This window comes from Lycium barbarum, chromosome 12, assembly GCF_019175385.1.
Source record: "Lycium barbarum isolate Lr01 chromosome 12, ASM1917538v2, whole genome shotgun sequence".
Classification (NCBI taxonomy): Eukaryota; Viridiplantae; Streptophyta; class Magnoliopsida; order Solanales; family Solanaceae; genus Lycium; species Lycium barbarum.
The window spans coordinates 63,654,379-63,726,467 of NC_083348.1; the positions used below are offsets into that span (position 1 = coordinate 63,654,379).

The following is a 72,089-nucleotide window of genomic DNA, read 5'->3' on the forward strand; positions in this document are numbered from 1 at the left end:
CGACATACAACATGCTGTTAGGTAGGCCGTGGATCCATCTGGCTGGGGCTGTACCATCTACTTTGCACCAAACTGTCAAATTCGAGTGGGATCAGCAACAAATATGTATACATGGAGAAGGGGACACGTCTTTCTATCTAGAGCAATCCACCCCGTTCATCGAGGCAGAATGAGGGTTCGACGGAGCAGCTTACCACGCTTGGGAGGTTGTGAATGTCACTAAGGAGGGTGAAGTGTGTCAAACTCAAGAGTTCAAAAGATCATGCGCCGCAATTATGGTTGCAAAAGAAATGCTGAGAAATGGGTACCAACCTGGCTTTGGGCTAGGGAAAACACTAAATGGGCGGGTTGAGCCAGTCGTCCTCCCTACGCAACAGTTTACATTCGGTTTGGGATATGAGCCAACTGAGGAAGAAGTGAAGAAAGCACGAAAGAATAAAAGGAAAGAGATTGCATTGCCAAAACCCATTCCTACCATTGATCAAACTTTCTCAAAACCTTCAGATCTGATTGTTGAAGTTGCCTATGATGATATCGTGGAGGGAGTCAAGAACCTGTTCGTGGAAAATGAAGATGATCATGCGGTGATAATCAAAGACTTTGCTGAAATATTGACTTTATAGGCTGCTGAGCCAGGACCGGGGTTGCAAAATTGGACTTCTATCATAGCCCCGGTTCGCCGGGAGTTTCAGTATTTTAAGTTTAAATTTCCTTTTGTAGTAGGCCGGAGGCATCAACTAGAACATTTAGTTCCTTTTGTCATGTTGCCTCTATGTTTGTTACGGCCTTTTTAAATTAAGATTCTGTCATTTTGTTTGTAACGAACTACGTTTGGCCTGACTTCCTGTTGGATACGTAGGCAGCCCATGTCGGGTTCGGCCACTCTTTTCAAATCATTTCAATATCTTTGTTTGTGGTTGGAACTACGTTTGGCCTGACTTCCTGTTGGATACGTAGGCAGCCCACATCGGGTTCGGCCACTTTTTCAAAATATTTCAGTGTTTTGTTGTATGGGTGGAACTACGTGTGGCCTGATTTCCTTTTGGATACGTAGGCAACCCATATCGGGTTTGGCCCTCACTTTTATTAAAAACAAAAACTGAAAAGTTCTTATTTTGCTCACGAACTACGTCTGGCCTGATTCCTTTGGGATACGTAGGCAACCCGAGGCGGGTTCGGCCCTTCTATTTTGAAATTTTTAATATCTTCGGTTTGTCCAACCATTTTGGTTCCTATAAAATACATAAGGATTTTTATATAAGATTTTGGCCTTCCTACTTTTTAAATTCATATGTCCTAGTATCTTGAAACTGGGACAAATTTTTGAAATCGGTCAAATCACTTTCAAAAATTTTCATTACAACTTTCTCACTTTTCGATTGTTTAGAACCAAGTGCCTCCAGGACTTGAAACTGGGACAAAATTTTGAAATCGGTCAAATCGCTTCCAAAAACTTTCATTATAAGTTCTCACTGTTCAATCGTTTAGAGCCAAGTGTCTTCAGGACTGAAAACTGGGACAAATTTTTAGAAGTAGCATAAAAGTGGTCTTAAATGTTTAACAATTTTAAATAAAAGTCCATCCATATATTTCTAAAATGCGGATAAATTCAAAAATCGTGTCTTCCTAATCATTTTACCTATTAGAGCCACTAAGTATTTCCTTTCGAAGTCATCCAAATCTCATTGCTTTATTTTTCAAAATACACTTTTTATAACTGAAACTCCCCGGCAAGGCAAAATATTCAATGAGGCATCGAAGAACGAGGGACGCGACCGAGGCAAAAAAAATCAATTCAAGGGCCAAGTTCCCCGACATGCACAAGTCAATCAATTTTCTTTTAAACTCACAATTGTTCTTTGATGAGACAGGTTTAATTAACATGAATATGGTTCATATTTGGCTCCTCTTAAAATTTTAAGTATGGACATGATCAAAGAGTTGGATTTCTTCGAAAAGGCAAATATTCTTCAATGTGGATACAAAGGTAGCTTGTGCTGAACGGTAGACGTCGTTCCACTCGTCATGAAATTTCGATCGCAGCAGTGGACACAAACTCATCTTCTCAACCAAGGGTTGTGAGCATAATTCTTTCAAACCCAGCTATTTACATATTCTTATCACTAACAATTGTTTTAGCTCGTGGCATTTCTCGATGGATCAAGTACGCATAATCGTGGATTTTAACCTTCTCCAAAGTGGATAATGATCTTGGTCACCTGTTATTGGACATGGATTAAGATGTGAATATAAACGGGGATACCTTTCTCCAACGCTATTTTCTAAAGTGGATGCATATTAAATTTCAATTCAGGCGCCCACCTCCGAATGCGGGTATTTTATATTTCAGTTCAGGCGCCCACCTCCGAATGCGGGTATTTTATATTTCAGTTCAGGCGCCCACTTCCGAATGCGGGTATCTTATATTTCAGTTCAGGCACCCACCTCCGAATGCGGGTATTTTATATTTCAGTTCAGGCGCCCACCTCCGAATGCGGGTATTTTATATTTCAGTTCAGGAGCCCACCTCCGAATGAGGGTATTTTATATTCAAGTTCAGGCGCCCACCTCCGAATGCGGGTATTTTATATTTCAGTTCAGGCGCCCACCTCCGAATGCGGGTATCTTATATTTCAGTTCAGGCGCCCACCTCCGAATGCGGGTATTTTATATTTCAGTTCAAGCACCCACCTCCGAATGCGGGTATCTTATATTTCATTTCAGGCACCCACCTCCGAATGCGGGTATCTTATATTTCAGTTCAGGCACCCACCTCCGAATGCGGGTATCTTATATTTCAGTTCAGGCGCCCACCTCCGAATGCGGGTATCTTATATTTCAGTTCAGGCGCCCACCTCCGAATGCGGGTATTTTATATTTCAGTTCAGGCGCCCACCTCCGAATGCGGGTATTTTATATTTCAGTTCAGGAGCCCACCTCCGAATGCGGGTATTTTATATTCAAGTTCAGGCGCCCACCTCCGAATGCGGGTATTTTATATTGAAGTTTAGGCACCCACCTCCGAATGCGGGTATCTTATATTTCAGTTCAAGCACCCACCTCCGAATGCGGGTATTTTATATTTCAGTTCAGGAACCCACCTCCGAATGCGGGTATCTTATATTTCATTTCAGGCACCCACCTCCGAATGCGGGTATCTTATATTTCAGTTCAGGCACCCACCTTCGAATGCGGGTATTTTATATTTCAGTTCAGGCACCCACCTCCGAATGAGGGTATTTTATATTTCATTTCAGGCACCCACCTCCGAATGCGGGTATTTTATATTTCAGTTCAGGCACCCACCTTCGAATGCGGGTATTTTATATTTCATTTTCAGGCACCCATCTCCGAATGCGGGTATTTTATATTTCAGTTCAGGCACCCACCTTCGAATGCGGGTATTTTATATTTATTTCAGGCACCCACCTCCGAATGCGGGTATCTTATATTTCATTTCAGGCACCCACCTCCGAATGCGGGTATTTTATATTTCAGTTCATGCACCCACCTTCGAATGTGGATTCAACTTTCGAAACAGGGGTTACAAGTGTAACTTCTCCAACCCTGTCTTATTTACACATATTATTTCTTTATTGCTAACCATTGTTTTTAGCTGGTGGCTCTGAACAAATATCGGAATTGGCATCACACATCAAATCGTGGAACTTTTTCTTCGGCAGCGAACTGGGGCATTTTGTTGGGAAGGATAGTCAGACTTCCCGACACGGGTCAAAGATCTACCTCGAACACACGTCTTTTATTACAAGTATTCTTTTGCATTCTAGCAATTCAATTTTCAAGAATTCTCAAGTTTCTATCACAATACCCAGTGTTATCATAATTCAACACTGGGATAATATTTCGCAAGTTTCGCGCCAATCGGGGTTCATTAGTCATTCAGATGTCATAATTGTCCCAGAACTACACTCGACCCGATTCTCGTACAGCCCGAGATATGTAGGCAACTCAGAGACCGGAGTTCGGTCATAATCCTCTCAAGTTTCCTTTAGCCGGGACAAAATAGGCTATTGAGTCAACGTCTTTGCCCGACAATTCTTTCATCATTACCGGGCAAAGAGGGACAAGTTGTTGACACCCAATTTTGTCCCGCCTCTCTTCCAAAATACCTATTTTACGCTTCTAATATTTTTTAGAAAAAGTTAAAAAATATATATATTTATTTTTTACTAAATTATTAGCCTCTTATCAATACCGACACTTCATTATTCTATTACAGTTACTATCATCATCATCATCATTATTATTATTATTATTATTATTTATTACTATTATTATAATTCATATCATTTCGGTATTTTACCAGCTTACGCACAACGCATCGTATTTATCTAGTGCATAATTAAATAATGGTATTTATTTTACTGTGGATTTTCAAAAAATATTATTGCACGGCTATTGTAACACCATATAATTTTATTACCCGAGTTCTAATAATTACACATTTTGGTATTAGGTGATATTCTGTCACTCTCAGTACATCGTTAATCAAAAATTCAAATTTAAAAGCCAAACTATTTCTTGCACTCGGTCCGTATTTTGACTTACCGGACCCTAAATCAAAGTCCGATTAACTCCTAATATTTCTTGGACTAGACCATATTCTTTATCTCAATTTTTAGACCAGTCCATGTTTTAATTCACTAGTCCATCCTTTTAATACCCAGTCTAAAATTTGACCCGGTCCACAAATGGACCGGGTCCGATCCGTTTTCATCCAAATAAGGGAAACCCTTTTAGGGTTTCCCCTTCATTTCCTTTCACGCCACACCGCGGCACCCCTCTTTCTCTTCTTCTCCTCCTTTCCCGCCTCTCCTCCGCCGCTCCCACTTCCCCCTTTTCCTCCTTCTTCTCCGCTTCCCCATTCATCCCTGTTCCCCGCCTCCCCACTCACCCTTGTCCCCCACTCTTCTCTCTCTCCCGCTCCTCCTTCCCTTTTCAAGCACAAAACAAAAAAAAGAGAAGCAAGCAAAAACCTATAAAAGGAGGAAGAATCGGGCTTGAAGAAAAGGGAGAAAAGAAAACGGAACACGAGCAGAAAACAAAGAGAAACGGACCAAAAATCCTCTGAAAAAGAACAAATTTCCAGTGGTCAAAAAAATCCCCAAAAAAAAAAAAAGAATCCCTATGTATACAAATTCTAGATTTTAGTGTTTCCAAGCATATTTGAGTGTTCGAGGTTAGACCGAGACTCGTACCCATTTCGCTGCACCCGCAGAAGGTGCGTTAATCCCCTACCTCTTTTATTTCGCGTGAATTCCTTGTATTTTAGTTTAAATTATCTGTCCCTATCTGTTGATATCAATCTTAGTATCAGTTAAGCGATTCCAGTGTCAAGTTGGGTTTAATTTGTTTCAGAAATACGTTTAGTAATTCCATATAGTGAGACATGTGTATATATCAATCTTTATTTAGTTTAATTCTGATTAAGTGTACTTGATAGATTAGCTTAATCTCGTATTTAGCTAAGCATGTTGTGTTGGTTCGGTTAATCTGGATTTTCTTTTAAAAACTGATGTGAGATTTGAAGCATATCTATTTGGTCTTTATTGATTTCCATCAGTATAAGTCTCGGTTGTATTTTGAAAAAAGCTAATGGCATTCTAAACTCAATCTAGCATCTGTGAATTTGTCCTAATGTTTGTTGAGTCTGACAAGGATGTTTGAAGTCCTCTGTCCACCAAATCTGTTAGTCCTGTGCTGTATGATCCTGTATATGGCTCTGTATGCTTGCTTTCATTAATTGCATGTTTGCCTGCTTCTGTTCGTTGTCAGTAAAACTGGAAATTCATGATAAAGCATAGGTTTAAGGGTAGTCTAGATTTAAGTAAAAATTTTGAAAGGCTGGTTTGAGAGGAAGGTAACACGCTAAATCACTTATCTGATCCAGGAAACAAACCTGCCTAGGTTAAAATTCTAATTTCTTTCCCTATATATGGAAATTCTATTGTATGAGTTGAAACAGGAAGATGTCCTACGATAGTGTGTGAACTCTGATTTCTGTTTATTTTATCAAAATATAGCCAGGACATTTTCATATCCCCCTTTATTTTCTCTCCTTTAAATCCTTAGTTATGGGTATTTGTTGGAATGATTCAAACAATCAGTTGCTATTCGTGAAGATGTTGTCGTAGTTCTATACATTTGCTTCTCTTGATTGATTGATTGGTTCGTGCATGTGGGAATTTGTCTTATTTTTGATCTAAAAGATAACAAGCATATCCAATAGTTGTTTTAATAGAGTGACTGGTTTACTTAACTGATTTCAAAAAATAATTAGTTCACCCCCATAATTGGCATATCTGTTAATCTGTTTACCATCCCTGTATTCTCGGATGTTATGCTCTGTGGATTAAAATCAAAACTGAACATAAGTGGGACTGAAATTTGTACCAACAACTATTCATATGGTCGGGTAGTTTTTTTTGTTTATCCTCATTTGTGGTCTTTGGATGATGCCTAAATAAGGTTCTTTGTGTGTTAAAAAGGTTCTATGTCCAAATATACTTCAACTGTGTGACTTTCATTCTGTTTGCCAGTACCATGTCGTGATGACGGAATTCTTTAGCTTATAAATGTGTGTGGCATCCTATACTTTGTCAAAGTGAAAGAAGTGAATATCATACTCATTCCTGTTAAAGAAAGTTAAAATGGTCTGAATAGCTAAAACCTTTGCATGACTATATCTCTCAGTCCCTTAAAAAATGCACACAGATTCTGCTTGCTTTTATCTATTCTCTTATTTTAGATAGCTGCCAGCATGTTGTTTTAAAAAAGAAAAAAAAAATGAGGCAGATCATCAGTTTAGTTTGAATTAAAAGGGAAATAGATCCCTTGTGTCCTTATATTTTTTCCCCCTTTTTGTTTTTATTTTGCATCAGTTTGATTTGTCCTCCTTTGTTTTTTTTTTCAATTTTGATCTTAGTATGATCTGTCCTGGTGATTCTGTATGGACTGTTCTTATCTTCATCTCCTCTATTTAACTTACTTAATATGTGATAAAGAGAAGATTCTATAGTTATCGTAGCAATTGCATTCCAAAAGTTAGTCACCATTTCTTACATTTAAGATGAAAAGAGAAAATGTTACTTTTACTTTCATATTTCCCCTTCTTCAGTCATCATCTCATCCCTGCTTGGAACTATCAGTTTTGGTATTGAAGTCTTTACTTGTTTAGCGTGTTATGTCATCGCTCGAATGAATTTCTTTTTAACCCTCGAATCTGGAAATCTTGGCCTAATGTGAAATTTGCATGAATGATGTTCCCAGTGAGTGTTTTGTACAGCACAAATATACTATATTTAGACTCAGTACACGCTAGGTGTTGCTAGTGTATTTCTCTAAAGACTCTGCTTGTTGCCATATATGCAAATTGCTCTATTTTAATTCTTCAAATGCTGGAATATGTTATATATACTTGGTCTATATTTTGTATATCATCGTGAGAGTGAAACATGCGTTTGGAAAATTCCATATACTGTCCAGCTCTCATTTCAATTTGTTTACGATTATTTCCGAATTTATGCGCAGTAGATATTCCTATATGTGAGAAGTGTGTATACATGGGATATATTTGAGTATGCCTAATATATGTATATAATCTATCGAATTGTCTTAATTTCACATGTTATGTATTTAACTTTTTATTGATTATATACTAATCTCCTTTTCCTTTCGTTTTATGCATGACCATCGCATACGAGTCCGAGTGACTCATTCTTCTCCTGCATTCTGTGTTGGGCTAAAAGCCCAACGACGTTTCCTCCATGTCCAGTTCTGTCTGCAGCCAAGGGAAAAATGGAGTTTTGGGTTAAAGCCCAAATAAAAAGGAAAAAACAGCACCAGCAGTCCTTAAAATGGGCTGAGCCCATTTAAATTATCTCTTCCTCTATTTATTTTGTGCATATTAATTTGTATTATTCAACTAACTCTTTATTTGTTTTGTTTTATTAGTTTAGATAAATCCTAATTAATTAGTAGGTTTAGTTTTAGTAATGGGTAGTTAGTTTAAGGGAGACTAACAATTAATTCCGTAAGCTTTATTCTCTTCTTTTCAAGTTTTATTTTATTTGGAATAGTTGATTTGCAAAATAGCATGACTATATATTTCGAGCTAAGAGAATCATATTTTATTCTTACTATCCTAGAAATTCCAAAACTTCATTAATATGTAAATATAAATTCAAGTATACTTCATAAATAACTCTTCAAGTTTGAATCAATCACGCATATTTTAGCTAAGCATAGTTAATAATAATAATAAAAAAGAAAAAAAGAAAATTCACTTCCTCTTGAATCCTATTCATAAACCTAGATTTTTCTACATTGCTATATTCATATAACATAATTTATCTAAGGTTCAAAATTGTCAAATCTTTCCTCAAAGGCTGTTATTTATGGGCAAAATATCATATTTTCATCAAATCTCATCTACGGATAGCATTTACCATATTTTTTAAAAAAGTCTAAGTGACATTTATAAATCTTATTTTAAAGTAGCGTTTAAAATCCTCTTTTGTACAAATTATTATATTTTTCGTAAATCTTAGCTAACATTATTTTTCTTTAAAATCTCAGCAATACTTGTAAGCTATTTTTATATTTAGCCTTAATTGATTAACCTAAGTTTGGTCGGATAACCGTAAGTTAACGGATTCTAAAGAATGCCTAACCCCTTCCCTTTAGGATAATATAGAGCTCTTACCTAGAATCACACTGGTTAAGCAGACTATTAATTGAGGTTTAGTTTAACTTTCCCTTAGTTAATATTTAGGTGTCCTAATTCACCATTAAATTAATTAGGTGGCGACTCCTTAAAATAAAAAATAAATAGGAATCACCAATACGTCGTGCCCCCTAAATCAACCCGGTTAAAATGGGGTGCGACAGTATCCTATATATATTCTCTCTTGGTGAATGAATGGAATAAGTCAAGATTGTATAGTTTCTACATCGAGAGAAATTTAAAGTGGCTAATTGTTGCAATGTAATTATAATTGAGAGATTGAGATTTGAGAGAAAGAGAAGAGTGAATTGGTGTGGATTAAAATGAAAATGGAGAGGGGTTTATATAAGAGTGGGGGATGGGTTAAAGTATTAAAAACAAAGTTTGGGGGTTGGGGGGGGGGGGGGGGCAAAAAATGGGTTTGGGATCGTTTTGCAACGCCATTTTTGCAAATGGACTGTTGCACAACGGTCCAAATTAGCAGCCTAACGGCTACAATTAAAAAAATAATATTCGACCGATTTAACTGGTTTAACCGGTCCGGTTCCGGTTTACAGGTTTAACCGGTTTCGATTCTACAAAAATAGAAACCGGAACCGGTTCAACCAGTTTCGGTTCCAATTTTACCGATCCAGTTACTTGTTTGAACAGGTTAACTGAACCGGTTGATGGGTTTATATTGATCATTTATATAGATTTACATTAGTATGTCCTGGTTGCATTTTGTCACCTTTCTTGCAAGGTTGGTAGCGTCCTGTTTCTATCGCTACCAACAGTGCAAGCGTACTACTTTAGATATATACGTGTAACTTTAGATAAAAAAGTCAGGTGAAAAAGAAACAATGAAAAGGTTTGGAGTGGATTCTTTTGCCTCACCCTTCTTCTTGTAAATATTAAATTACTTTAGATATATACGTGTAAACTTATGCGAAGATCACATGGCTATTAAAAAGAAAAATGAAAAAAGGAAAAGCAAATTGTACTAAAAGGTTTGTGCTGTATAGTGTGCTGGCAGACTAATGGTGAATACGACACACATTTCCTGAAGTTAAGATATTTTCGTACTGTGCGTTCAATTTCAGTTATCGGCAACGTTTTTTGTCTTTCTTTCCTTGTGAATAAAATGCAGAGAATGATAAAACAATCCTCCAGTTTGTTCAGTAATTCTTTTTTTGTATGCATAAATAAAAGTTAAATTGATTCTTTTTTAGCATGAAGTCGGATTATTGATACATTTTCTCGGCCGATTGACACAAATCCGAACCATAGGGAAATTTCATAACTATACAAAATTTAAAATATGTTCTATAATATTTTTGTTTACCCCGAATTCGGATAATCAATTAAATTTGTAAGTGAGTATAGGATATGTGGTTAAATCTCAACCTATTTGATGGAGAAAAGAAATATATGAATATAATACGGGGAGATAGCTAACGATCGGTGGACTGCTATGCACTAGTACGTTTGTTAATATATGAGTGTCACTTGATTGAAGAAATGTAAGAGATAAAGCACAACAAATATGGACCGAAATCTGATATGAGAGAGACTCTTATATATAGTTTGCTATTACAAAGAGTTTTTTGGTCTGAGGAGCCAACCCCTTAAAAGGAGGTCAATGCCCCTTATTTATAGTATTGCCCCATGGTCTTCATACAAAATAAAATAATAAAGAAAACAGCTCTGAGTTGGATTAGGTTGGGTTAGGTTGACCGTACGATCTGACACCCGTACGGTTGGTAGTTAAGCATGGCAGGACGTTATCGACGCGTGGCAAACGCGCAACGGATCTCCCGGACCAACGACCACGATTAAACGGACTAACGGCCACAACCAACTCAGCCATGAAGAAGCCGGATCAAATGATGCCCTTCCTTGACTTCGGTCCAAGCGTTCCTCCGGTTCAGAACGGAAGTCTTCATGCATGTTCTTGTCCCCTGCTTCCTTCGGTTCCTTGTATCCCCGGTTTAATGCATATCTGGTTTTTACCGTAAACAGATAGTCCCCACACTTCCCGGACCACAGATCTATCGGAGTAACGGGAAGTGGGTGAATCAAGAAATCGTCGACTCCGTTTGTCCGTAGTTATCTGCTCATTTTGGCGGGAACGGTTGCGTCACGTCCCCTTTCCATCGGCCACGTGTCTTATCCCGGATGGTCCGCTCTGACAACCGCCGCACGCACGTCGTTTCAAGTCATTCCTCATTAATTATGGGACACATGGCGCCTCTCGATTGGCCGGAAACCGTAACCGCCTAAACCCCATAACTATAAAACGCCCTCTTACCCTTCATTTTTTCACTTTCAACTCCTCAACTCATTTCCTCTTTGCTTTCGATTCTCCACTTCATTTCTTCGTCTTCATCACATCTGTTCACCCTCTATACCAAGTTTGTTTGTTGATTTATTGCTTACTCCACGCGAAAGGAAGCAACTTTGCCCCTTCCTTACACTAATCTGCTATTGCTTATTGTTGTTTCTCGCCTTCTGACTTCTCCTATATTGTCTGTTCCCTTATTCCCTTTGATTTTCTTTAACTTCTCTTTCGAATCCACTCAACTTCTCTTTTTCACATTTTCAAATGTCTGAAACCACTTCCCATGATATCCCCTCGGTTTCGTCTCAAGGAACCGAGGTTTTCTAAAGCAAAGGGCACCTTCGAGCCCACGGCCTCGGACATTATACCGGCCAAAACCAATTTCAACAAAGACTTAGAGGTCGAAAAACTTTCCTCGATATCCGACAGAGGGTATGATGTGAGACGATACCCCTCCTCCATTACCGAGGATAGACTTGACCTTGTCCAGTCTGACTGCGGATGGGACAATCTCCCAGTCGAAGTTTTTGCCCCCGAGCCCGATGAGTCAGTCACCAACCATCGGGAAGGTTTTTTATACGTTTATACTTACCCCTTCACTCTCAAACTCGACCCTCCGATCGACCTAGTCATCTTAGACATGTGCCGGACTTATGACGTAACCTTGGCACAGATTGGTCCGATCGTTTGGAGGGTCGTGGCATGCCTCCAGCTATTGGCCAATAACACCGGGAAGGAGCTCACGCTGGCCCACTTTATACGCCTATATTCCCCGAGGTTGTTGCGGAGTGGCGTAATAAAACTAACAAAACGTAGCCGGAATCCCTTTTTCTCGAAAATGGATGAAGATAGAGATCGGGGCTGGTTGGAGCGATTCGTCTGGGTGTGGACTTCGGATATCATTCCAGACGATTACATGCCCTTTCCGGAAAAGTGAAACAACAAGCGTAAGCCTGAACTTTGATTAATTGCCTTCGTATGTTTTGTCACTTTTCGGTCCTACAGAGTATGTAATGGCTTGTTTTAGAGGAGTAATTGTAGGTGGTGGGTTAGTGTTAGTGGGTAAATGAATGTAAGGAGTATGACCTAGTGATTGACTTGGTGGGTTGACGGGTGGTGGATCAGGAGCAGCATAGGTAGTGTAGGTTGGAGGTAAGTTGTTGTTGGTAGGTACAGTGTTTTGTGGAGGAAAATGTTCAGGGACTGGAGATTCAAGTGATGGAAAACGAGATGGGTTTGATGCGACGTTCTTAGGTTCAGGAGGCGGACTCTGGAGTGTAACAGATGAGTTGATCATGTTTCTAACCTGGTTCAGTTCTCTGCGTAGATCCTCAATCTCTTGAGTTAGGCGGGCGATATGTTCATCCCGTTGGATAGTAGTGCTATGTTCAGAAGTCTCAGGGGGATCATTAGAAACCATGATGTTTTCCGGACCAGTTGAAATAGATACGACTGGATCAGACTTAATATTTGCCTTTCCTTGAACAACCCAGCTGCGTTGAGGTAACGATGATGTCTTTGACCTTGTGATGTAAGGATGGTCGGCCATTGAGTGTCAACACGAATCAACTCTCTTTTAGGGATAAGATAAAAGAAGCGTACAGTATAAACGATGTTAGTCTCACGAACATATCTAGGTAAAGCCATGATCACGTAAAGTCAAGTAAGGCATGTAGCAAATAATTTATCAAGTAGAGTCAAACAAGTTGTCAAACAGATGCAAATGATTATATCAAAACAAATAACGCGTCCTAATATGCGTGTGACCTCTTTGTGCCAGAGGTGGGCCTAACGTTGTTTGAAGGGTAAAGTGTGCCATAATATGTCATCCTGTTGCTTTGATTAATTAAACAGATTCTATTTCCCCAAAATAAAGTACAAAGAATTGTGTAACATTTATTACATATCGAATGAATACAACATGAAGTGTTTCCTAATCTAAGTAAAGTAAATAAAATTTCTATGTCTAACTTCTAGCTCCATTTGTGATGCCCTTGATTTTTGTCATTTGTTGTACTCCGGTGCAAATGCATACCTGTCATAGAAACGTTAGTCATTCTCTCCTTCCTAAAGTTTAATTAATTAGAGCAAATAGTCGATATTTAGGCACAGTTATCCTTCGAACATGCCCATAAAGTATGATTGGGGTCACTCGAGGTCGTGAACCCGCTTGGACGTTTGGGTAAAGTCATCTAATGGGCTTAATACACCAAGGGTATTAAACCTCATAGGTAATGAAATGTATGCTCTTAATAAAGGGTGTTGGTTTAGCTCTATCCTAGGTTGACTAAGAGTGGGTTTACTAGACGCAAGGTTCCCGAGCGGACTACTCGAGTGAGAAGGCTACGCGGTCCCCGTTACTCGGGCACCCCGCGCATACGCCAACTCTCCTAAAAATTGGATTCTACGAAAGAAATTTGCGGGTGCGCAAAACACACCTCGCGTGTACGTGTGATAGTGTGAGTTTCCAGAAGTGGAAGAAATATGAACGGAATGACAATTTATCAAAGCAGTAACACATAAACAGTTTATATCAAAACAAACAGTTTATATCAAACAAACAGTTAATAGCATGTAAACAGTTATAACATGTGAAAATAATTAAAGCAAATAAAGTTAGCACACAAATCCTAATTAAATATAAGTCCGTTATGGTTAGAACCTAAGTAATCCCCAGCAGAGTCGCCAAGCTGTCACACCCCATTTTCACCCGGAGGTTAAAGTAGAAGTACGACGTATTGGAGATTCCTGTTTTTGTTTGTTTATTTTAAGGAGTCACCACCTAATTATTTATGGTGAATTAGGACACCTAGAGTTTATTAAAGTTATGTTTAAAGTTAACTCTGTTTAAGTCTGCGAAACTTAAGATTCTAGGTAAGGGTTCAATTAGTCTAAAGGGAAGGTATTAGGCACCCTTTAAGACCCATTAACAATGATTGACAGACCGGACTTATAATTAATTAGGCTAAGTGTAAATATGGTGTTATAGAAAAAGAAAGTAGTTTTGTAAGTATGACTAAAGTTATAGATAGACATGTAAGAACGCTATTTAAAATAGAACTTGTAGAAAAATAAGAATTTGTATAAAAGAACACTTTTAATGCTATTTTGAAATACAACTTATAAAATGTTGTTAAAGTTTTAAATGAAAATATAATAGTGTTGTTTAAGATAATACTTATAGAAAAAAACATAATAATTTGCGTAAAAGAAGATCCTAAATGTTAAATGAGACTTACAGATATTGTTAAGGCCTTAAATGAAAAATATAATAATGTTACTCAAAAAATAAGATTTGTAGAAAATAAGATGATTTGCCTATGAATAATAGCCTTTTAAAAGATGATTTGTTAAATGTTATCTTTAGATGAAATGATGTTATATGAATATGGTGGTATAGAAATGCCTAGACTTATGTTCTTAAATACGATGAAAAGTCCGTAAGTTTCTTTCTATCTTTTTTTTATCACTCTTTATTTAAACAATTTCGGCTAAAAAATATGTATAATTGGATAAATCTTGTAAATGTTTATAAAATATGGTTGAACTCCTATTTAACGATGTTTTGAAGTTCATGAGATAGTAAGAATAAAATATGATTCACTTAACTTAAAAAAATATATAGTCATATTATTTGAAAATCAATTATTCTAAAAGATAAATATTGTGGATAATAAATAATTTCAACATAAACTAATAAAGCTAATTGTTAGTTCTCTTTGAATTAACTACCCATTGTTAAACTAAACTTCACTAATTTGCTAAGGTTCATCTAAATTAACAAATAAAAGTGTTAGTCATACAACACAAATTAAATACACCAAAGAAAACGAAATGGAAGGGCAAATAAGTTAAATGGGCTCAGCCCATTTTAGGATTGCTTTGACTAGGCTGTTGTTGGGCTTTGGCCCAGTCATTTTTGGACTGTTGCGGCTGGATAGAGAATGGAATCATGTTGGGCTTTTAACCCAACGCCAAATACGGATGAAAACGAATCCCTCGGACTCGTGTGCGAGATGATCATGCACAAAAAATGAAAAGAAAAAAAGATCAATACAATGATATAATACTCATAAAAAGAAAGATGAGTGAACAAAGTGCAGCGACATTATCATTTAATTCATATCAACATGTAAGTCCAAAGAAGACATTGCAAATGTATATGTGACTAAGTGTATAGAGACGAAAACAATCTAATTCAATTTCCTACTAAACACGACCAATGACTGCAGTGAGGAGAGGTAGTTATTCAAGTCCAGTTTTGCCTCTAAGAAATGACATTTAGTTCAGCAAACAGACAAAGAACAAACACAAAAACCCAAAAGAAATATAACATAGCAACATAAAAGAACACAGTTGGTGTTAATTTCAAATGTGCAGCTTGCTTAAGTTATTTAGGATCACAGGAAAGAACCAAAATACTGAGTTGAGATTAAGCTAATGGCTCACCCTTTATCACATAAATTCAAAGGAATACCAAAAATTGTCATGCTTCCTATATGCATTAAAATCTACATCCAACAACTCATACTATAACATGATTAAAACATACAGTGTGTGTTTTTAACTAGGACAAGGAGCAGATCTGGATGTGGAAAATAAGTAGACGAGATGAAATCATTAGCATATGACCCTTCAAATATCTAATAAGACTCAAAGAGAAACAGGAAATAAGAGATTTAAAAGAAAAGGAAACTTTGGCTTCAATGAATAATTTTCCTTTTGGCACTGTAGGCTCGAATACTTAAGAGACAAAGGCAGAGGAAACATTCAAGTAAAATGGTCATAGAAAAATCAGCAAGCATGAATGCAAATGGTCCAGTTAAAACTCAGCAGAATAAGCAAGTGGGTTAATGAGCAGAATAGGCAAGTGGGATCAATGCTACTTATTCGAGTAAATAAATGGTAAGGTCAGTAAGACTTAAGAAAACACAATGAATAAAGAGAACAACTTGAGTCACACAATGGTTCTGAAGTAAGTTAATCCCAATTGAAAAGCATAGATGAGTGTAATTTATTCTTTAGGGGTATTCATGAATGGCAAGCATATGCAGGTTCAGTCAACAATCAATCACCAAAGGGACAAGATCAAGCAAACATAACAAAGCCATTTGACAGTAATGATCAGCAAGGTTAAGAGATTAAATGTCATGCTACCTAGATTGAATCTAAGCAACCATGTGTCATTGTATCTTCTCTAAACTGCTAGACAAGAGCTGAAGCTTAACTAACTATTTATAACAGATTCCTATGATCCGAATTGCTTAGAATACACACTAGGACAATAATGTATGCTTAAAACTGAGGTCTATACTGTTGTTATTAAACAAACAGAAGAGGATCAGATTATCCACGAAAACAGCATATGCATACTAACCTTAAACCAAACATGGATTGAGCCAATAACCAACACCAATTCACACAAAACAGCTGCATTCAAGAAGGACATTCATGCTTGCAAATGGACACATTTAAATGACATAGAGATGAAAATAGAACAGGACAACAAAATCCATACTTCGCATACGCGTTGCAAGCTGAAACAACATTAAATATCTAAATTCATAGCTTTGCTCGATTAATTCCTGATTCCTAATAAACAAGACAGAACTCGAATGATACCCACAATATTCAGGATCTAGAAACTAATAATGAGCAGTCCAATGAAGCAAACAATTTGGGTTCAAATCCTACTTAATATCATTATGACGCACAAACTAATAATTCAAAGGCCATATAATCGATATACATGATATATACTCCAATGTACAAATTCTTATAGCTCAAATGCATGCTGGAATTGTATACATCTAGTATATTTTAGGTATATCTCCCATGCTCTCAAACAGAAAATCAACACTTACACTAATAAGATAAACTTGAACATTATGATCCCCAGCAAACGTCTTTGGCTATACTAAACATACCCGAGTGCCGCAATCATTGAGAATACGCTATATTAACTAATCTAAGTTCGACAAAATCACTGCCAACCCAGCTGTTAACTAACACATGATCATAAAATTAAAACCCAGCACGCAGAATACTAAAAATTAAAGAAAAAGGGCAAGGTTTACTGACCTTTTGTAGGTGCAGTGAACGGGGATCGTCGAGGTCTCGAATCTACACTCGAACGCGACGAACTCGAACTCGATAAAAAAAATTACTAGAGTTTTAAAACAGAAACAAGGAAAGACAAATAGCGTAATTGTTGACTGTTTTTGTTGATTAAAATTGATGTTTTTGTAGGAGATTTTGGGTTTCAAATCCTTCGTTTTTTCTGTTTTCTCCTTCTTTCTTGCTCATCAAATCCCTCTTTTTCTAAAACGATCTTCAATCCCCCCTTTTTTAACTCAACTCCCCTTCTATTTATAAGGTTTCATTTGTAATTTGAAAAAGAAAAGGAGCGTATGAGAGAAGATGAAGGCGTGGGGGACAAGAGTATGAGCGTAGCAGTGGCGTGAGGGGAGGTAGAACAGTGGGGTGGTGTCCGACGCGTGGGATGGTGGAACGTGGTGTAGTGGAGGCGTCAGAGGGGTAACGTGGGGGGTATGGGCGAAGTCAGAGGGGACAAGGCATGGTGGAGGCGTGGTGGAGATGGTGGGGTGTCAGAGCAAAGTGGGGGAGATGTGTGGAACGTGAGGGGCAGACAGATGAGGGAGGCGAAAGAGAAGAGAAGAGAGGGAGAGAGGCGGAGATCGAAGGAGAAAGAGAGGAAGAGGGATTAGGGTAAAGGAGAAAAAGATGGGCTGGACCGGGTCGGGTAATGGGCTGGTCAATAATTCGTTTGGGCCGGTCTATTAATTGAAATATGGGCTGATATAAATGTGGGTTGGGTATTAAAATGTGGGTTGTTTATTTGAGTAGGAAATAATATTGTATTGGTATTTTGGGCCATTAATTTGGCTGAAAATTGTTGGTCCTTCCTCTGCTATTTTAATTATTTTCGGGCTTCTAATTCAGTAACTAGTACGATATTTATTATGTGAAGATAAATAGTAATTAATATGTAAAAAAATAAGGATTTTAGAAAGTGTTGTCTAGTAATTAATTTAACGAGTCCAAACCCGAAAAATGAAATGATGACGAATCATTAAAAATTTGTGGTAAAGTAATACTCGTAATGTTAAAAATAAAAGTAGCGAAAATAATAGTAGTGAAAATAAAGTATTTGGCTCGTCAGTTAGACGCCCGAGTGAATAAAATTAAATAAAGGAGGGACAAAATTGGGTGTCAACAGATGCCCCTCTTCGACCGGAGACGATGTAAGAATCTTCGGGCGAAGAAGTTGACATGGTAGCCAATTTTGTTTGGACCGACGAATATGTGTTTGTAAGAAAGTACAGTGTAGGAAAATTGATGGAAAATATTATGAGGACCGAAGGAATTATGGTCGAACTTGTTGGGAGCATGTTATTTATGAATTTATAACCTTGTAGGATTGTAGATAGGTGACAAGAATGGAACATATGCTTATAGCCTCCTAATTATAAATGTGGCGCGCAACACACCTTTAAGTAGGACTCTACTAGGCACGATGAAAATTCTTCAAAGATGCCCCAGTGTTGAGTTATGGAGACACTGGGGAGTAGGAAGGAATATGAGATTGTGAGAAGAGTAGGTTTAGTAGAGTTTTAGCGGAGGATGTGAAAGAGAAATTAACCTACGTATCACGTGTTTGTGGACATAGGCGGAATTGAGTTCGAGAGTAGATTCGTGACCTTTGCTTGTGAGTTTGGTATTCCTCTTCAGCAAATTTGCCCCAGTTCACTGCGTAAGATAAAGTTCCACGTTGTGTTGCGTCCCTGCAGGTTGTATTTTCTGCCAAAACTGAAATTCATGTCAAAATTAGTAATAAAGTTAAAAAATGTAAAATTATAAAGAGTGTAAAATGATAGTAAATATGAGTGTGGGAATGAAGATGAAGCCGTGTGGCCAATGTTGTCTCTGGTTGTCTTCAGGGACTTGAATGAATGTGTGAGGCGTATGCCGAGGATGTGATAAATTCTCTAGGTGCAGTTGAAGATGATAGTGATAGGGCCTCCGGCTGTCTTCCGGGACTCGATGATAAATGATATCTGCGAAATTTAAGGTAAATTCGTTAAAGTAGGTAAAGTAGATGATGAAATAAAGAAATTAAGTAGGGAGTAAAGTAAGTGTATAGCCGTTTGGCTTATGCAGGTGAGGCCGTGTAGCCATGCGATATCTCCGGTTGTCTTCGGGGACTTGATGATATGTCTCCGGTTGTCTTCGGGGACTTGATGATGCATCTCCGGTTGTCTTCGGGGACTTGATGCTATGTCTCCGGGGGGTATGGGCGAAGTCAGAGGGGACAAGGCATGGTGGAGGCGTGGTGGAGATGGTGGGGTGTCAGAGCAAAGTGGGGGAGATGTGTGGAACGTGAGGGGCAGACAGATGAGGGAGGCGAAAGAGAAGAGAAGAGAGGGAGAGAGGCGGAGATCGAAGGAGAAAGAGAGGAAGAGGGATTAGGGATTAGGGTAAAGGAGAAAAGGATGGGCTGGACCGGGTCGGGTAATGGGCTGGTCAATAATTCGTTTGGGCCGGTCTATTAATTGAAATATGGGCTGATATAAATGTGGGTTGGGTATTAAAATGTGGGTTGTTTATTTGAGTAGGAAATAATATTGTATTGGTATTTTGGGCCATTAATTTGGTTGAAAATTGTTGGTCCTTCCTCCGCTATTTTAATTATTTTCGGGCTTCTAATTCAGTAACTAGTACGATATTTATTATGTGAAGATAAATAGTAATTAATATGTAGAAAAATAAGGATTTTAGAAAGTGTTGTCTAGTAATTAATTTAACGAGTCCAAACCCGAAAAATGAAATGATGACGAATCATTAAAAATTTGTGGTAAAGTAATACTCGTAATGTTAAAAATAAAAGTAGCGAAAATAATAGTAGTGAAAATAAAGTATTTGGCTCGTCAGTTAGACGCCCGAGTGAATAAAATTAAATAAATGAGGGACAAAATTAGGTGTCAACAGTCGACACAATTTTCTTGATTTTCAATCCCTCGAGAAAATTGTTGACTCTGCTACCCATGAACTGAGGACCATTATCACAAGTTATCTCGGCGGGGATGCCGAAACGACAGATGATGTGATTCCATATGAAGTCAATGACTTCCTTTTCTCTGATTTTTTCAAAGGCCTGCGCTTCAACCCACTTAGAGAAATAATCAGTCATAAACAAAATGAAACGGGCCTTACCTGGTGCCCACGGAAATGGACCCACAATGTCCATTCCCCATTTCATGAAAGGCCAAGGTGAGACCACCAAATGCAGCAACTCTCCGGGCTGGTGAATCATCGGAGCATGTTTCTGACATCCGTCACATTTTCGGATAAAATTTTTCGAGTCTTCGTCCATCCAGTTCCAGTAATAACCGGCCTTGATGATCTTTTGGACCAACGCTTCAGCACCGGAGTGGTTGCCACAAGTTCCTTGGTGCACCTCTCTCATCACATACTCCATTTCACTGGGACCCAAACACTTAGCCAGGGGGCCAAAGAAAGATCGTCAATACAATTGGCCGTTTACTAAGCAGAAACGCACAGTTTTGGTCCTTAATGACAGTGATTCTTTCAGATCACCCGGGAGATTTCCATCACGCAAGTAGTCGATGTACTTGTTGCGCCAATCCCAAGTTAAACCCACCGTGTTTATTTCGGCATGTACGTTTTCGATCGCCGTGTTCAACAAGTGCATCGTGGTCCTGGGGTTGATTTCTTCCCCCTCGACCGAGGACCCCAAATTTGTCAATGCATCGGCTTCGCTGTTCTGCTCCCTCGGTACATGCTGCATGGTCTATTCTTTAAATCGATGTAATATCACTTGGATTTTTTCAAGATACCTCTGCATCTGTTCGTCCTTGACCTCGAAGATGCCATTCACCTGGTTTACGACCAAGAGCGAATCGCACTTTGCTTCGATTATTTCGGCCCCCATACTTCAAGCCAGCTCCAAACCTGCAATCATAGCCTCATACTCGGCTTCATTGTTAGTCAATTTAACGGTTCTAATAGACTGCCGACCGGCATCCCGGCCGGGGCCCGAAGGACAATTCCTAGCCCGGAACCTTTAAGGTTCGAGGCTCCGTCCGTATGTAGCGACCAAATACCTGAGTCTTTCCCCGAGGTCAGCAGAAGTTCTTTTTCAACATCGGGGACCATAGCCGAGGCAAAATCGGCCAAGATCTGGGACTTGATGGCCATTCGAGGTTTGTATTCGATATCATACCTGCTAATTTCGACTGCCCATTTGGTTAGTCTACCCGATAATTCCGGTTTATGCATGACGTTTTTAGGGGGTAAGTAGTTACTACACATATTGGATGGCATTGAAAGTAGGGCTTGAGCTTTCTAGATGCACTCACTAATGCCAATGCCAATTTCTCCAAATGGGGATAACGAGTCTCCGCATCCCCCAAGGCTCTACTCACATAATAAATAGGGAATTGCGTACCTGATTCCTCTCGGACCAAAACGCCACTTACCGCTATCTCGGAGACAGTGAGATAGAGAAAGAGCCGTTCATCCGTTTTTGGTGTGTCCAGCAGCGGCGGGCTAGACAAGTATCTCTTCAATTCTTGTAAATCTCTTTAGCACTCCGGCGTCCAAACGAAGTCATTCTTCTTCCTTAGTAAGGAGAAGAAACGATGACTCTTGTCCGAGGACCTCGATATGAAATGACTTAACGCCGCTATCCTTCCGGTGAGTCTCTGTGCTCCTTTTACGTTATTCACCACCTCGATATGCTCGATGGCCTTGATCTTGTCCGACTTAATTTCAATCCCCCGGTTTGACACCATGAACCCAAAAATTTGCCGGACCTTACTCCGAAGGCACATTTTTCCGGGTTGAGCTTCATGTTATACTTGCGGAGCACATCGAAGGTTTCCTGCAAATGCTTTAAATGGTCCTCTGTTTCCAGGGACTGAACAACCATGTCATCAATATAAACTTCTATTGTTTTTCCTATTTGTTCCTCGAACATCCCATTAACTAGGCGTTGGTACGTTGCACCGGCATTTTTTAGTCCAAAAGGCATGACATTATAACAGTAAGTCCCATATCGGGTAATGAAGGATGTTTTCTCTTGATCCTCCGAGTGCATCCGAATTTAGTTATACCCGGAGTAGGCATCGAGAAAACTTAACATCTCATGCTCGGCCGTCGCATCAATCATTCTATCGATATGAGGCAACGGAAATGAATCCTTCAGGCATGCTTATTTAAATCCTTGTAATTAACACACATTCGAAATTTATTACCTTTTTTGGGCACCACTACCACGTTAGCTAGCCAGTCCGGGTACTTTACTTCCCGGATAGAGCCTATTTTTAAAAGCTTTGTTACCTCGTCTTTTACGAAGGCATGTTTAGCTTCCACCATGGGCCTTCTCTTCTGATTCACCGGGGGAAACTTCCCGTCTAAGCTGAGCTTGTGAGCTACTACCTTTGGTGATATACCTGTCATATTTATATAGGACCATGCGAAGCAATCTGCGTTAGCTCGAAGAAATTCAATTAACTTATTCCTGAGCCCCGGGGTTAACCCCGTGCCCAGGTATACCTTTCTGTCCGGTAGATACTCGAACAAGATGATCTGCTCCAGCTCCTCTATTGTTGACTTGGTTGCGTCCGAGTCATCCGGCATGACGAATGATCTCGGTACACCGAAGTCATTCTCTTCGCATACCGGGTTCAATCCTGTATGTTGTGATTGCTATTTGGTGTCCGTTTCCCCGGTTAAACCTTCACCTTTTGATCCGATTTTTCGGGCTGAGGGGTCGTTTCCTCGACCGCGAACATCTCTCTTGCAGCGGGATGCTTGCCTCGGATGGTTATTATCCCCTCCGGTGTCGGGAATTTCAGCAACTGATGTAATGTCGACGGCACGGCCCTCATGCTATGTATCCAGGGTTTTCCCAGCAATGCGTTATACTTCATGTCCCCTTCGATCACATAGAATACTGTTTGCTGGATAGTGCCATTGATGTTGACCGGTAGCGATATCTCCCCCTTTGTGGTTTCGCTCGCCATATTGAACCCACTGAGTACCCAGGCTACCGGTACAATTTGATCGAGCAGCCCTAGCTACCTGGGTCAATCATAATACGTTTAATCTGAGTTTTAATGATAAGAATAGAAATTACCAACGCATCATTGTGCGGTTGAATGATGCCTTCTGCATCCTCGTTGCTTAAAGAGATGGCAGTCTCGGGTAGATAATCCCGGCTGCGTTTTTCATGAACAGCAGAAACCTTGGCCCGTTTCATCACCGGCCCTCGAGGGGCATCGGTGCCCCCAACTATTATGTTGATTACATGCTGAGGTTCTACTGGCTCGGCCGTTCGATGAGCCTCCCTTTCCTTGTAGTGATTTTTGGCTCGTTCACTCAGCAATTCTCGGAGATGACCATTCTTTAGTAACCGGGAAACCTCCTCTCTTAGCTGGCAAAAATCCTCGGTTCTGTGACCATGGGTTCCATGGTATTCACACACCAGGCTCGGGTCCCGTTGGCCCGGATCTGACCTTAGAGGTCTCGGCCATATTACATCCGGGACACGGCCAATGGTCGAGACGAGGCCCGAGGTACTGACGTTGAAGTTGTACTCTGATATCTTCGGTAAATCCTTGTTACCGGCAAAGCTCCCAGCATCGCTCCTGAGCGAGAGATCCCGACTGTTCGACGAGCGCTCGACCCGTTTATTACCCCGACCGGAGAAATGGCTTGGGTTAACCCTTGGCTTCCCCGATCTAAAGCTTGGCTTCTCCGAATGGGAGTATGGCCGATACCTTTCCCCCGACGACTCGGCCTTCGTCTCGTAACCTTTCCTCGGTTTCTCAAAACTTTTGTTCACATTTATCGGCCCCGGGGGAAGTTCGAATTGATCATCCTCCACCCGAATCTTCGACTCGTATCGGTTATGGACATCAACCCAGGTCACGGCCTCGTACTCGAGCAAACTTTCCTTTAACTTGACAAAGCCGTTGAGCTCTGAACATTGAGCCCTTATGTGAAAGCTTGCGCAGCCCATTCTTCTGGAACCGGGGGGAGCTCCATTCGCTCCCTTTGGAATCGGGTGACAAATTCATGTAGTAATTTATCGCCCCTCTGGGCTATACGGAAGATATCTGCTTTACGGGCCTGCATCTTCTTGGCACCGGCGTGAGCTTTAACGAAGGCATCAACGAGCATTTCGAGTAACGTGATCGAATGCTCGGGTAGGTGGTCATACCACATCAGTGCCCCTTTGACAAAGTTTCCCCGAACTTCTTCAGCAATACCGATTCAATTTCGTCTTTCTCCATATCATTTCCTTTTATTGCGCAGGTGTTTGAGGTCACGTGCTCGTGCGGGTCCGTTGTGCCGTCATATTTCTGGATATCCGGCATTTTAAACCTCTTCGGGATTAATTTCGGGGCTGCACTTGGAGGAAAAGGCCTTTGGATGTACCTCTTCGAGTCCGACCCTTTCAGTAAAGGCGGAGCCTCCGGGATCTGATCCACCCGAGAGTTGTACGTTTCGACCTTCTTTTCGGTCGAGTCTACCCGCTTTGCCAAAGTTTCGAGCATTTTTAGAACCTCGGTGGAGGAGCCAGCCCCGGATCCATTGCTCTCAATAACCCGTCCCTCATCCCTTCTGGGTTCAGCAACACCGCTCATCTTCTCCGGGGTCGTTGTATCCTCTCGGGTTTGCAACTGGGCTATTGCGATCCCTTGTTCGGAAATCGCTGCTCTCTGTTCCTGCAACATTTCAAAGATTAAACGTAAGTCAATATTGTCATTAGGTGTATCCGGTTCTTTCCGGCCCTGTGTCCGGGACAAAGTAACAAAATTGTGGGTATTTAGAGGATCAGTGGCCGGCAATGTGGCATTCTCCTGGTCCACGGTGTTTTGACAGTTGAGGCCCTCCCTCGAGTTAACGGGGTTAGGGTCAGCAGGGTTTGGCAATCCTCGTGGCTCGCTGCCTTCATTTTCGGTCATGATCTCGTTGTTGTTAACGTGACCAGATCGCCCACTGTCAGCCATTTAGTCCATTTTTTCAGAGACGAACGGAGGGTGGTTTTGATTTTGATGGGTAAGATAGAGATCGAGATAAAAGACCACTATTATCCTAGCCCCACGGTGGGCGCCAAACTATTTACCCCGAATTCGGATAATCAATTAAATTTGTGAGTGGGTAGAGGATATGTGGTTAAATCTCAACCTATTTGATGGAGAAAAGAAATATATGAATATAATACAGGGAGGTAGCTAACGATCGGTGGACTGCTATGCACTAGTACGCTTGTTAATATATGAGTGTCACTTGATTGAAGAAATGTAAGAGATAAAGCACAACAAATATGGACCGAAATCTGATATGAGAGAGACTGTTATATATAGTTTGCTATTACAAAGAGTTTTTTGGTCTGAGGAGCCAACCCTTTAAAAGGAGGTCAATGCCCCTTATTTATAGTATTGCCCCATGGTCTTCATACAAAATAAAATAATAAAGAAAATAGCTCTGAGTTGGATTAGGTTGGGTTAGGTTGACCGTACGATCTGACACCCGTACGGTTGGTAGTTGAGCATGGCAGGACGTTATCGACGCGTGACAAACGCGCAACGAATATCCCGGACCAACGGCCACGAATAAACGGACTAACGGCCACGACCAACTCGGCCATGAAGAAGCCGGATCAAATGATGCCCTTCCTTGACTTCGGTCCAAGCGTTCCTCCGATTCAGAACGAAAGTCTTCATGCATGTTCTTGTCCTCTGCTTCCTTCGGTTCCTTGTATCCCCGGTTTAACGCATATCCGATTTTTACCGTATACAATTTTGGCAACATGTTAAATTCTAGCTACATATTTAAAAACATGTTATATAAAAATTACGTACTACTATTAAAACTGTTGCTTTTAAAAGATTCTAAAAATTGTATACATTATTTAGGTTATGGAGTACAACTTTTGAAAAACATATAATCGGTCAAGTCCAATTGCATTTACTGATTTGTTTTAGTTCATTTAATGATTTTATTTTGGCCTAATCATCCCAGAACTTGTACTGTCTCTTCATTTTCTTCACCATCTTCCATGTGATTTTTGACCCTATAACACCTGCTGCTGTACACACTATTTTTCTACAAGTTGTCCATAGCTAATGTGCAAATGGGGGAGAAAAGGCCATAAATAGTTCCTTATCTATGGGAGTAGGTCTAAAATGATCCCTTAACTATACACTTACCGGTTTTAGTCCTTTAACTATCCAAAAACTTATCAAATTTGGTCTCCATCTATTTTTTTATACAAACAACGTACAAACTCATAAACCTTCGTGAGATTAATCGTTAAACCATTTCTTAGATCTATATTTCTCTCTCCCTGCTTCTTTTTCCTCAAGTTCATTCTTTAACCTCAACTTTTTTCCTCAAGTTCTCTCTCGTGTTTCGTAACCAACGGACTGCGTCGATTAAAACCGGCAAAAAACCGACCCAGTCCGTCGGTTTTGTTAAAAAAAAAACATTAAAAAAAACCGTCTGTCTCACGTCGGTTTTTTTTTTTTTTCGAAAATTGAAGACTGAAATGTGGGAACTTGGAATTGAACCCGGGTATGTTCCTTGGCATTAAAGGGCTTTACCACTAGACCACTGATATTTTTTGTTCATATACTTACATTGATTTAATTTATACTGTTTTTTCGCTCTAAAAACGGAGACGGAAAAAAAACCGACGGACTCCATCGGTTTATTTTAGAAAATAATATAAAAATAATTATATTTTTTCGCGCATTTTTGTGCAAAAAATAACCGACGCAGTTCGTCGGTTTTCTTAAAAAAAAAGATTTAAAAATATTATTGAAAAAACAGACGGAATTCGTCAGTCTTTCCGTTGATTTTTTCCATCGGGTTTTTTTCGTCGGTTTTTACCAGTTTTTTAATAGTGTTTGAGAAGAATGGTTGCAGAAATTTTGTGCCTGAGTTTGTCTTTTCGAATTTTACCAGTGCCAGAATGCTTTTTTTTTTTTTTTATCAAGAGGAACTTGAAGAAAAAGAAGCAGGGAGAGAGAAATATAGATCTGAGGAATGGTTTAACGATTAATCTCATGAAGGTTTATGAGTTTGTACGCTGTTTGTATAAAACAATAGACGGAGATCAAATTTGATATGTTTTTGGATAGTTAAAGAACTAAAAGCGGTAAGTGTATAGTTAAGGGACCATTTTAGACGTTTTCTCCAAATGGGGGAAACTTTTGTTCCATTGATCAAAGCACAAATGATAACATTGAACCAAACATAAGATTTTACTATCTAGCAGCTTCTTCCTATCATCTTCCTAGCCTCTTTCTTATTTCTCTAAAAAGCAACCTCTTTGGATTCTCAAAATGGAAATGGATCTTGACAAGCACCCATCGTGCATGCTTCTATTTAAATAAGGTTCTATGGAAAAAATAGTAAGTTTTCCTTTTACTTAATGATCTGTATACGTTCTTGTTTTTTTTTTCCTTTTCTTTTTGGTTGTTGCTTCTTCCAACTGAGTTTTGCTAATCTTATTTTTTTAGCAAATGCCGTCTGATTTTGTGAAAGAACACAAGAAGATATTGGCTAAGACCTGCTTATTGAAAACCAATGTAGCTGGGATGTCATGGGAAGCAAAAATAGAGAAAGAAAAGCCAAATTACTTCATATGTGAAGAAGATTGGCCACAGTTTGTGGTGTATCACAAGCTGGAAATGGGGGACGTTTTGCGCTTCTTTCTTGTCTATAAGTCAACGTTCCATGTCATGCTCTACTCCCAGAAACATAGTAGAAATCTTCGACCTTTTGAGGACCTCAGCAGTAGTGAGGAAGAGGAAGAGGATGAGGTAGAAATAGTGGAAGAGAAAGGAAAAAAGGTAGAGGACATTGAAGCTTCAAGAAAATCGAAGAAAGTAAAAGTCGAGACAATTGATATATCAGATTCTGAGGAAAGAAGTGTTGAACCATCCCCTCGCTCCAAAGATGAGGGAAATCCATGCTATTCACATTTAGGTATATTTAATTTTTGTCAGTTTATACACAATGTGAACAAATGATGCATACAAATCATACAGGCTAATTGGGGTTACGTCCTAATTGCTGTGGAATTTTGCCATTTCTGAACAACTTAAAACATTATTTTAGCCTAGTTAAATATTGTATATCATGGTGACTATATGTATGAGATTGCCTTTGAGTCCCTTCCTGAAGCTAGGAATGGCAACGGGGTAGAGCGGGTTGTTGAGGCAATTTTTTGAAAATCTTGTGCAGGGCGGGTTGCGGGTTAGAGGAATCCAAAGTTTAAGACTTGTTTCTTTGAACGTAGGATGGCTTGTGGTTATCTTAAACGTAAATCTTCCATGTTCTTTGCAAACAAAAAGCTCCATGTTATTGTTTTCCAATACAGTAATCCAGTTGATTTCAATATTTTTTTGTTTTGAAAAATGAGAAAAAAGAAAAGAAAGAGAAACAATTGGGTGAATAGAACAAGCTTCAGGAGCAAAAATATTGGTGAAAAGCTTTAGTCCTCTGTTTTATGTTTGGAAATTAGTTCTCTGCAAGTTAGTCAAGTGACTACTAAACTTGAGTCAAATTTTTAGTAAACTTATTCTGTCTTGTCTAGTTGTTTAATGGAAAAAATTCATATCTTGTTTGGATGTTGCATATTCAGATGGGTCAAGTTATTCAGTGTTTAATACGTTTTTTCCAGTGAAAAATTATAAGACTAATAACATGTTCTATCACTAAAATAAATTCGTCAAATTGGCTAAAAGGATTATTCATATTGATTCACGATAAAAATATCACAATGTGTCATTTTCTCAACCCTGGAGGTGTCATCATGAAAGGAGGTAAACCTGATGCCAAAGCTGATAACATGCTCGGCGTGGAGAAGAAAGCTCCCGAGACTAAAGGAGCGAAGAATGCTGCCAAGCGAAGAAGTACTTCTTATGTTAAGCGATGGAGGTCTATCAAGGATCCTAACAAACCCAAGAGGCCTGCAACTTCTTTCTTCGTGTTCATGGAGGAGTTCAGGAAGCAGTTCAAGGAGAAGTATCCAAACAATAAATCTGTGGCTGCTGAAGGTATAGCTGGTGGAGACAAGTGGAAACAGTTCTCAGATGCTGAGAAAGCTCCTTTTGTGGCAGAGGCAAAGAAAAGGTTGGTGGAATATCATAAGAACAAGGATGCTTATATCAAGCGAGTAGCTGCTGGATCTTCTGAAGAAGGGGAATCTTACAAGTCAATGTCCGAGGTTGATGAGGAAGATGGGGATGATGATTGAAGAGGTTTTTAGTGGATGAGGAAATTGGTGAGGAAGCTAGTGTAATATCTTCTATACATGGCTGCTTCTTTTTACCGTATAATACTTGCAGTTTCTTTGCTTTTATTTTTGGGAGTTAAAGATGAATCTAGAGCAGCAGCTTCTATAACTCAATACTTTATGCACATTTTACTTAAATGCTGCTTAATCCTGATTCAGCTAGATGTTTTGCCCTTCTTGGCTAGTATATAGTTTTCCATCTAATTCGTCTCTTGCTAATGGTCTAGTTTGTTGGGAAGATATCTTGGTTCTTGATATATGCTCCCTATTGAAGTTGGGCTAGCTTTCCGTTCTACCTTTTTCTATGGGGATATTGGGACCCAAAAAAAGTATGTGACCGAGTCATTTAGTATTGTAACGAATTGCTGTGTCCTAATATGGCGAAATGGATATAAGGAATTCAAATGACTGGTTCAACTAGTTATGTATTGATAAACAATTGATTGGATGATTGTCTTGTCTACATAGATGCATGAGAATGTCCTGGTTGCATTTTGGCGTAGCCTTTGTATGCAAGCTTAGTAGCTTCGGTTTCTTTTGATACTGACCAAAGATGCAGAGCATGGGCGGAGCCACACCCATTGAAGGGTGGTCATATCGGAAAAAATTATCGGATGCCTATATTAAATATAGAACTTTGTGGATATATACTAGTAATGAACAACCTTGATATAGAAAACAAGGATAGCCCAGCGGCTAAGGGTGTGCAAATTCTTGCTGAGGACGCGAATTCGAATTCTGGCTGTGTGTTTTCTTCATGCGCTATTTTTTTCCCTCATACATCCCCTGTCCTAAAATATGAACACCCTTGATGAAATTCCTGGCTCCGCCCCTGATGCAGAGACGTAGTATGAAAGTTCAGGTGCCACGGAAACAATGAAAAGTTTGGACTGGGTTCTTTTGCCCCTGCCTCTTGTAAACAAGCAGGAATTTTTTTGATTCATGATATTAATGTTTCTTCTTTTGACATTCTTTAATAATATCTCAGGTAGTCAACTATTTGAACTAAAGCAGATATAGTAGGCTCAATCTTCACATCTATTGCGTCTGGTCATTGCTTTGATCCATCCAACAACTTCTTGATATCAGAATAAAGTTGACAGGCAGTTTTAGAATATTAATCTTGCAACCTTCTAGCAAAATTTACCCTAAAGCGAAGAGGTTCCTTCAGATAAAAGGCTAAATTCTTTCAAGATCAAACACAAAATTCAAATCCAACGCCACTTTAACTAGATATTCAACAAATTGACAAGCAAGATACAGCAGATTATCAATAATATCCGAGACTACACACAAAATGCAATCAAAAGAAACCATAGTACATACGTGTAGCTACTGCAAGGAATGGGGTTTGGAGATCTTTAGGACCTGTAAAACATTTTTGCCACCATTTCCCTGAATAAACTTGAAGCGGCAAGTGTCACCAGTTGCTATCTTGTTACATGTTTGGAATTCAGCCCATCCTCCTTTTATGTGAACCCACCTGCCCTTGCGTGCTATGTTTACTCGCCACTCCTTGCCTTTCCCATTTACCAGTCTCATTCTCTTCATGTACATTATGCCTGTCCATCTCGCGAAGCTTATCGGGATAGTCTAATAAACATATTCATCAAACAGGTTTTCAGGGGAAAGTAAACGCATAAAATCTACCAAAGAATTTAAAAGAAAGAATTGTTCGACTTTACCATAAAAATTGAGTGTGATTTTTTTATAACTATTTCATAGTATGGATCTTTGTTGTTTAAGTTCACCACACTGAATCTGATCTTCTTTGAACCATTTTCTTCACTTCCACTCTCAACTTCCTCCTCTTCAGCAACAGTACCTGTCTTTCACTCCCAAGTTTAGTATAGATCAATCAATCAATCTTCTGTCTCAATACCTAAGGAATTGAATCGGTTTTTGAACTCTTTATATCCATTTCTCTGTATTATATATTAGGACACAATTCGTTACAATACTAAAGTGATTTAAGGTCTTCCGGAAATAGCCTCCCTATCTTCCGAGATAGGGGCAAGGTCTGCGTACACTTTACCCTCCCCAGACCCCACATTGTGGGATTTCACTGGGTATGTTGTTGTTGTCGTCATTGTACTAAAGGGATTTAACGTAGCTAGATTGTCAGTATAAACAGATCAATGCATTTTAACTGTTGTAGTATATAGAAGTTAAACCTGTACTAAATAACTCAACTGTAAAGACAAATTAAGGATCTCGCACTTGCTAGTTGTACCCATGTTGATATGCAAGTCTCTAACTTTAGACTAAAATACTTTCAAAATAGTACAAGAAATAGTAATTAGTAGCAACTAAGTACCGTTATGGCCTGTATGAATCATTTGTTTCAGTTGTGGTTTGTCTATAATTATAAGTCTGTATCATTCTCAAGCGTCAATAGATGAGCTAAGTGTTGGGTCTCACATAGTCATGATGTAAGCGCTTACTTCATCTTAGTCGTGATGTAAGCGCTTACCACATCTTAGTCGTGATGTAAGCGCTTACCTCATGATAGTCGTGATGTAAGCGCTTACCTCATCATAGGAAATTCATTCCTATAAATAGGCAGCTTATGGTTCATTTGTAAAATATCAAGATCATTTGCTAAACACATCCCAAAGAGAAAAAAAAAATCTAAGAGAAATACTCTTAGTGAAAGGCCTAAGTAAGAGAAGGTCTTTGAGAGAATTTTCTGTGATAAAATTCTTGAGTAGAATTGGAATTGGGGTTGTGAGGTTGAGTGTTGTAAACACTTGTAATATTTCTTCTTTAATAAGATCTACAGCAGCAACGTGGACGTAGCTCTCACATTGAGGGTGAACCACTATAAATCTGTGTGTGCTATTTATTCTTCGCTTACATCACGGCGTAAGTAGGTTCTGTCTAAGGAGGTTGGTATTTAAGTGGTCCAGCTGTGACCCTCCAATCTTTCCTGGGAACCTGCTTACAAAGGTCGGATTTGGGATTCAAATCCTAACAACTGGTATCAGAGCAACATGTTGTGTTGTGATTTAGAAACTGTTATATCCCATATTTTCATACATTGGGACGTTTTAAACTAAACGTGACAAGTTAAAGACAAGACTATTTTAAGATACGAAGTAGAGATTTTAACTTCCGGTCTCGTTTCAAGTCACAATTTAACTACAAATTTCGTTTGGCATTTATATATTAATGGAAAAAAATGGGATTAAACTAACCATAAGTGGGATTGGGAACAAAAATCTGCCCATATTTTATTTTCCATGTGTAGCCGTGCATAATAGTGCCATGGTCAAAGGTTCTTGACCCAAGTTAGTGGGATACACATGTCCAAAGCATGGGGGAAACATATACACAAAAAAAATATGTGTTACTCCACCTTAACAACTCATTTCAACACTTACAAGTTGAAGATACATAGTGAGAGAAAGAGAAGCTCTCGGCTAGAGCTAGCCGAGAGTGGTGAGTGAGATTCAATCCAAAAAAAAATCAATTTTCTTCCATCAAATCAACTCCTCATTTAGTGTACAAGAATATGTAGTAGTTGTTGAAACGAAACAAAGAAGTGTAGCACCTCAATAGTGTTGAAGATTCGGCCAAAGTGAAGAACAAGATTGTAAGGTAAGAATGCTTATTGTTCTTGTGTTTCATGACGATTTGAATGTGTAGTTCATGAAGGTTGTTGTTGGATTGTTGTTGTAGTTGAAGTAGAGAGTTAGCCGTGAGTATTGGTGAAGTCATGGTTGATTTCATTTTGCTTGTATTGTTGATGAATTGAATATGTATCAACATAGGTAAATGAACAAAGATTGTAGAAGTTTGTTTGTGATGTGGCATGTTGGATATTGGACTGTTTTTCTAAAAATTAAAATGAGTCGTGTGTCGAAGACTCTAATGAAATCATGTTTAATCTTCTTGTACATATATTGGAAGTGGATTGAATGTGTTGTAGTTTGGATAAAAGGATGAAAATCATGAAGTTGTTGGAATAGTGTTGAAGCCGTGTAAAGGGACTGTTTTAGGGGAGATTATGGACTGTTTTGTGTCACATTTTGATTGTTGTTGTTATGGACATTGTGGTGTATTGTATGCATGTTGAATATGTGAATTAAGGTGTTAAAGAAATGAATTATGTTGAAGTATACGAGCAGTCCAAAACAGTGGACTGTTTTAGTGCTAGAGGTGAATTTGTATGTGTTGAGTGTTGATTCTTGTTATGAACGTTTAGTGGAAGTGAAGCATAATGATTCAAGTTGAAATTGAGATGAATTGTAGGCTGTTGTAAGAATGGAAATGATGCTAAAACAGTTCCAAGAATCATGAAAGTAATGTCATTAAACATGTTGTTGTCGTTGTAAGGTTTTAGTGTCGACAATGTAGCTATTTGCGTACGAATTTGGTGATATATTTATTGTGTGACTGCTGGTCGTATTTTACTAAAATTATATGAAATGAAGACATGAAATAATGTGTAAGAATCATATGTGGTTTGCTTGGTATGTTCGTAAACGTTCGCAAGAATTCCGGGCATCTTTATGTTGTTGGTTAGGGACTGTTTTGGGCGTGTTGTTGGTTAGGGACTGTTTTGGACGTGTTGTGGTTAGGAACTGTTTTGGACATGTGTCTTCTTTAAATTGGAAAGACAAATGATAGTTAAGAATATATATTGTATTTACGTTGTTTGGGTTGTTGTAAAGTTGTTACACGAAAACGTTAAGGCTACAGATTATTAGGAGTAACTTGAGAATGTAGTAGCCGTATGTGAATCGTTATGGAATGTTGTGAATGTGGGCTATTTGGAATGTTATGTGGGCTGTCCGGATTGGTATTGAGCATATGATTATTGACGTTGGATCGGTTGTATGTAGTTGGTTTGAATGCGAACGAAACGTGGTCTAAATGTTTGAAAGGGATTGTTAACGTTAAAGTACGTATTGAATTCCCTCGTAGACTAATTGTAGCTCTTGATATCTTGATATAGGATAAGTGTTTTTGGGCAGCAAGTACAAGTTATAATACGACTAAACGCTAAAGGTATGTAAAGCTTATTCTTTCTTTTCTTGGCATGTCCTAGACGTAAGTATGAAATGATATGAACCTTGGGGTAGATTCTACTCTCTAGTTCCATGCATGACTTATGATTCTATATTTCCTTAATGCTATTGTCACAAGCCTACTATATGATTGACTAATGAATGATGTATAGAAGTTCCTACTCTTAAAGAATTGCACAAATAGAAGCATACTTGACTTTCAAAAAAAAAAAAACTACATCATGGAAATTGATACATGTACATGAAAGCTGAAACGTTCCTTGCTATGGCTTGTAATGAGAGTTGAAAAGAATTGAATATGATTATTATCCTAATATTTTAGAGCTGGTCAGTTACTTATCTATTGAGTCTCAAAAGATGATTTGCATATATGTGGTTGCTTATTATTCTGCTCGTGCTTACCGCTATATCCTTCACTGAGTCCCGGGCCAGGACACGTTTGCGTGCGCATGTTTACTATATTAATCACCGAGTCCCTCACTAGAGGGCCGGGACACGTTATATATATATATATATATATGATGATATGATGATATGATGATATGGAGATGGTGGCCAGGAGGGCATATATTCCTTATTACCGAGTCCCTCAGGAAAGGGCCGGGACACGTCTATGTTTATGTTTATGATGCTATGATTTTAATTACCGAGTCCCTTATTAAAGGGCCGGGACACGTATATGTTTATGTTTATGATGATATGATTTTAATTACCGAGTCCCTCATTAAAGGGCCGGGACACGTTATATATGTTATATACAGAATGATTTTGCAGCTTTGATTACAAAATTCTATATTGATATTGATATGAGAATGATACAGATGAAATATGTTCAAAGGCAAGTTTTATAAAATTCTGTTTGTTGCATTGGGTCCTACACACCTTGTCTCAGTATGAGTCTATCACTATGTTTCATGCTTTACTTGTTCAGTACATATTCCGTACTGACCCCCTTTCTTCGGGGGGCTGCGTTCATGCCCGCAGGTACAGACGCTCATTTCAGAGATCCGCCAGCTTATGATACTTATTCAGCTATTTTTGACTGCTCCTTTGTTCCGGAGCCTAGCTTGTGGTATAACTCCCTTATGTTGAATTCATATGTGTTTATTTGGGTACGGCGGGGACCTGTCCCGCCATATGATACGGTCATTACTCTTAGAGGTTTGTGGACATCTGTGTGGGTCTGTATATAGTTGTTGTTGCGTTGTATGAACATGACTTATGTTTGGGGCGTACCCATTCGTGATGGCAGCCTTGTCGGCGTGCATTTTGTATATGTTTTGGGGCCGTTGTGCCATTTGTTAGCCTTGTCGGCTTTTGATACATTTGTTAGCCTTGTCGGCTTTTGTTATATATATGGATATGGTTGTGCTAAATGTGTCTGATACAGTTTGATGAAGTTTGAGACGGCATATAGTATTTATGGCCGTATATGCTATTTGGATAAATGTGTTACGATTTGATATGTTTGTCTGTCTGGGTGCCCAAGTAGGGCACCAGTCGCGGCCCACGGGGCTGGGTCGTGACAGAAACGATGGGAGGCGAAGATGGTACGACGCACGGCATCGGTAAATTCGATGGTACAAATTTTGCGTTCTGGAGAATGCAAATTGAAGATTATTTATATGGCAGAAAACTTCATGAACCTCTGAGTCCGAAACCAGAGGAGATGAAGCAAGCAGATTGGGATCTCCTCGACAGACAAGTTCTGGGAGTCATTCGGCTGACGCTGTCAAAGAACGTTGCTCACAATGTGGCAAAGGAGAAGACCACCGCAGATATGATGAAGGTATTGTCTGACATGTATGAGAAACCTTCGGCAAATAATAAGGTATTTCTCATGAAGAAACTATTTCATCTAAAGATGATGGAAAATGCTCATGTTGCTGCACACGTAAATGAATTCAATACCATTGTAAATCAATTGTCATCGGTAAAAATTGACTTCGATGATGAAGTGCAAGCTCTAATTTTGTTGGCATCCCTACCAAATAGTTGGGAGCCAATGAGAGCAGTGGTTAGTAATTCTATCGGTAGTGGCAAACTAAAGTTCAACGATGTTAGGGATCGTATCCTTGCTGAGGAAGTGCGCAGGACAGATTCTGGAGAGGCATCGACGAGTTCTGCTTTTAATGTTGAAAACAGAAGCAGAAATTATGACAGAAACTACAACCGAAATAGGGGCAGCTCAAAGTCAAGAAATGGCAGGGGTCAATCCAGACCAGGACGAATATTTGAGTGTTGGAACTGTGGAAAACCAGGTCAGTTCAAGAAGAACTGCAGGGCGCCGAAGAAGGAAGACAACAAGGGGGCTGGAATCAACGCTGCTACGGAAGACATTGGCGATGCGTTGTTGCTATCGGTTGACAGCCCGATAGACTCTTGGGTGCTTGACTCAGGAGCGTCCTTTCATACCACCCCACATCATGATATAATGACAAACTACGTGGCTGGTAATATCGGCAAAGTTTATTTAGCGGATGGAGAGCCGCTAGACGTTGTTGGCACGGGAGACATTAATTTGAAGATGTCAAATGGATCCTCGTGGAAGATTACAAAAGTTAGACATGTTCCAAAGCTGATGCGAAACCTGATCTCAGTAGGCCAGCTTGATGATGAGGGATATGATCTCAATTTTGGTAATGGGTCTTGGAAGGTGGCGAAAGGTGCTATGGTAGTTGGCCAAGGAAAGAAGATTGGCACTCTCTACATGACGACTAGCTGTCGTGATACTGTTGCTGTGGTTGACAACACAAAGAAGACAGATTTGTGGCATTGTCGGCTGGGACATATCAGCCAGAAGGGGATAAAGCTGTTGGTGACAAATGGCTTAATTCCGGAGCTGAAGACGGTGGACCTTCATACGTGTGAGAGCTGCATTCTCGGAAAACAAAAGCGAGTAAGCTTCTCAAATGCAGGCAGGGAGTTGAAGGTCGAGAAGCTGGAATTGGTGCACACAGACGTGTGGGGACCTACCACTGTCTCCTCTCTTGGAGGATCACACTACTACGTGACCTTCATTGATGATTCAACTAGGAAGGTGTGGGTTTACTTTGTGAAAAATAAATCCGATGTGTTTAGTGTATTCAAAAGATGGAAAGCCATGGTTGAGAATGAAACAAACCTCAAGTTGAAGTGTTTGAGGTCCGACAACGGCGGAGAATACACTGATGGTGATTTCAAACGGTACTGTGCCGATAATGGGATCAAGATGATGAAGACTATTCCTGGAACGCCGCAACAAAATGGAATAGCCGAAAGAATGAACCGAACGTTGAACGAGCGTGCTCGAAGTATGAGAATACACTCTGGACTGCCCAAGACATTCTGGGCAGATGCAGTCAATACTGCGGCCTTCTTAATTAACCGAGGACCGTCAGTTCCCTTGGATTTCAGAATTCCAGAAGAAGCCTGGAGTGGCAAGAAGGTAAATCTTTCATTTCTGAAAGTGTTCGGCTGCTTATCATATGTTCATAATGATGATACGGCTAGAAGCAAGCTTGATCCAAAATCAAAGAAGTGTTACTTTATTGGCTATGGTGACACCGAGCTTGGTTACCGATTTTGGGATGAACAAAATCGGAAGATCATCCGAAGCAGGAATGTTGTCTTCAACGAAGAGGTACTGTAAAAAGACAAGTTGCAAAAAAATTCAGAATGTCAGGACAAGGAATCGGAAATAGTCGATTTGAGAGACTTCCCGACACCTGAGCCGCAGCCAGGTACAGCCGAGGCAGAGGAACAAACAATCCGAGAAGGTGCTGATGAAAGTGTTGATTCTGAAACAAATCAACAGACGCCAATCACAGAACTGCGTAGATCATCCAGAATCAGGAAGCCGATTCACAGGTACTCTCCATCCCTCAACTACATTCTACTCACTGATAGAGGGGAGCCGGAATGTTATGAAGAAGCAATGCAAGTCGATGAATCGACCAAGTGGGAGCAGGCAATGAAAGATGAGATGGATTCACTATCGGCAAATCATACATGGGAGTTAGCCGAGTTGCCAAAGGATAAGAAGGCATTGCAAAACAAATGGGTTTATCGGATAAAGGAAGAACCCAATGGAAGCAAGCGTTATAAAGCAAGGCTGGTTGCAAAGGGATTTCAACAGAAAGAAGGCATCGACTATACGGAGATCTTCTCTCCCGTAGTCAAAATGGTGACTATCAGAACTGTTCTTGGACTGGTAGCAAAGGAAAATCTACATCTGCAACAGATGGACGTGAAAACTGCATTTCTTCACGGTGATCTAGACGAGGAAATCTACATGCGACAACCGGAGGGATTCAAAGTCAAAGGAAAGGAGAATCTGGTGTGCAAACTTCAAAAGAGTCTGTACGGACTAAAACAGGCTCCAAGACAGTGGTATTTAAAGTTTGACAACTTTATGAAGAAAGCAGATTTTTCAAGGTGCGAGGCAGATCACTGTTGTTACTTCAAGAAATTTGAAGACTCGTACATGATACTGCTACTCTATGTCGATGACATGCTAATCGTAGGAGCAAACTTACAGGAGATTGATCGGTTGAAAAAAGAGTTATTGGAAGAGTTTGCAATGAAGGATTTGGGAGCTGCAAAGCAAATCCTTGGGATGAGAATCAACCGAAGCAAGGAGGGCATCAAACTCTCACAAGAAGAATATGTGAGGAAAGTTATCAAAAGGTTTAACATGCATGATGCCAAGCCAGTCAGCACTCCCTTGGCTGGACACTTTCGGTTGTCAAAGGATCAGTCGCCGACAACCGAGGATGAGAAGAAGCAGATGGACAAGATACCTTATGCATCTGCAATCGGTAGTCTTATGTATGCAATGATATGTACAAGGCCAGACATTGCACATGCAGTGGAAGTTGTCAGCCGATTTATGAGCAATCCGGGAAAGCAACACTGGGAGGCTGTGAAGTGGATATTCAGATATCTGAAAGGCAGCTCGAGTTCAGCTCTGTATTTTCGAAAATCAAAAACAGGATTGCAAGGGTATGTTGATGCTGACAACGGTGGTGATATTGATAGCAGAAAGAGCACATCCGGGTATGTTTACACATTCGGAGGTACTGCAATCTCTTGGGTTTCCAAGTTGCAAAAGATAGTAGCTCTCTCTAGTTGTGAGGCTGAGTACGTTGCTGTGACGGAGGCCACAAAGGAAATGATATGGCTACAATCTTTTCTGCGGGAATTGGATCAGGACCACGAGGGAAGTGTGCTATATTATGATAGCCAAAGTGCCATTCATTTGGCAAAGAACTCGGTCTACCATGCTCGAACGAAGCACATACAACTCTGGTACCATTTCATTAGATCAGCTTTGGAAGATGGAGCGCTAGTGCTTGAGAAGATCGCAGGGAGTCAGAATCCAGCAGACATGCTGACAAAGGCAGTGACGATAGACAAACTGAAGCTATGCTCAGCTTCAGTTGGCCTGCACGAAGTATGAAACTAGGAAAGAGCTGCTGCATCGATCAAAGTGTGAAGACAAATTAAAATTAGTCTTCAAGTGGGAGATTTGTTGGGTCTCACATAGTCGTGATGTAAGCGCTTACCTCATCTTAGTCGTGATGTAAGCGCTTACCTCATCTTAGTCGTGATGTAAGCGCTTACTTCATGATAGTCGTGATGTAAGCGCTTACCTCATCATAGGAAATTCATTCCTATAAATAGGCAGCTTATGGTTCATTTGTAAAACATCAAGATCATTTGCTAAACACATCCCAAAGAGAAAAAAAAAATCTAAGAGAAATACTCTTAGTGAAAGGCCTAAGTAAGAGAAGGTCTTTGAGAGAATTTTCTGTGATAAAATTCTTGAGTAGAATTGGGATTGGGGTTGTGAGGTTGAGTGTTGTAAACACTTGTAATATTTCTTCTTTAATAAGATCTGCAGCAGCAACGTGGACGTAGCTCTCACATTGAGGGTGAACCACTATAAATCTGTGTGTGCTATTTATTCTTCGCTTACATCACGGCATAAGTAGGTTCTGTCTAAGGAGGTTGGTATTTAAGTGGTCCAGCTGTGACCCTCCAATCTTTCCTGGGAACCTGCTTACAAAGGTCGGATTTGGGATTCAAATCCTAACACTAAGCACAACTAAATAACCCAAATGCATAAAAAGATCGATCTACATTACCTGACGATTCTGTTGTTTCTGTTTTAACTCTCTTAGATTTTCTTGAATGTCACATATGTCCAACGTCCTGTTTTTCTTCCGAGGAACTGCTGAGTTCCTCAAAAATTTGCCTCCCACTAAAGTTTTTATAACTTTTCTGGTTATAAACCAGGACTTGGAACGTCGATTTATCAATGAGAAAAAACAGCAAAATGTCACCCAGCTCCAGTTGGTGACGCATCACAAATTGTGGCCACTCTCCTTCACATATGAAGTAATTTGAATTTTTTCTCACCATATTTGCTTCCTACGACATTCCAACTATATTCGATTTCAGTAAGCAAGTCTTGGACAACATGTTCTTGTGTTCTTTGATGAAAGCAGGCGGCATTAGGTAACAAATTAAATCCTTAAGTATATATAGACCACAATAAACAAAAAGAAAAAGTAAAGAATAAAGATAATCTAAAAAGAACTTACTATTTTATCCATGAAACCTTGTCTAAAAAAAAACTTGCAAAATGATGGATGCTTGTTGGGATCAACTAGCATTTTGAGAATGGAGAAAGAAGAGGCTACAAAATGAATGCTGTTGAAGATGTTATAGAAGAAGCTGCTGCTGGTGACTAATTAATGGAACAGAAGCTTTGAGCTGTGCACTTGCAGTGGTTAAAAAGGGGATATCATGTAAATAACTAAATTTTGTGTAGTGCATGAGAAACTCGTTCATATTTGTCATATAACTATATCTCTCTCTTATGACTTTGTTTGATTTACATACTAGTTATAGCGGATTATTACATAGAAATAAGTCAGGAAATTATTGATAACGGAGGAATTATTATATGAGGATTTAATGAAAAAATGTTATAAATAGATTCCTCACCTTAAAATGATGTTTTTAGTCTTAATAGTTTATTACCGTATTATTGATATATGTCTTCTTATTTTATATTCTAGCTAATATAACTTAATGCGAACATTATTTAATATAATATCAACAATGAAATGCTTCAATGGTTATGCAGTAGGCCGCCAAGCAAACATTACAAGATCTTATGTGGAATCTATGCTATGATTAAGTATGTCAACACAGTCAGCCAAACGATCCTTTATCCTTTCCTTCTTAAAACAAGCTGAACAAAAAATTCTTCAAAAAAATATTACTCCCTTCGTCCCATAATAAGTGTCACCTTCGCAAAAAAACGCGCATAATTAAAAATCCAATAATGCAATGTGAAGTTTACTAAATTACCTCTATATAATAAAAATAAATTATTTTTTCCTCTTGATTAGAGCATGTACAAGTAGTAATTCTTTTGACATTGGGAATCCAACAATACCAAGTTACTACGTGGCTTGTCCAATCATCATTTAGATGTTACTTTAACTTGTCATCTTTGTCCAAGGGTAGAGTTGGAAAAAACTAGCTAATTTATATCTTGATTTCCTAAAAAGACACTTATTATGAGATAAATTTTTTTTGGCTAAGGTTACATTTATTATGGGATGGAGGGAGTAATAACTTGAATTGGTGCTAAAAATGAGTCTACTTAGAGCCTGTTTGGATTGTCTTATAAGTTGCTTATAAGCTGTTTTCAGCTTTTTTTGAGTGTTTGGCTGACCAGCTTAAAGTTATTTTGTGCTTAAAATAAGCTCAAAAAAATAATTGGCCCCATTTGACTTAGCTTATCTAAAGCAGCTTATAAGCCAAAAAAAAAAAAAAGTTAGACTACTCCAACTTATTTTTTTTAGTTTATATTCTGCAAACAGCTTATAGGCATAAGCCCATCCAACAAGCTCTTAATCTTTGTTAATGCCAAGAAAAGTTAAAAGAGTAAATCTCCACATTCAGAAGTCCAGATTAGATCAAATTAGTTACACGCAACAGTATATATCCTTTCTCTTGGGTACAGTAATGTCATTGGAGTCTGTCGTATAATCTTTCCTTCTAAATAATTAAGGTAGGAGTAGCTAGATAATAGTAGTAATGACAATTTAAGAGAATGGGGAAAAGATCCTCCAGTGGTTGGAATACCGTAAAGTGAATAGTCTGCTAAAAGTTCCCCAAGCCCAATTAGCTAACACCAGTCAGTGAGCACTTGAATATATTGTGTTAGCGTTGACATTATTTGAGTGAAGTTGAAATTTAAGAAAAAGAACATTTGAGATGAAGCTTGAAAGAGGTATTTCAAAGTTGATTTGTGTTTGGATGTGTATTTGTCTTTAAAAAAGCTTAAAATTTTCAATGGTGAAAAAAAAAGCATTACTCCATTCAACTTGAATTACTCTTTAAACAAGCATTTCAATATTTAAGCAGTATTTCAATTCTGAAATTCGAAGTTTGTAAATAGTAATTTGATCGTCATTATTAACAAATATTGAACTTTAATTGTAAATCATGAATTGAAATATGTTTGGCCATAACTAATACTTTTATCCGTAGTGCATACTCTCTTCGTTTCAATTTATGTGGAAGGAAAATTGACTTCACAAGAAATTTAAGAAAAACATAAAGATATTTGAAAATTTTACTCTTAAACATATAATGATATTTGTGTTATAAAATCATACCAATAAGGGTATATATAGTGGGAAATTTAAAGTTAAATTATTTTCTATAGAAAAGAATCATAGTTAAATTATTTTCTATAGAAAAGAATCATAATACTCTTTCCATCCCTTTTTATGTGAAGACATTACTGTTTCGGTAGTCAAATAATTTTTTCTTTGACTATAATTTTTTCAACTTTTTAAAATTATTTTTTATTATTAACTATGTTGACATGTAGTACTATTGGCATAGTTTTAAAATATATAAATTTTATTTTAAAATATTTGAAGAATTTATACCTAAATTTATAATCATATTTAAGTGTTTTGACTCTACTCTAAATTCCTTCACATAAATAAACTGGGACAGCAACTTAACATAAAATTACGAAGGAATTATATGCGTAAAACATGGATGGTGCAATCCCATGGTAGCTTGTTCAATAGGATATACAGTCAGACCTCTCTATAATGACATCCGCATATAGTAACACCTCTCTATAACAACTAAGATTTTTTGGAACCGATTTTTTATGTTATATTTTACTTCTCTATAACAGCATTCTACCTATAACAGCAACAATCAACTTTATAACAGTAAGCATTTTGTAAAATCACCCCCCATATAACAATTGTCTGCTTTTTTTGGTAATATAATTATTAATAATCTTTATAAAAACAGAATATCTATGATGACCAATAATAAATAGTATAGATTTTGACCAAATATTTAATTTGATACCTCAATATACTATATTTATGACAAAATATTATATATAATACATCTGTGGAGTTTGATGCAACACTTTCTATCATTGAAGCTTTCACTGATGAAGAGATTATTGTCCATGTCATTGGAGTGGGAGCAAGCTCAAGAATATGGAAACCTAAGTCGACAATGAAAGTGCTGACGAAGAACCTCAACCTATTATTACTTGACTGGATTATAAGATTCAACGGTTCAACTCTTAGTTTCCCTTCCAGGGAATGCAATTGGATACTCGTTTGTTGAAAATTTAGACGCAAATCCTTGTAAATTCATCACCACTAGAGATTGGATTCTACGAAACAAACTACAATAAAATTTCTCCCATCAATCTTGAAAGAATTTAATTTTTAAGTATTGTAGATTTAAAATGTGTGCCTTGGGGCTTAAAACTATATACATTCAGTTATGAATTTATTGAAATTGTATTAACTTTCTTTAATGTTTAGTTAGTGAAGCATTCATATCGTTGAGATTTAAAATATAAATAATTTGTTTTTTTTACAACATTAAAAAATAAAAAATAGATTTTATACATATATTTTGCCTATAAGGCTATAACAACCAACTATTATTTAAATGGCAAATGTTGTTATAAGTGTATAACAACAATTCTCTATAATAATAAAAAACATTCGAACCCAACAATGCTGTTATAGAGAGGTTTGACTGTATCACGATTGGATTTAGCATAATGCCAAGCAAGAATCAACCGATCACTTTGGATATGCTTTTTAGGTGGTGATGATGAATTTTGATATACGCAGCTCAACTCAATGATGTTCATTCAGGTTTAGCTCCCACGCAAATTGAACTAGTCAATTAATAACCTAGACTGCCAACCAGAGAAATAGTGGAAATTGTGAAAACTAGCTAGGCAGCTCATGCAATGAGTGACATGACTACTACCCAATGGAATGACAACAGTGTTTGAAAGGTTCCATAATTTCAATTTCAGTAGAAAATTTGAGAAAAAACACAGGAAATAGACCATAATGTATCACCTCCCCTCTACTTCTTATTTTCTCCATTTCTTCAAATTTCTATTTAGATGCTGAGAGTACTTAAAAGGATTTGGCTCCTCTTCATTTTTCATTATCTCTATTTTTTTCAAGTTCTTACTTGAATGAGAGACGTATGTTCAATTTTAAAATTAATAGTTTGGATTTAGTGAATAAAGCTAGCCTTAACCATGATTAGGATAGTAAATAATTCATATATTTGCTCCCAAAATATATTGCAATTCCATAATTCTAGGTACTATACTTTTTCTTTTATTATGTTATCATTTCCTTTGTTCAAATATTCCAAAATCTGATTGCTACATTATCTATAATGCATGCACTATTGGGGAAAAAATTAAATAAAAATTTGTTGGAAAAATATTAGAGATGATCACATTAAGAAGAACAAATAAGAGACAATAAAATATAGTAATAAAAATAAAGATAAGACGAAGTTGAAATTGCAAAACCTGTCGGTTCAAGGTATGCTATGGAGAGCGCTGTCTTCAGAGTAGATGTTCGTCGCTAGGTGCAAATAGCAAAGTGACGTTCTACTCCTAATACAACGAACCACTCATGAATCTTCTAATGTGCACTCAAATACAAGTTCCGGAGAACCCTTTTAATCTCTCAACTGCTTTTGTAGGAATTCTAAATAAGAAGAAAAACAGACTCTTAAAGAGAATGGAATTATAAAAACCCTAAAGATAGAGATCTGCAGTTTATTAATTTTCTGTAATGGGATAGGTATTTATACAAAGTGAAACATACTTTTTTATGAATGGATGTACCCCTTAAGATTGGATGACACTTTTTCACAAATGAATAGGTGTATCTTTAAAGAGTAGGTAACACTTTTTCACAATATATTGTGTCTTTTCAACGGTATGTTTAAATTTTGAATCACTTCTAAAATAAATTCCAAAAATTTCTAGCAATTTTTTTTTTTAGTGGGAGTATCCTAACTTATTTACTTCTCTTTAACCATTGGAGTTCCTTTCAACTGAGCATCCAAATTAGGCTAAAACACTATATCATCCAAAAATATATTTAAAAAACGTTATATCATATTGGAGTATAAGATTGGACTAGTAGCATTTTCTATACTACTGGTATATATCAGCTAAACTATATACATAAAACGTTACTATAACCTAAACAAGTTGTCCATTTGTTAACTACTTTGGCATGATCGAGTGCTATTGGTCAAAGCACATGCAATGACAGTGAGCCATATCATTATTCATTAGTATATATAGGATTATTGCACTATTAGTAGCAATTTCTTCTCCTACCATTTCCCATGATATTCAAGCAGTAGCAGTTTCTTAGCGTAATCTCAATATCCTCAAAATGCTAGTGGATCCCGACAAGCATCCATCTTTTTGCAAACTATTATTTAAACAAGGTTTCATGGATAAAATAGTAAGTATATAATTCCTTTTACATTTCTTTTTCTATGTTGACTCTACTAATTATATTCTTCCTCTAACTCAATTTTCCTAAACTTGATAATTTTTTGTTAATTAGCTAATGCCGCCTGTTTTCATCAAAGAAAACAAGAAGATGTTGGCCAAGACTTGCTTACTGAAAACAAATGTAGTTGGGATGTCATGGGAAGCAAAAATAGTGAGAAAAAAGTCCAATTACTTCATTTGTGAAGGAGACTGGCCACAATTTGTGGTGCATCACAAATTGGAGCTAGGGGATATTTTGCTCTTCTTTCTCTTTGATAAATCAACGTTCCAAGTCCTGCCTTACACCCAGAAAAGTTATAAAAACTCTCGTGGGAGGCAACTATTTCAGGAGCTCAGCAGTTCCTCGGAAGAGGAACATGACGTTGATATCGGTAGAAAATCGAAGAAAATTAAAATGGAGACAAAAGAATCATCAGGTAATTATGTCGATTTCCTTAGGAATTTGGGTACGTATTTAACTGTTTTTAGCTTAATTATCTATAGATGCATATAGGTTATACAGTGTTTTTTTAAGTGCTACTATTGTGACAAATTTTGAAGTTTCGACCTTTTAGTCTAGTGTTGGAGACTTGCATATCAATGTGAGTACGTATATAACGTATAAGCCTTTAAAAAATGAGTAGTTATACATTAACAATTTAGGTTACTTTATTCTATGTACGAATTACTTAAAAAAGATAATTTGGGGAAATCCACATCCATAATAAGTGGCATAAATCAGTAATCTGGAAAATAAGAAAAGTTGCATGTTCTAAGTATAGTAGTATAAAAGTTCTTTACATTTTATACGTGTTGCAGAGGAGGAGGAAGTTGAGGGTACAAGTGAAGAAAACAGTCCAAAGAAGAACAGATTCAGTGTGGTGAACTTGAAAAATAAAGACCCATACTATGAAATGGTTGTAAGAAAGACACATTCAAAATTTATGGTAAGATTAAACAATTTATGTTCTATTTCTTTCATTACGTGTTACTTTGACAGAAAAACTAACGTGCTTGTTTTATGAATATATGTTTAGACCATCCCAATGATCTTCGCTAAATGGTCCGGCATAATTAACATGAAGAAAATGAGACTGGTAAATGAAAAAGGCAACGAGTGGAAAGTGGACATAGTGCATGTTGGCCCAAGGGTTATGATAAAAGGAGGATGGGCTAAATTCCGAACTCTTAACAAAATAGCCAATGGTCAGACTTGTCGCTTCAAGTTGATTCAGGGAAATTGTTGTGGGAATAATGTTTTACAGATTCAAAAGATCTCCAAACCACAGTCCTTGCAATAGACTACAATACGTATATGTACAATGGTTTCTTTTGGTTGCATTTTGGTACTCTTTTTGTAATGAAGGTGGAAACTGGACTTGATAGTTTGTCCTGTATGTTTAATTGAACTTGATTTATCCAAAACACTTTGAAAATCATGCGAATTTGCTCAATTTAAGATGGCCTGTAGTAACCACTTTAAGTAAGGTAGAGTGAAGCATATGATATGTCGGGAAACTCCCGCTACTGAAAAAAACAAAATATCCTAAACAGTAAAAGCATGATGCTAGAACATGATAGTATGATCTGCCCTTGCTATAAATATAGTAGTCTTCTCAAACCTTTCACTACTTGCTCTGGAAATGAATGAAGGTTCGACACACTTTCAATTATAACGAGCTCCTTTTTTCTTTTCCTTTTTTCCCCTTTTTCTCTGATGACTAAGACCCAGTAAATTGAGATTGATCAATTTATATATTGTAACGGGAAGTTCTTACAAACACCAGCTTGTTTGTAAGAGAAGAAATAAGCTGGTTGGGAGAATCTTTGTTACAAAAGGTCAAGGATATAATGGCAACACGTTTTGATTAATACCATGCATGTATGATATATGTCTATAACAAATCAAGCATTCAATAAGAACTAATCTCGGTATTATAATTCCTACATTATTATATCTTATTGTTATCATAAAAAGCCCTAAACTAGTAGGCAAAGTAGAACATGATTACTTTTGTTGGCATTTTTTATGTCAGTAAGAACATATCATAATAGCTTGTCAAAAACCGAAAGCTAAACAAAATCGACAAAAATCAAACTGAGAAAATTGGTATTCATTATGTTTGGTTTGATTTCAATTTAGTTATTAAAAAGTCGACTAAAATGATTTTATTTTGATTGTAATCAAAAACTGATTAACTTGAACCTTGAACGCTTTTTTTTTGGGTTTTTTATCCGATGTTCGATACCTGTATTGGAGCTCAATTAACTTCGGATTTGCGTCGCGTAGAGTCTATTTGAGGAAAGCACTCCCAACCAAGAATTTTTCTAACCCTAGACACCTTAACTACATGCATGCGGCACAAATATGCATGAAATCCACATATCTACTTAAGAATATCCCGACAAGATGGGTGCTCCTAGGGAGGGAAAAAAAATCACAACTAAGAACACCCCTAAAAGGTACTCCTTTCGTCCGAAAGTAATTGCCATATTTTACCTTTTGGGAGTTAATTCGACTAATTTTCAAAGCTAAACTAGGTTAGATTAACTCAATATTTTACAATTAAATTTTAGAATTTAAAAAACTATATGAAATTATACTACAAGTTGAAACATTTCTTATCTCAATTTGACAAACAAATATATTTTAAAATATTGATCAAAATTAATATAATTTAATTCCCAAGAAACGAAACATGAAAACTAATTGGGACAGAGAATAAAAATTAGCTATTGTTGACACCCAATTTTGTCCCTCCTTTATTCCAATTTATTTCCTTGGGCTTCTAAAATTTATTAACGAGCTAAATATTTTATTTTCACTACTATTTTTTCATTGCTACTCCTATTAATATTGTTACCCTTCTTATTACTTTCATCTTCACTATTTTACTATTAATATTACTAGCATTACTTTGTCACAATTTTTAGTGGTTCATCACTATTTCATTTTTCGGATTCGGACTCGTTAAATTAATTCAATATTTTATTAAGTACTACATATTAATCACTAATTGTCATCATAAATATATATCATACAAGTTAATCACTTAGGAGTGTGTAGAGGTTAATTATTAAGAAACCCAAAGAGAATTGAGTTGAAGGAAGCAAGGGCCAAATAAATAGCCCAAACAGTCAAAGCCCAATCGAATCAGCCCACACCCCCCTAAATTACCCGAACCGGCCCACTTTTTTAAGACTTATTCATCATCTAAAACCTAAAGGAAAAAGAAACAGCAGCACGCCTCCTTACTTCATCTTTTTCCCCTTTGAGTAGATTCGAAGCTTTCTCAACAATGGCAGATCTTTGCCACCCCATTTTCGTGCAAATACTTTCCTCTCTCATCTTTAACGAGCTAATCAACACAAATGGCCAAAAAACTTTTGAAGTTTCTGAAAAAGACCAACTGTTAAAAGATTCGATTTTCAATTCGAACGGTCAAGTTGACTCAGAACCAAAATCGAGTTCAAAATCCCGCCCAAATTGAAACCCTAGGTTTTGATTTACACCTATAAATACATCTCTAACTCTCAGCCAAAGGGCCTTTTTTTTTTTGGAAGATTTAACACATTTTCATTTATCAACATTATTGCTCTAAAAAAAGAAACTTTCTGGTGACTTTCCATCCGAGATTCGGATTTGTTCGTAAGTCGGGAAGTAGATCTGGATCGTTGTCCCGTTCACTGCACCACAAAAAGGTAATATCATTGTTATACCCCATTTTAACCGAGTTAAAGTAGAAGTACAACATATTGGTGATTCCTCTTTTTTGTTTATTTTAAGGAGTCGCCACCTAATTATTTATGGTGAATTAGGACACCTAAAGTTTATTAAAGTTATTTTAAAGTTAACTCTGTTTTAAAAGTCTGCCAAACTTAGGATTCTAGGTAAGGGTTCAATTAGTGTAAAGGGAAGGTATTAGGCACCCTTTAAGACCCATTAACAATGGTTAACCGACCGGACTTATGATTAGTTAGGCTAAGTGTAAATATAGTATTATAGAAAAAAATAGCTTTGTAAATATAGCTAAAATTACAAATAGATATATAAGAATGTTGTTTGAAAATAGGATTTGTCGAAAGTAATAATTAGTATAAAAGAAGATTTTAAATGCTGTTTAAAAGTAAGACTTATAAAAGATTATTTGTTCAATATAGACTATGTAAGGATTATTTTAACAAATACATGTTTTAAACGTTGAAAAGAGCTGGAGTGAAAGAGTTATCCGTTAAATTAATTTTCCCCCTCTTTATTTCTCATAAATTTGTGATGTTTTAAATTTCTAAGATAGTAAGAGTGAAAAGTGATTCCTTTTTGCTCAAAATATGTAGTCATGCTATTTTTGAAAAAGATCAATTATTCTAGTAAATGAATAACTATTATGGATACCATAAATAATTTGAACGTAAAGGAGAATGAAACCTATGAACTAATTGTTAGCTTTTCTTTTAAAATAACTACCCATCATACTAAAACTAACCCACTAATTCCATAAGGTTTATTCTAGCTAAGAAAGCAAACCAAGTAAAATGTTAGTTGCATAATACAAATTAGATGCATAAAGAAGACAATGATATTAAATAGGCTCAGCCCACTTTGTGACTGCTGGAATTATACTGCTGCTGGGCTTCGGCCCAATAGTATGAAATCAAATGAACCGGCCCATTTAGGCTGATTGCTGCAGATTGACTACTGTTGTTGGGCTTTGGCCCAGTAACGGTTTTTATATGTTGCTGCGACTGGACTGATGGGGAGAGAATTTCATGTTGGGCTTTTAGCCCAACGCCAAATGTGGAAGGAGACGAGTCCGAGGGACTCGTATGCGATAGTCATGCATAAAAATGAAAAGACAAGGATTAGTATATTATCAATGAATAAAGTTAAGCATATAGAATGTAAACCCAGAGAAAATAAATAAATCAGTAGCTTGTGTATATTGTGTGTATCCTATGTATATCACATAGCGGTAGCATAATATCAAAGAGGAAAAGGGAGAGTAGAGGGGTTTCACATCAGTTCAATATCAGTACACACATACATAATGGCACACTTTACATAATACTCTACACAAGCATTTGTCGACGAGGGGAAACTCATGACCAGTATAAGAATAACATGGAAATGAACCCTTTGCCTTGTTTCAGCCATGAAGATGTTCAAGCATGGATAGATTATAATCTAAACTATGCCAGAGGGAAATGATTCTCCAATCCCTTAAACTGCAGGATGGGATAGCCACAGAATAAGAGGCAACAAACACCAGAAAAACAGGCAAACTTGCACAGTAATGGCAGTGAACAACGCAAGAAAACTACACAATATGCCACGGCAAACTGCATCTGCACAGCAGCGTCAATGGACAACATTAACTACAAACATGCCTGGGCGACAGCAACTGTTAGCAGTGACACTGAACTTTACAAATAAAACATACACTAACATTCATACGGAAATTATTTAGAAAGACATGCAGGAGAGGACTTTTCAGCTTTAAGAGTTGAAAGGTTTACCAAAATGTATTGCAATCCAAATAGGAATTTTGCGGAATGAAACATCTAAAAAAAAAAAATCAAGATAATTAATAACTTCTAAATTTAAGAACTTATTCTAGATCACCCTAATGTTTATAAGCTAACCTTCTTGGAATATTTGAACCAGTTAATATTCTACTGATTTTAAAGAGCAGATACCATTCATTTACTAAACAAAATACAATCAAGCAATTTATCCATCTCTGAACTTTCTTAAAAAAAAGCAGTTTCAGCTCTTAATGTATGAACTGGCTGTTTTAATAACCAGGGCAAACAATAAGTTAAAAATGACCAGCAGCCAAGTAGCCTTGAATTTAGAGGAACTAAAACTGGCAAATAATGACGACTTCAGAGAAATGGGGAACCACCACAATACAATGACTTGAACAATTTATATGTTGATATACCACAGGTTTGATATAAAGAAGAAAACGAAGGACTCTGAAATAGCTTCGGAATGTATACATTTGGATTCACCAACTATAAGCAAACGATCAACATAGAACTTTTTGTGTCTATGAACCAAAAGAGTAGACCATACGAAATGCTAACTCCTACTAACAGAAAGGATAAGTCTTTGATTTTTCTTTTTACTGCAAACAGACTTAATCTTATATGATCATTTGAATCAACAAAAGATTTCCCTTCAAGCTATGGGAATTAGAGTATGATATCCAGAAACAGCCTAGACATGATTTATTTCATGAATTCTCATAAACGAGACACTCGGACATAACTATTGTCAGGGTCTAAGACATGTTTATCTTCATATAAAACATACTCATCAGAAAAATAGTAGAACTAGGTCTAATACGTAGTTGCTAATGGAAATGAGCATAGAACATAAGCTAGAGACCAAATCGAATCAGCAAACAACATCGACATATCATATAATCATTTCATCGTATCTAACCCAAGCAGATTACATTCATGTCAGAGTATATTACTTGAATAAACAGAGTGAAAGAGGGACAGTGCCGACCTGTTTTAATCGTATACCCAATATACCTAAGATATACACACCACGATGTATATATCAAATGTATGTCGAATATATACCTTCTTATTACCTTGATAAACCTCTGTATGTCTAATGTGTATTCGGCTTTAAATCGGTTCTAAGTCTTGGAAATTCAGTCTAAACCTCCAAACTACCGTATACGTCTTTCAAATTCGTTTTAGCAATTAATATTCTATCCTAACAGCTCCCAAACATCAAACAAACAACACGACGACAAGGAAACTACATAATTAAACTACATGATTAAATAACTAAAGCAAAAAAAAAAAAAAAACTAAAGACTGAAAATAATAAACGTATCAAAGTTTACCTTTTTTGTGTGCAGTGAATGGGGTGTTGAGGCTTCGAATCTACCCTCGATTTTAAAGTAGCAGTAGCATTGAAAGTGTAAACCATTTAATGTATTAAATGTGTATTCCCAAATACAGTAATTGAGAATAGATTTTCCAAGAGGGGTTAAGGTTATCGAAGGAAATGAAATTTCGTATTCTTTTTTTGATGAGTCGAGTGACAAACTGAGAATGGAGAGCAAGGATTGGGTGTCTCTCCAAGCTGAAAAATCCTTCAAAATCCTGGAAAACAAATCCCCCCTTCAACGTTGAGTAAAATTCCCCTTTTATATAAAAGAGAAGGGAGCGTATGAGAGAGAAGAGCGGGGGACAGAGAGGGATGGAGGAGACGGAGGCGTGGGGGACAAGGGGAAGTGGAGAGGAGCGTGAGGAGAGAGGAGGAGGGAGAAGCGGGAAAGAGAAAGGGGAGTTGCGGCTGTGGAAGGAGAAAGAGATATTAGGGTAAAGGGAGAAAGAGGGAGGCCGGTTGGAGGGATTAGGTTTTTAGGGAAAAATTGGGCCAGTCGGGTCGGGTAATCATTTGGGCTGGACCGGGTAGGATTTGGTTGTGGGCTGATCTGTTGGGTAGGGAAATAATGTGGGCTGGTTGAATTAATTAGAGTATGGGCTAATAATTTAGGCCATTTATTTGGCTGAAATTCCTCCTCTATATTAATTATCTTTGGGCTTCTAATTTAATAACTAGTACAACATATAGTATGTAAAGACAATTAATAATTAATATGTAGAAAAATAATGATTTTACAAAGTGTTGTCTTGTAATTAATTTAACGATTCCAAACCCGAAAATGAAACGATGACGAACATTTAAAATTTGTGATAAAGTAATGCTCGTAATGTTGAAAATAAAAGTAGCGAAAATAATAGTAGTGAAAATAAAGTATTTAGCTCGTCAGTAAATTTAGACGCCCGAGTGAATAAAATTAAATAAAGGAGGGACAAAATTGGGTGTCAACAGATGCCCCTCTTCGACCGGAGACGATGTAAGAGTTTTCGGGCGAAGAAGTTGACGTAGTAGCCAATTTTGTTCCGACCAACAAATACGAACTTGAGAAAATACGGGTTAGGAGAATTGGTGGGAAATATTATGAGGGCAGAAGGAATTAAGGTCGAACCTGTTGAGAGAATGTTATTTATGGATTTATAACTTTGCAAAGGTTGTGGACAGGTGACGAGAATGGAACATATGCTTATAGCCTCCTGATTATAAATGTGGTGCACAACACACCCATAAGTAGGACTCTACTAGACACGCTGTAAATTCTCCAAAAATGCCCCAGTGTTGAGTTATGGAGACACTGGGATATAGAAAGGGATACAAGATTGTGAAAAGAGTTGATTGAATAGAGTTTTAGCGATGGACATGAAAGAGAAATTAACCTATGTATCACGTGTTTGTGGACGTAGGCGGAATTGAGTTCGAGAGTAGATCTGTGACCTTTGCTTGTGAGTTTGATATTCCTCTTCAGCAATTTTTCCCCAGTTCACTGCGTAAGATAAAGTTCCACGTTGCGTTGTGTCTCTGCATGTAGATTGTATTTTCTGCCAAAACTGAAATTCATGTCAAAATTAGTAATAAAGTCTGGGATAAAATTGAAAGTACAAAATTTATAAAGAGTATAAAATGATAATAAATATGAGTGTGGGATTGAAGATGAAGCCGCGTGGCTTATAATGAGGTCGTGTGTCCAAATGTTGTCTCTGGTTGTCTTCAGGGACTTGAATGAATGCGTGATGTTTATGCTGAAGATGTAATAATATCTCTAATTGCCGTTTGAAGATGATAGTGATAAGGCCTCCGATTGTCTTCCGGGACTCGATCATAAATGATATCTGCGGAATTTAAGGTAAAAGAATTAAAGTAGGTAAAGTAGATGACGAAGTAAAGTGATAAAGTAAAGAGTAAAGTGTCACACCCCGATCTTACTGGGGTGTGATGGGCACCCGACGCCGTATTCGGAGCCGAGCGAACCCGCTGACTCTTATTACATACTTAACCTCTTTGGACTCTTACATCAATAAGGAGTGGAAAACATAGTAAAGCTTTCAATTTTTCCTTTTTTTTCATTGTACTCAAATCAAATATAAACTGTTATCATATGGACTCTATAACATAACATAAAATGCCACATAGGCTAGTAGAGCCGTTCACAATACCGACATCCTATACCCACGACTCTGTCTGCAAAGTCTCTAACATTTATCAAACATCGTAGCACATGTACTCTGACTCGGTAGCACTCCAGGAACAAGTGGAGCTTGCCAACTCTGCTGGAATATCTTCTATATTAGCTTCAACTCCTCTGGGTACACCTGCGTGGCATGAAACGCAGCCCCCGAAGAAAGAGGGGGTCAGTACGAGCATTGTACTGAGTATGTAAGGCATGAATAATAACTGTATGGAACATAGAACATGTCATAAGATAAAAGAGTAACCTGTACATATGAGTGCCGCTTAGGCGGATGCCATGCATACTTATCTGGTCATATCATATCATATTATATCATATCATATCATATCATATCATATCATGTCATATCATGTCATATCATATCATGTCATATCATATCATATCATATCATATCATGTCATAGCGCCGAAATACGTCGGCTCGCCCATATATCTCGCGTCCGGGCATCCCGCGTCCTGGACGATATCATGTATCATACTCCAACTGATCAGGTGGTTATGCGTCTATAGCGCCTTACCTTTCCCCTTACCCCATATATATATACATGTATCATGTTCATATATCAGCGTCTATAGCGCTCTGCCCCTTTTTCCCATATACATATACATATACCATATACATATATCATGTGAGCAGCATGCAGGAGAGCCCAAGAAATGCTATAAGTCTATCGGGGTGACGTAAGGTCGGTAACCTCCGATTATATTATGGAATAATCATAATCGCCATGTCTCACCTTGAAGGAACTAAAATTATAAGACGAGGCTATCAATAAAGAGTAGCGTTAAGAGAAAACATATAATAAAATCATAAACCTCATACTGTCATATTCATGGTAGGAACATATCGTCAACGTATCTATCGTAGACATTTTCTCATATTTGACTTCATCATTGTCATTATAAAACATATCCATCGTCATTGTCACAAAAGCTTACAAAACCAAAAAAACCTTTTGTTTTAAAAAAATACGGACAATTTGGAAAACATTGACGGGTTATCGAAAAAAATAATCATTGCCTTGGGACCATAGACTTCTAACCTTTAAATACAAGGAAAATATGTAACATCTATAAATTCATAACGTTAGGAATCATGCCTTTGAAAGAAAGGGACGAGCCTTAACATACCTGTGTCGCGCCTTACTAGCTACGCCTATTCGTCCAACTTGTTTGTCTACATTCAAGAAGGTTGACATAATCATTAGACTCAGCATCATACACTTGTCTTAATCCTTCAAATGAATTCATTTATAATCTCCCGAAATTTCGGTAGCATCTCCCCTGTAAATACACCATCCCCGAGATTCTAGCTCGGCTAATTTTTAATCAACAACAATCCGGGAATTCAACCCGGCCAAACCAACAACAATACCAACAACGGAGATATACATATACAATTCTCACAATTCAACCCATAACAATTCTAACAACCCAACAACTTTTCAAAATCCATTTCAACCCACAATTTCATATAACGACGATTTCATGTATTTTCTTAATTTCAATTTTGTCCAATCCAATTTTAATCCTTCCATCACAACATCATTAATAAAATTATGCCACAAAATGAGAAAATCTTACCTTAACTTACTCGGAGGAATTTCTACACTTATTTGTTCTAATTTCACAATTTCTCCTTCCTCAATTCAATATTCTTGTATTGCCGCCTCCTTGCACGAAGAACACCCTTGAGATTTTAATTTTTGCTATAAAATTCAAAGATGGATTGGGATAGCCATGTCCGTGTGCTTGCTTTCATGGCTGTTGGTTCATAGGAGAAAATGGTTTCCATACCCTTTTTGTATATTGAATAGTTATTGCACGTTCTTGGTGTTTTGTTTCTCTCAAAAGATTAACATTCTTCTTTGCTAGCTTTACAAACAAGGACGTGTATATTGGTATGATTTGCTGGCAACCTTTTGTTATATGTGTTTTATAAAGTTAACACCTAATAACTTTATTTGCATAGGTGGCCGAATTATGTCCTCTCAAATTCAACGTTTCACTAGTTGCCCCCGTAATTAATTTCGTAGTTCCCGTCTCAATTTCTTTTTTTTTTTTTTTGCTAAAACAGGGATGAATTTTTAATATATTTAGGAGAGAATAATTCTTATCTTATATTTCTAGAAATACTCTTCTTCAACCTTACTTCACTTCGAAGAAAGTCCGAAGTCAACATCGCGATAAAACAAACCAACGAGATCGATGTGGTGCGTGAAACTCATATATTGTTCTTGATATAATTGCACTTCACATCCTTGAAATTACAATTCATGTTGCTCCTATAGAAATAAAAATACACGTTCCAACTGTATATTCCTATGAGTATGTCAATAATGCAGCATCTTTCCTTTTCCTTAATCCAAAGCAAAAAATGTATAATTTAAGAATTTTAGGTGGCTTTTGTCAGTTCACGTGTCCTTAAGTAAAAAAAAGTTACCATTGACTCATCCAACTTTTAAGACCAATTTAATGCCACTCTTGGATAATGCACTGCCATGTGGCAGCCCACCATGGACACTTATCCATGCAATCCTACTTAATACCATAATTAATTCTGTAGCCTCCCACATTGTTCTAATATTTAACCACTTATTCACATAATTAATTTCTTGATCGTAATTCACTTGAACATGAGCCACTTTTAACACACTTCATACTCATTATCATAATCATATGGTAGAACCCTAGTCCATAACCTCTTTATACACCAAATATTATTTTCAATCACCGTCGTCACACTTGTTAAGACTTAAATTATTTCGGGACCTCTAACTCTTTGTACACCGAGCTCTCGACTTTTTTATTTTTTAATATGATCGAATTCTCCGGGCTCGGGTAACTTTCTCATATTGAACGATTAAATTTTCTAGCCCAAAAATACGGGATGTAACATCCTCTCCCCCTTTGGAACATTCGTTCTCGAATGTTAAACTATGCCTGCGCTCCCAATACTTCCTTAAATTTTCTTTCATTGAACTATTCCCTTCACGTGCCTCTTTCGTTGGTTGATTCCCTTCAATTTATTATAACGCATTCCAGATCTTTACATAGTCATCCCTGTAATGCTTTCTCTTTTTGTTGCTTATCGAGGTAATTATTCCACGTCGTTGTCTTTGCTCTCCTCGTTAGTTCATGGTCTATTGTCAGTTATATTGCGAGCTTTTCCACTGAAATCTTACTTCCTTCTTGCGATTCTCCTATAGTTATTTCCTTAAGGTATCGTTTTCTCTTTCTCACCTTCTTATCTTAAAGCAAGATCTTGTAACGCACAGACATCTCTCGTCGGTTTATTTGACTTTAGTATCCTTGGAGTATCGCACGCCTCCGGTAACCTGTGAACCCTTCGCAGGTTCTACGAGTAAAAAAAAAAAAAATCACCGAGGGTGAAATTTTTGTAATCCAATATCCTTGCTTTATTCCGCTGTTATAGTCCGTATTCTGAATTCGCAGCACCATGTGTCACTTTCTGACTTCATTTTAAAGGTCTTTTAACTATCACTTGCTTTTATTTCGTCATACTCCTCACCGTTAGACAAACCAGATCAAATAACCTAATTTTGAAAAATTCTGACCGGGTCGCCTCTACCATTCTTACTATTCAGAATTTGTACATAGCAAACATCGACAATACCGCACAGAACATACGACTATATATCACATTCCAGCCATTCAGAGCTTCCAATTTCAGGTAAAGAACAAAATATCAATACTTACCCCTGTGGCTTTCCATATCGCCATTCACTTTCTTCCGTCGTATATAAGGCTTATGTAAGGAATTTTCATTTTCCTATGACTTGTCTCTATCGCACGATCTTAAGACAAAAAGAAGGTCAACAATCCCTAGATTCCCTGCAGCCTCCTGCTTATAAATGTGGCCGGCTTCACACCCATAAATAGGACTCTACCGGACACGACTTTGCAGACACCCTTAGACCGACCTGCTCTGATACCACTTTGTCACACCCCGATCTTACTGGGGTGTGATGGGCACCCGACCCCGTATTCGGAGCCGAGCGAACCCGCTGACTCTTATTACATACTTAACCTCTTTGGACTCTTACATCAATAAGGAGTGGAAAACATAATAAAGCTTTCAATTTTTCTTTTTTTTTTTTCATCGTACTCAAATCAAATATAATCTGTTATCATATGGACTCTATAACATAACATAAAATGACACATAGGCTAGTAGAGCCGTTCACAATACCGACATCTTATACCCACGACTCTGTCTGCAAAGTCTCTAACATTTATCAGACATCGTAGCACATGTACTCTGACTCGCTAGCACTCCAGGAACAAGTGGAGCTTACCAACTCTGCTGGAATATCTTCTATATTAGCTTCAACTCCTCTGGGTACACCTGCGCGGCATGAAACGCAGCCCCCGAAGAAAGAGGGGGTCAGTACGAGCATTGTACTGAGTATGTAAGGCATGAATAATAAATGTATGGAACATAGAACATGTCATAAGATAAAAGAGTAACCTGTACATATGAGTGCCGCTTAGGCGGATGCCATGCATACTTATCTGGTCATATCATATCATATCATATCATATCATATCATATCATATCATATCATATCATATCATATCATATCATATCATATCATATCATATCATATCATATCATATCATATCATATCATGTCATATCATCTCATATCATATCATGTCATAGCGACGAAATACGTCGGCTCGCCCATATATCCCGCGTCCGGGCATCCCGCGTCCGGGACGATATCATGTATCATACTCCAACTGATCAGGTGGTTATGCGTCTATAGCGCCTTACCTTTCCCCTTACCCCATATATATATACATGTATCATGATCATATATCAGCGTCTATAGCGCTCTGCCCCTTTTTCCCATATACATATACATATACATATACCATATACATATATCATGTGAGCAGCATGCAGGAGAGCCCAAGAAATGCTATAAGTCTATCGGGGTGACGTAAGGTCGGTAACCTCCGATTATATTATGGAATAATCATAATCGCCATGTCTCACCTTGAAGGAACTAAAATTATAAGGCGAGGCTATCAATAAAGAGTAGCGTTAAGAGAAAACATATAATAAAATCATAAACCACATACTGTCATATTCATGGTAGGAACATATCGTCAACGTATCTATCGTAGACATTTTCTCATATTTGACTTCATCATTGTCATTATAAAACATATCCATCGTCATTGTCACAAAAGCTTACAAAACCAAAAAAACCTTTTGTTTTAAAAAAATACGGACATTTTGGAAAACATTGACGGGTTATCGAAAAAAATAATCATTGCCTTGGGACCATAGACTTCTAACCTTTAAAGACAAGGAAAATATGGAACATCTATAAATTCATAACGTTAGGAATCATGCCTTTGAAAGAAAGGGACGAGCCTTAACATACCTGTGTCGCGCCTTACTAGCTACGCCTATTCGTCCAACTTGTTTATCTAGATTCAAGAAGGTTGACATAATCATTAGACTCAGCATCATACACTTGTCTTAATCCTTCAAATGAATTCATTTATAATCTGCCGAAAGTTCGGCAGCATCTCCCCTGTAAATACACCATCCCCGAGATTCTAGCTCGGCTAATTTTTAATCAACAACAATCCGGGAATTCAACCCGGCCAAACCAACAACAATACCAACAACGGAGATATACATATAAAATTCTCACAATTCAACCCATAACAATTCTAACAACCCAACAACTTTTCAAAATCCATTTCAACCCACAATTTCATATAACGACGATTTCATGTATTTTCTTAATTTCAATTTCGTCCAATCCAATTTTAATCCTTCCATCACAACATCATTAATAAAATTATGCCACAAAATGAGAAAATCTTACCTTAACTTACTCGGAGGAATTTCTACACTTATTTGTTCTAATTTCACAATTTCTCCTTCCTCAATTCAATATTCTTGTATTGCCGCCTCCTTGCACGAAGAACACCCTTGAGATTTTAATTTTTGCTATAAAATTCAAAGATGGATTGGGATAGCCGTGTCCGTGTGCTTGATTTCATGGCTGTTGGTTCATAGGAGAAAATGGTTTCCATACCCTTTTTGTATATGGAATAGTTATTGCACGTTCTTGGTGTTTTGTTTCTCTCAAAAGATTAACATTCTTCTTTGCTAGCTTTACAAACAAGGACGTGTATATTGGTATGATTTGCTGGCAACCTTTTGTTATATGTGTTTTATAAAGTTAACACCTAATCACTTTATTTGCATAGGTGGCCGAATTATGTCCTCTCAAATTCAACATTTCACTAGTTGCCCCCGTAATTAATTTCGTAGTTCCCGTCTCAATTTCTTTTTTTTTTTTTTTTTTTTTGCTAAAACAGGGATGAATTTTTAATATATTTAGGAGAGAATAATTCTTATCTTATATTTCTAGAAATACTCTTCTTCAACCTTACTTCACTTCGAAGAAAGTCCGAAGTCAACATCGCGATAAAACAAACCAACGAGATCGATGTGGTGCGTGAAACTCATATATTGTTCTTGATATAATTTCACTTCACATCCTTGAAATTACAATTCATGTTGCTCCTATAGAAATAAAAATACACGTTCCAACTCTATATTCCTATGAGTATGTCAATAATGCAGCATCTCTCCTTTTCCTTAATGCAAAGCAAAGAAAGTATAATTTAAGAATTTTAGGTGGCTTTTGTCTGTTCACGTGTCCTTAAGTAAAAAAAGTTACCATTGACTCATCCAACTTTTAAGACCAATTTAATGCCACTCTTGGATAATGCACTGCCATGTGGCAGCCCACCATGGACACTTATCCATGCAATCCTACTTAATACCATAATTAATTCTGTAGCCTCCCACTTTGTTCTAATATTTAACCACTTATTCACATAATTAATTTCTTGATCGTAATTCACTTGAAGATGAGCCACTTTTAACACACTTCATACTCATTATCATAATCATATGGTAGAACCCTAGTCCATAACCTCTTTATACACCAAATATTATTTTCAATCACCGTCGTCACACTTGTTAAGACTTAAATTATTTCGGGACCTCTAACTCTTTGTACACCGAGCTCTCGACTTTTTTTTTTTTGAATATGATCGAATTCTCCGGGCTCGGGTAACTTTCTCATATTGAACGATTAAATTTTCTAGCCCAAAAATACGGGATGTAACATCCTCTCCCCCTTTGGAACATTCGTCCTCGAATGTTAAACTATGCCTGCGCTCCCAATACTTCCTTAAATTTTCTTTCATTGAACTACTCACATCACGTGCCTCTTTCGTTGGTTGATTCCCTTCAATTTATTATAACGCATTCCAGATCTTTACATAGTCATCCCTGTAATGCTTTCTCTTTTTGTTGCTTATCGAGGTAATTATTCCACGTCGTTGTCTTTGCTCTCCTCGTTAGTTCATGGTCTATTGTCAGTTATATTGCGAGCTTTTCCACTGAAATCTTACTTCCTTCTTGCGATTCTCCTATAGTTATTTCCTTAAGGTATTGTTTTCTCTATCTCACCTTCTTATCTTTAAGCAAGATCTTGTAACGCACAGACATCTCTCGTCGGTTTATTTGACTTTAGTATCCTTGGAGTATCGCACGCCTCCGGTAACCTGTGAACCCTTCGCAGGTTCTACGAGTAAAAAAAAAAAAATCACCGAGGGTGAAATTTTTGTAATCCAATATCCTTGCTTTATTCCGCTGTTATAGTCCGTATTCTGAATTCGCAGCACCATGTGTCACTTTCTGACTTCATTTTAAAGGTCTTTTAACTATCACTTGCTTTTATTTCGTCATACTCCTCACCGTTAGACAAACCAGATCAAATAACCTAATTTTGAAAAATTCTGACCGGGTCGCCTCTACCATTCTTACTATTCAGAATTTGTACATAGCAAACATCGACAATACCGCACAGAACATACGACTATATATCACATTCCAGCCATTCAGAGCTTCCAATTTCAGGTAAAGAACAAAATATCAATACTTACCCCTGTGGCTTTCCATATCGACATTCACTTTCTTCCGTCGTATATAAGGCTTATGTAAGGAATTTTCATTTTTCTATGACTTGGCTCTATCGCACGATCTTAAGACAAAAAGAAGGTCAACAATCCCTAGATGCCCTGCAGCCTCCTGCTTATAAATGTGGCCGACTTCACACCCATAAATAGGACTCTACCGGACACGACTTTGCAGACACCCTTAGACCGACCTGCTCTGATACCACTTTGTCACACCCCGATCTTACTGGGGTGTGATGGGCACCTGACCCCGTATTCGGAGCCGAGCGAACCCGCTAACTCTTATTACATACTTAACCTCGTTGGAATCTTACATCAATAAGGAGTGGAAAACATAGTAAAGCTTTCAATTTTTCTTTTTTTTTTCATCGTACTCAAATCAAATATAATCTGTTATCATATGGACTCTATAACATAACATAAAATGACACATAGGCTAGTAGAGCCGTTCACAATACCGACATCCTATACCCACGACTCTGTCTGCAAAGTCTCTAACATTTATCAGACATCGTAGCACATGTACTCTGACTCGGTAGCACTCCAGGAACAAGTGGAGCTTGCCAACTCTGCTGGAATATCTTCTATATTAGCTTCAACTCCTCTGGGTACACCTGCGCGGCATGAAACGCAGCCCCCGAAGAAAGAGGGGGTCAGTACGAGCATTGTACTGAGTATGTAAGGCATGAATAATAACTGTATGGAACATAGAACATGTCATAAGATAAAAGAGTAACCTGTACATATGAGTGCCGCTTAGGCGGATGCCATGCATACTTATCTGGTCATATCATATCATATCATATCATATCATATCATATCATATCATATCATGTCATAGCGCCGAAATACGTCGGCTCGCCCATATATCCCGCGTCCGGGACGATATCATGTATCATACTCCAACTGATCAGGTGGTTATGCGTCTATAGCGCCTTACCTTTCCCCTTACCCCATATATATATATACATGTATCATGTTCATATGTCAACGTCTATAGCGCTCTGCCCCTTTTTCCCATATACATATACATATACCATATACATATATCATGTGAGCAGCATGCAGGAGAGCCCAAGAAATGCTATAAGTCTATCGGGGTGACGTGAGGTCGGTAACCTCCGATTATATTATGGAATAATCATAATCGCCTTGTCTCAACTTGAAGGAACTAAAATTATAAGGCGAGGCTATCAATAAAGAGTAGCGTTAAGAGAAAACATATAATAAAATCATAAACCTCATACTGTCATATTCGTGGTAGGAACATATCGTCAACGTATCTATCGTAGACATTTTCTCATATTTGACTTCATCATTGTCATTATAAAACATATCCATCGTCATTGTCACAAAAGCTTACAAAACCAAAAAAACCTTTTGTTTTAAAAAAATACGGACAATTTGGAAAACATTGACGGGTTATCGAAAAAACTAATCATTGCCTTGGGACCATAGACTTCTAACCTTTAAAGACAAGGAAAATATGGAACATCTATAAATTCATAACGTTAGGAATCATGCCTTTGAAAGAAAGGGACGAGCCTTAACATACCTGTGTCGCGCCTTACTAGCTACGCCTATTCGTCCAACTTGTTTGTCTACATTCAAGAAGGTTGACATAATCATTAGACTCAGCATCATACACTTGTCTTAATCCTTCAAATGAATTCATTTATAATCTCCCGAAATTTCGGTAGCATCTCCCCTGTAAATACACCATCCCCGAGATTCTAGCTCGGCTAATTTTTAATCAACAACAATCCGGGAATTCAACCCGGCCAAACCAACAACAATACCAACAACGGAGATATACATATAAAATTCTCAAAATTCAACCCATAACAATTCTAACAACCCAACAACTTTTCAAAATCCATTTCAACCCACAATTTCATATAACGACGATTTCATGTATTTTCTTAATTTCAATTTCGTCCAATCCAATTTTAATTTTTCCATCACAACATCATTAATAAAATTATGCCACAAAATGAGAAAATCTTACCTTAACTTACTCGGAGGAATTTCTACACTTATTTGTTCTAATTTCACAATTTCTCCTTCCTCAATTCAATATTCTTGTATTGCCGCCTCCTTGCACGAAGAACACCCTTGAGATTTTAATTTTTGCTATAAAATTCAAAGATGGATTGGGATAGCCATGTCCGTGTGCTTGCTTTCATGGCTGTTGGTTCATAGGAGAAAATGGTTTCCATACCCTTTTTGTATATTGAATAGTTATTGCACGTTCTTGGTGTTTTGTTTCTCTCAAAAGATTAACATTCTTCTTTGCTAGCTTTACAAACAAGGACGTGTATATTGGTATGATTTGCTGGCAACCTTTTGTTATATGTGTTTTATAAAGTTAACACCTAATCACTTTATTTGCATAGGTGGCCGAATTATGTCCTCTCAAATTCAACGTTTCACTAGTTGCCCCCGTAATTAATTTCGTAGTTCCCGTCTCAATTTCTTTTTTTTTTGTTGCTAAAACAGGGATGAATTTTTAATATGTTTAGAAGAGAATAATTCTTATCTTATATTTCTAGAAATACTCTTCTTCAACCTTACTTCACTTCGAAGAAAGTCCGAAGTCAACATCACGATAAAACAAACCAACGAGATCGATGTGGTGCGTGAAACTCATATATTGTTCTTGATATAATTTCACTTCACATCCTTGAAATTACAATTCATGTTGCTCCTATAGAAATAAAAATACACGTTCCAACTCTATATTCCTATGAGTATGTCAATAATGCAGCATCTTTCCTTTTCCTTAATCCAAAGCAAAGAATGTATAATTTAAGAATTTTAGGTGGCTTTTGTCAGTTCACGTGTCCTTTAAGTAAAAAAAGTTACCATTGACTCATCCAACTTTTAAGACCAATTTAATGCCACTCTTGGATAATGCACTGCCATGTGGCAGCCCACCATGAACACTTATCCATGCAATCCGACTTAATACCATAATTAATTCTGTAGCCTCCCACTTTGTTCTAATATTTAACCACTTATTCACATAATTAATTTCTTGATCGTAATTCACTTGAACATGAGCCACTTTTAACACACTTCATACTCATTATCATAATCATATGGTAGAACCCTAGTCCATAACCTCTTTATACACCAAATATTATTTTCAATCACCGTCGTCACACTTGTTAAGACTTAAATTATTTCGGGACCTCTAACTCTTTGTACACCGAGCTCTCGATTTTTTTTTTTTGAATATGATCGAATTCTCCGGGCTCGGGTAACTTTCGCATATTGAACGATTAAATTTTCTAGCCCAAAAATACGGGATGTAACATAAAGTAAGTGTATAGCCGTTTGGCTTATGTAGGTGAGGATGTGTAGCCATGTGATGTCTCCGGTTGTTTTCGGGACTCGATGATATGATATCTCCAGTTGTCTTCGGAGATTTGATGAAGATTCCCGTAAAGTCCGGGGTAAAGTCGTAAAGTGGATGATGTCTCCGGTTGTCTTCGGAGGCTCAATGATAATTCCTGTAAAGTTCAGGGTAAAGTCGTTAAAGTTGGTAAAGTGAATGATAAAGTAGAGAGTAAAGTCATAGTGTAGCCGTCTGGCTTATGCATATGAGGTTGTATAGCCGAATGATGCCCCCGGTTGTCTTCGGAGACTTGATGAAGATTCCCGTAAAGTCCGGGGTAAAGTCGTAAAGTGGATGATGTCTTTGGTTGTTTTCGGAGACTTGATGCAATTCCTGTAAAGTTCAGGATAAAGTGTTAAAGTATGTAAATGATGTCTCCGGTTATCTTCGGAGGTTTAATGCAAATCCTGTACAGTTCAGGATAATGACTCCGGTTGTTTTCGGAGATTTAATGTAAATCCTGTAAAGTTCAGGATAATGTCTCCGGTTGTTTTCGGAGACTTGATGCAATCCTGTAAAGTTCAGGATAAAGTGTTAAAGTATGTAAAGTAAAAGTAATTGGTAAAATAAAGTGATAGTGTAGCCATTCGGCTAATGATGTTGATGATGTCTTCGGTGTAATCTTGATTTAATTCGCCTTCAAATCGGCAACCTACAAAACAAGTGTATTTGTTAATAAAGTCATAAAGTTGTTGTGATAAAATAAAATTAAAGATAAAGTTAGAAATAAAGCCGTTTGGCTTTTAAGGCGAGGCCATAATGGGCCAGATGATGTTTTTCGGCCATGATTGATAGACTTGATTGTCGGTGTCGCGGTCTCTTATTCCTGCACTCAAAGAAAAATTCTTAGTTTGGGAGGGGAAAGTTGATTCGTGTCGACTCGAAGCTTGACGTTGTTGGCACTCCATTCGTCTTGTTTGTTTGGATCTTGTGACCTCCGTTCAAAACTCGGTAGATGAACAGTAGTGAAAATGATTGAAAGAAAGTGTTTCATTTGAAAAGTGTATATGTAAGTGTATATATAAGGAAAGATATATATGTAAGTATATGTATATAAGGAAATATATATGTGTAAATATATGTATGTAAGTTGTAAAATATTTCTGCCAACTTTATATTGTGACACTTCTAAAGTAATTGGTCTATAATACTTCTTGTCTGGTAGCCTTAATCTTGTCGATGTCCAACCGTTCTTTTGTCTATATCTTTCAAAATATGCCCCAGTTTTGGGTTCAGAAGGGTATGCTAAATTTATGTCGTGGTGTGACCGAACCTTGTATAGGTTGCCTACGTATCCCTCCAAGGGAATCAGGTCAGAACGTAGTTCGTAAAGTACATAGAAATGGTTTGAAATTTTCTGATAAAGGGACAGAACCCGATGTGGATTGCCTACGTATCCCACCAAGGGAATCAGGTCAGCGTAGTTCTGTTGTGTAAATGCTAAAAGGTTTGTTGGTTTTCTACCTAAATATGACTGACCCGTATGTTGAAAGTCTGCGAATCACACCAAGGGAATCTGGCCATGTATAGTTCTCCTTACATAAGGATTTTTGAATTTTCTATTATAATGCAACCGAACCCTATGTGGGCTGCCTACGTATCCCGCCACAGGAATCAGGTCAACGTAGTTCGTACTGGTATTAAAAGAAAGGTTGCAAACTAGGATGTCTAACCTAATATTGTCTTTCAATGTCTTCTTGACTGATAGCTTTAATGCTTGTGTCATTGTCTATCGGCTATTTCAATTTCTTCCAAGTGGAATCTTGTCTTGTCCTCTAGTTTTCTTTGTTAGTCTCTCGAGACGCATGTTATCTGTTCGTTCATTTTATGTCACACATCATAGAGTTGGTAGCTTTGATAAATAAAGTAGAAAAATAACAATAATAGATAATTAAGGAAAATCAGAAATGCATTCATAGATTTTGCAATTAAGCTTCCAAAAGATGAAGCAAAGCAAACAAAAGTTTTGAGCATGATTCAAGCCTTTAAAAATAAAAGTTCACTACATGTTCAATCTACCAAGACTCCCGGCGAATCAGGGACGGAGTACAAGTCCAATTCTTCAGAGTCTCTCCTGGTTCGGCACCCCGTATGGTCGGTGCCTTGGTGTTGTGAGTAGTTGTAGCATTAATCTTCATGTGTGTTTGTCTTTGGATTGTTCCCACGGGAGCGATAGAAGTTGATAACATGCCCCTTTCCACCTTTCTGATTGACGCAATGGCTTCTTTCAAATCCTTACCTTGGCGTCTTCGTGAGTAGGTAAAGGATTGTTTTCCACATTGGGCCTAGCTCCAGTGAGCTTGATCGCTCCTTCCTTGATCAAGGCTTCGATTTTGTTTTTGAGACCAAAGCAATCCTCAGTGTCGTGCCCAGCAACTCCAGAAAGGTATGCACAACGCTTGGAACCATCAAACCATCTTGGAATAGGATCGGGAACTTTCCCTTCAACTGGTTGTATCAGACCTGCAGCTTTCAGTCTTTCGAATAATTGAGCCAAGGGTTCAGCGAACCGAGTGTAATTACGGGTATTTTTTATGTCATGGTTTGGACGGGTTTTAGGTGTAGCGTGTGGTCGATTTTGGTAAGTTGGAGCTTGAACGGATTGATATGGACGTGGGTTTTGATATGGAGGTGCTCGGGGTTGGTAGTAATTTGCTTGGGTGTTGTAGACAAGGTAAGGAGATAGTGGAGCTTGGTAGGGTTCACCGTAGTGGTAAGGGTTGAAAGGTTGTTGTGGATGGTTAAAGTATGTGACGGCTTGGCTTGGCTTATGCCCTTGGATGTTCATAACTGCAGCTACGTCTTCTTTCTTCTTTTTAGTCCCACTGATAGAACCAGATAGAATAGCTTTGTTTATAGCTTGCAAAGCTGTAAGATCCTGAATTTTTCCTGATTTGATTCCTTCTTCCAAGGCTTCTCCCATTCGGACAACTTCTGTGAATTTTTGTCCCATCATACCTATCATCTTCTCATAAAATACGCCAGCCTGGCATTCAATGAAGGTAGCAGTCATCTCTCTATCATTCATCGGAGGTTGAACCCTGGCCGCTTCTGACCTCCAACGTAGCGCATACTCGCGGAACGTCTTAGTTGACTTCTTGATTAACTTAGTCATGTAGACTCTATCTGGCGTGATATCAGTGTTAAAACTGAATCTGTCCATAAAGTCTTGCGCCATGTCACTCCAACCATGCCATTTACGGACGTCTTGTTATGTATACCAAGTAAGAGCCTCGCCAGATAAGCTTCATCCTTATGTTCTGGTCTCTACCCACTCCAACCAGTTTGTCACAATAAGCCCTTAAGTGTGTATGAGGATTGCCTGTTCCATTGAATGTATCAAATTTTGGCGGTTTGTAGCCTACGGGTAAATCGACGTCAGGCTGAACACAGAGATCCTCGTATTCTACACTCTTAGTTCCCCTAGCGACTTGAAGGTTTCTCATTGCTTCTTTGAGATTGTGGATCTCTTTTAGCAACATATCATCCGCCCTTGCTTTTGCCTCCTTTTCCATTTCCTCGTATTGATCCACCTCGGGTTGGAACCTGACCGTTACTGGGTTGGTAAATGCTTGTGTTTCCGCAGCATACACCGGAGGAACATATTGCGCATTAGGAGTGACAAAATGTGCCCCTTGTATATGCTGGGTCGGATAAGTTTGGACGGTGGGAGTGTTTTGGACTGGAGGTGGTGTGTTATAAGTGGTGTTTGTAGGTGGTTGATTTGGTGGGTTTAGAGGAGTAGTTGTAGGTGGTGGATTAGTGTTGGTGGGCAAAGGAACATAGGGAGTGTGAACTAGTGATTGACTTGGTGGGTTGACGGGTAGTGGATTAGGAGTAGCATAGGTAGTGTAAGTGGGTGGTTGACTCTGTGGAGGGGTATAGACAGATGATGGATTTTGTGGATTTGCGGGGGTGATTGGAAGTAAGTTGTTGTTGGTAGGTGCATTGTTTTGTGGAGGAAAATGTTCAGGAACTGGAGATTCGAGTGATGGAAAACGAGGTGGGTTTGGTACAGTATTTCTAGGTTCAAGGGGTGGACTTTGGAGTGTGATGGATAAATTGGTCAAGTCCCTAACTCGATTTAGTTCTCCACGTAGATTCTCAATTTCTTGAGTCAGGCGGGCGATATGTTCATCATGTTGAATTGTAGTTCTGTGTTCAGAAGTCTCGGGGGGATCACTAGAGACCACGATGTTTTCCAAACCAGTTGAAATAGATGCGGCTGGATCAGACATAATAATTTCTTTTCCTTGAATAGCCCAACTACGTCGCAGTAATGATGATGTCTTTGACCTTGTGAGGTAAGGATGGTCAGCCAGCTCGAGCGTCAACACGAATCAACTCTTTGGGAATAAAATAAAAAGAAACATAAAGTGCAAATGATGTTAGTCTCATTGACATATCTAGATAAAGTCATGATCACGTAAAGTCAAGTAAGTCATGTAACAAATAGTCAAACAAGTTGTAAATGAGTATATCAAACAATAACGCGTTCTAATATACATGTGACCTCTTTGTGCCAGAGGTAGGCCTAACGTTGTTTGAAGGGTAAAGTGTGCCATAATACGTCATCCCACTGCTTTTGATTAATTAAACAAATTCTATTTCCCAAAATAAAGTACAAAAGTAATGTAATATTTATTACATAAGATGTTTCCTAATCTAAGTAAAGTAAATATGACATCTAACTCCATTTTGTGATGCCCTTGGTCTTCGTCGTTTGTCGTACTCCAATGCAAATTCATACCTGTCATAGAGACGTTAGTTATTCCATCCCTCCTAAAGTTTAATTAATTGAAGCAAGTAGTCAATATTTAGGCACTGTTATCGTTCAAACATGCACATAAAGTATGCTTAGTGTCACTTGGGGTCGTGAACCCGCTTGGACGTTTGGGTAAAGTCGTCTAATGGGTTTAATACACCAAGGGTATTAAACCTCCTAGGTCATGAAATGTATGCTCTTAATAAAGGGTGTTGGTTTAGCTCTATCCTAGGTTGACTAAGAGCGGGTTTACTAGACGCAAGGTTCCCGAGTGGACTACTCAAGTGAGAAGGCTACGCGGTCCCCGTTATTCGGGCACCCCGCGCATACGCCAACTCTCCTAAAATTTGGATTCTACGAAGAAATTTGCGGGTGCGCTAAGCACACCTCGCGTGTACGTGTGATAGTGTGAGTTTTCCAGAAGTGGAGGAAGTATGA

General features: G+C 37.9%; 3 protein-coding genes across 3 annotated transcripts; 2 read left to right on the forward strand and 1 right to left on the reverse strand.

The window, feature by feature from the left end:
- The first annotated feature begins 28,941 nt into the window (after positions 1-28,941).
- On the forward strand, positions 28,942-29,506 carry LOC132623501 (HMG1/2-like protein). The gene has a single exon (XM_060338265.1). The coding sequence runs from the start codon at positions 28,942-28,944 to the stop codon at positions 29,383-29,385; it is 444 nt and encodes a 147-aa protein (XP_060194248.1). The 3' UTR covers positions 29,386-29,506.
- Positions 29,507-30,756: 1,250 nt separating this feature from the next.
- On the reverse strand, positions 30,757-31,345 carry LOC132624340 (B3 domain-containing protein REM8-like). Its single transcript, XM_060339133.1, has 3 exons — positions 31,333-31,345; positions 31,110-31,249; positions 30,757-31,017 (listed from the first exon to the last, which is right to left on the reverse strand). The coding sequence occupies exons 1-3, from the start codon at positions 31,343-31,345 to the stop codon at positions 30,757-30,759; spliced, it is 414 nt and encodes a 137-aa protein (XP_060195116.1).
- A 15,075-nt stretch (positions 31,346-46,420) lies between these two features.
- LOC132624341 (B3 domain-containing protein REM9-like) lies at positions 46,421-47,645 on the forward strand. Its single transcript, XM_060339134.1, has 3 exons — positions 46,421-46,781; positions 47,164-47,291; positions 47,382-47,645. The coding sequence occupies exons 1-3, from the start codon at positions 46,421-46,423 to the stop codon at positions 47,643-47,645; spliced, it is 753 nt and encodes a 250-aa protein (XP_060195117.1).
- The last annotated feature ends 24,444 nt before the right edge of the window (positions 47,646-72,089 follow it).

What these genes read in the sequence shown, in the direction of transcription:
- LOC132624341 (XM_060339134.1), top strand. Translation starts at nt 46,421, where the DNA reads ATGCCGCCTGTTTTCATCAAAGAAAACAAGAAGATGTTGGCCAAGACT. An exon ending in GGAGACAAAAGAATCATCAG is followed by an intron (nt 46,782 to 47,163) that starts GTAATTATGTCG and finishes TACGTGTTGCAG; the next exon opens with AGGAGGAGGAAGTTGAGGGT. An exon ending in AGACACATTCAAAATTTATG is followed by an intron (nt 47,292 to 47,381) that starts GTAAGATTAAAC and finishes ATATATGTTTAG; the next exon opens with ACCATCCCAATGATCTTCGC.
- LOC132623501 (XM_060338265.1), top strand. Translation starts at nt 28,942, where the DNA reads ATGAAAGGAGGTAAACCTGATGCCAAAGCTGATAACATGCTCGGCGTG.
- LOC132624340 (XM_060339133.1), bottom strand. An exon ending in AATCACACTCAATTTTTATG is followed by an intron (nt 31,018 to 31,109) that starts GTAAAGTCGAAC and finishes TATGTTTATTAG; the next exon opens with ACTATCCCGATAAGCTTCGC.